The 72,089-nt window shown below is 38.4% G+C and overlaps 1 pseudogene; it reads right to left on the bottom strand.

The window, feature by feature from the left end:
* Positions 1–8,458: 8,458 nt before the first annotated feature.
* Positions 8,459–59,626, bottom strand: LOC123936552 (annotated as a pseudogene).
* Between the last annotated feature and the right edge of the window lie 12,463 nt (positions 59,627–72,089).

The following is a 72,089-nucleotide window of genomic DNA, read 5'->3' on the forward strand; positions in this document are numbered from 1 at the left end:
CCACCAGAGGTGACCGATTGGAAAGTAATACCCCAATACGAGAGTGCCCTGTGTCTGGGGACCAACATTAACTTGGAGTCTGGCTGAAAGCACTCAAAAAAAAAAAAAAAAAAAAAAAAAAGAACAAATGATCGCGGGGGAAATAGTGGGAATTGGGGCAGTTAGGGACAGGGACCTAAGTCCCCAGACCCAGGACAGCCTCCCCTGGCGCTGAGCCAGAGAGAGTGCAGTGGAGAAATCAGGTCTCGGTCCCTGAGCCACCAGTAAGCCTGAGCAGCCAGCGCGCCCAAGAACAAGTGTGGTCAGGCTCCCGTGAGGGCCTGGGAGCCTGGCCAGAGGGCAATCCTGAAACGGGCATGTACCACACCCTCACCTGGGAGAGGTGATCATAGGTGCTATCCTGGAACTCTGGCATCCAGAAAAACCAGACATTCCTGGCCCAGGACAGTGGGAAAATCTCAGTGTATGATCTCTGCTTGGAACCTCTCTGGCTGTCTGGAGCTGACCAGACAGCTGTCGCTGCCCTGGTATTGGGTACAATGAGGAGCTCCTGCATCCCCAGGGACCAGTGACTCAGAACCAACTCTGCCAGCAGCTCTGCAGAGCATTCTGAGGCTTCTCTCTGACAGGGAGGTTGGAGTGCAATTTGCTCTCCTCTAAACCTCCAAAAACCATCAAAAGCTGTCATGGCAAGAGAAAACAGATGAAAGAACATAAAAAACCCCAGAGAACAAAAGCCTGAAAAACCGGTTTCCTCAGAGCCCACCCCCTTGAGGGGAGCGGGAGGACCTAACTCAGGGACCATCATTGTCTGAAAACCCACGTGGCAGGCCTCTCCCCCAGAAAACCAACCAGGAAGGAAGAAAAAAAAAAAAGAGAAGACTACAAGAGAACAACCACCACTACTTCATAAATACAACTTTTATTTTTAACTCTTTACCAACATTCCGGTTCTATTTTTTAATACATACAGATAATTTTTTAACCTATTTACCATCACACTGAGATGTCCAGTACTTCAAATTAGTTAATAACCTTCTAACCTGAAATTTTTGATACATAACCCATGTTTTTCTTTTGCCTGTCTATTTTTTCTAATTTTAAATTAGTTTAGTCTAGTTTATTCCTTTTTTAATTTTTATTTTCTAATATACATATAGAGTTAAACTTCAAGGTAATCCCCTTTCCCCAATCAACGCTACCCCTATAGGCAAACCAGTTTTTAATCCCCCTGTAACTTAGGAAAATTGAGTCCCTTAACAAAAACATCAAAATACATCCAGGAAAAAATCAAAATAAACTTCCTCGCCCACACTGAGAATTTATAACCACTCTCCCAATTTTTCATTCTGTCAGTGTTTCTGTGAATTTGTGTTTGTCCTGATAGTATATAAATCTTACACTTGGGGTTCTTTCTGATGAGGTTCTTCCCTTTTTTTTGCTTATATATATATATTTTTTCTCTTGTCATATATTTTTATCGGTCTTTTTGTTTGTCTGTTTTTGTTTGTATACTTCATAAATCTTAACTTGGGGCCCATTTGGGCTGAGCCTTCTCTTTTATCTTCCCTATTTTTCCTGTCTCTCTCTATCTCTCTCTCTCTTTTTTCATTTTTTCTTTTCCTTATTTTTTCTGTCTTCTCTATTTCTTTTTCTTTTCTTTTTCTCTCATTTGGGTGGGGAACCCTGATTACGCAGAAGCATTCCAGGGTACATCTTGACTGCACCACAATCAATAAATCCAGCTTCATCCGTTCAGTCATCTCTTACCAAAATGACTAGGAGGAGGAGTACCCAACAGAAGAAAAATACAGAGGATGGACCTTCTGCAACAGAGCTATTGGCTATCAACATAGACAATATATCAGAAATGGAATTCAGACTAACACTAATCCAGGCAATAGCTAGGTTGGAGAAAGCCATGGATGACCAAACGGAATTGATTAGGGCAGAACTGAAAGCCACCAGGGATGATGTTCACAATGTTAGGGCAGAACTGAAAGCGACCAGGGATGATGTTCAAAATGCTCTTAATGAGTTCCAATCTAATCTAAATTCTCTAGGAGCTAGGGTAACTGAGACAGAATATAGAATTAGTGATCTGGAGGACAAACAGAGAGAAAGGATCAGGAGGAAGCCTGGAACAAACAGCTCAGAAGGTACAAAAACAGAATCAGGGAAATAAATGATGCCATGAAACGTTCCAATGTCAGAATTATTCAAATTCCTGAAGGGGAGGAGAAAGAAAGAAATCTAGAAGATATAGTGGAACATGTTGTCTATGAAAATTTCCCTATCTCATGAATGGAAACACCGTTCATATACTAGAGGCACAGCGGTTTCCCCCCAAGATTTTAGATTCTTGAAAGACGTCGTGACACCTTATAGTTAAAATGAGGAATTATGTTTCAAGACAGACCCTCTTAAAAGCAGCTAGGACAAAGAACCTCCTTACATTCAGAAGAAAGCCCATTCGAATAATGGACCTGGCAAGCCAGGAAGGGCTAGCAAAAAATATTCAGAGTACTACATGAGAAGAACATGCAGCCAAGAATACTTTATCCAGCAAGACTGACATTCAAAATGGATGGAGAGATAAAGAGTTTCCAAGACTAGCAAGGCTTAAAAGACTATGCAACCACCAAGCGGACACTGCAGGAAATATTAAGGGGGGTCCTATAAAAGAGAAAAATCCTAAGAATATCAATGAACAGAAGTATAGAAACAATCTACAGACAGAAAGCCTTCAAAGGTAACACGATGTCAATAAAAACGGATCTATCAATAATCACTCTCAATGTGAATGGCATAAGTGCACCCATAAAATGACACAGGGTTGCAGATTGGATAAAACGACAGGACCCATCCATATGTTGTCTACAAGAGACCCATTTTGAACCTAAGGATACACCCAGACTGAAAGTGAAGGGACGGAGAAGCATCTTTCATGCCAATGGGATTCAAAAGAAGGCCGGGGTAGCGATTCTCATATCAGATAAATTAGATTTTAAACTAAAGACTGTAGTCAGAGATACAGAAGGACACGACATAATTCTTAAAGGGAGTATCCACCAAGATGATCTAACAATTGTAAATATCTATGCCCCCAATATGGGAGCAGCCAATTACATAAGAAAACTATTAATCAATATAAAGAGTCATATTGATATGAATACAATAATAGTAGGAGATCTTACCCCTGATAATTGAAGGAGAAAATTAATAAAGAAATAAGAGCATTGATTGAAACATTGGACCAGTGGACCTCATAGACATATACAGAACATTCCACCCTAAAACAACAAAATACTCATTCTTCTCAAGTGCACATTGAACCTTCTCCAGAATAGACCACATACTGTGTCACAAATCAGGGCTCAACCAATATCAAAAGACTGACATTATTCCCTGCATATTCTCAGCTCACAATTCTTTGAAACTGGAGCTCATCACAAGGAAAAGTTCAGAATGAACTCAAACACCTGGAAGCTAAAGACCACCTTGCTTAAGAATGCTTGGATCAACCAGGAGTTCAAAGATGAACTTAAACAATTCATGGAAACCAATGAGAATGAAGACACTTCGGTCCAAAACCTATGGGATACAGCAAAGGCGGTTCTAAGGGGGAAATACATAGCCATCCAAGCCTCCCTCAAAAAAATGGAAAAATCCAGAATACACCAGCTGTCTCTACACCTTAAAGAACTGGAGAATCAACAACAAATCAAACCAACTCCACAAGCAAGAAGGGAAATAATCAAGATTAGAGCAGAGATCAATGAGGTAGAAATGAGAGATACATTAGAACGTATCAATGAAACTAGAAGCTGGTTTTTTGAAAGAATCAATAAGATCGATAAACCATTGGCCACACTAATCCAAAAGAAAAGAGAGAAAGCCCAAATTAATAAAATTATATGAATTATTTGTGAACCAATATATCGTCTCTTCTGGAGAAGGATCCATGTGCAATTTAGAAGAATGAGTTTTCTGTTCTTTTAGGGTGGAATGTTCTGTATATGTCTATGAGGTCCATCTGGTCCAATGTTTCATTCAATGTTCTTATTTCTTTATTAATTTTCTGCTTCGATGATCTGTCTATTTCTGAGAGAGGCGTATTAAGATCTCCTACTATTATTGTATTCATATCAATATGACGCTTTATCTTGATTAATAATTTTCTAAAGTTATTGGGTGCTCCCATATTCGGGGCATAGATATTCACAATTGTTAGATCGTCTTGATGGATAGTTCCTTTAAGAATTATGTAGTGTCCTTCTGTATCTCTGACTACAGTCTTTAGTTTAAAATCTAATTTATCTGATATGAGAATCGCTACTCTGGCCTTCTTTTGAGGTCCATTTGCATGAAAGATGCTTCTCCATCCCTTCACTTTCAGTCTGGGTGTATCCTTAGGTTCAAAATGGGTCTCTTTAAGACAGCATATGGATGGCTCCTGTCATTTTACCCAATCTGCAACCCTGTGTCATTTTATGGGTGCACTTATGCCATTTACATTGAGAGTGATTATTGATAGATACGTTTTTATTTACATCGTGTTACCTTTGAAGTCTTTCTGTCTGTAGATTGTCTCTCTATTTCTGTTCAATGATATTCTTAGGATTTTTTCTCTTTTATAGGACTCCCCTTAATATTTCCTGCAGTGTCGGCTTGGTGGTTGCATGGTCTTTTAAGCATTGCCAGTCTTGGAAAGTCTTTATCTCTCCATCCATTCTGAATGTCAGTCTTGCTGGATAAAGTATTCTTGGTTGCAATTTCTTCTCATTTAGTACTCTGAATATATTTTGCCAGTCCTTCCTGGCTTGCCAGGTCTCTGTGGACAGGTCTGAAATTATTTTAATGCTCTTTCCTCTGTAGGTAAGGAGTTTCTTTGTCCTAGCTGCTTTTAATTGGATCTGTCTAGAATTGTAATTCTTCATTTTAACTATCAGGTGTCACGAGGACTTTCAAGAATCTAAAATCTTGGGGGGAAACCGTTCTGCTTCTAGTACATGAATGCTGTTTCCATTTGTGATATTGGGAAAATTTTCATAGACAACTTCTTCCACTATATCTTCTAGACTTCTTTCCATTTTCTCCCCTTCAGGTATTCCAATAATTCTGACGTTGGGACGTTTCATGGCATCCTTTAATTCCCTGATTCTGTTTTCGTGGCTTCTGAGCTGTTTGCTCCATGCTTCCTCCTGATCCTTTCTTTCTCTCTGTTTGTCCTCCAGATCACTAATTCCACCTTCTGTCTCAGTTACCCTAGCTTTTATAGAATTTAGATTAGATTGGAACTCATTGAGAGCATTGAACATCATCCCTGGTGGCTTTCAGTTCTGCCCTAATCAATAACTTTTGGTCATCTGTGACTTTCTCCAACCTAGCTATTGCCTGGATAATTGTTAACCTGAATTCCTTTTCAGAGCCATTAGCTCTGTTGCAGAAGGCCCATTCTCTGAATTTTTCTTCTGTTGGGTATTCCTCCTCCTAGTCATTTTGGTAAGAGATGACTGAACAGATTCAGCTGGATGTGTCGATTGTGGTGCAGTCAAGGTGCACCCTGGAATGCTTCTGTGCAATCTGGATTCCCCACCCAAATGAGAGAAAAAAGAAAAAAAAAGGAAATAGAGAAAAAAAAAGAAAAGAGAGAGAGAGAGAGAGAAGAGAAAAGGGAAGATAAAAGAGAAGGCTCAGCCCAAATGGGCTCCAAGTTAAGATTTATGAAGCATACAATCAAAAACACACCAACAAAAAGACTGATAAAAATATATGACAAGAGAAATATATATATATATTTCATTAATCAAAAAAGAACCGCAAGTCAAAAAGAACCGCAAGTATATGTGTAAGACTTATAAACTATCAGGACAAACACAAATACACAGAAACACTGGCAGTAGGAAAAGTTTGGAAAGTGGTTATAAATTCTCAGTGTGGGCGAGGAAGCTTATTTTGATTCTTCCTGCATGTATCTTGATGTCTTTGTTAAGGAACTCAACTTTCCTAGGTACAGGGGGATTAAAAATTGGTTTGCCTATAGGGGTAGCATTGATTGGGGAAAGGGGATTACCTTGAAGTTTAACGCTATATGTATTAGAAAATAAAAATGTAAAAAGAATAAACTAGCGTAAACTAAATTAAATTTTTTTACAAAATTAAAAAAATAGAAAAGCAAAAGTAAAACACGGTTGTATGTATCAAAAAGTTCAGGTTAGAAGGTTATTAAGGAATTTGATGTACTGGACATCTCACTGTCATGGTAAGTAGGTTAAAAAATTATCTATATGTATAAAAAAAAGAACCAGAAGAGTGGTAAAGAGTTAAAACTAAAAGTTGTATTTATGAAGTAGTGGTGGTTGTTCTCTTGTCATCTTCTTCTTTTTTTTTTCCTTCCTTCCTGGATGTTTTTCTTGGGGAGGGGCTTGCCACTTGGGTTTTCAGTCAATGATGTTCCCTGAGTTAAGTCCTCCCGACCCCCTCAAGGGGGCAGGCTCTTAGGAAACCATTTTTTTTTCAGGCTTCTGTTCTCTGGAGGTTTTTATGTTTGTTCATCTGTTTTCTCTCGCCTTCACAGGTTTTGATGGTTTTTGGAGGTTTAGAGGAGAGCAAACTTCACCCAGACCTCACTCTCAGAGAGAAGCCTCAGAATCCTCTGCAGAGCTGCTGGCAGAGTCGATTCTGAGTCACGGTCCCAGGGGATGCATGATCTCCTCCTTGTACCCAAAACCATGGCAGTGGTGGCTGTCTGGTCAGCTCCAGATCGCCAGAGAGGTTCCAAGCAGCGATTGCACACTGAGATTTTCTCGCTGGCCTGGGCTGGGAATACCTGGTTTTTCCTGGTGCCAGAGCTCCCGGCTAGCGCCTGTGAGCACCTCTCCCAGGGGTGTGTGTGAGACGCATGTGTATCAGTGATGCCGTCTGATGAGGCCCCCAGCCCCTCACAGGAGCACCCCATGCAATCTCGGTGGCGCTGGCGGCTCAGGCGCACTGGCAGCTCAGGGACAAAGACCTGGTTTCTCCGCCGCACACTCTCTGGCTCAGAGCCAGGGGAGGCTGTCCTGGGTCCTGGGACTAAGCCCCTGTCCCTAACCGCCCCAATTCCCACAATTTCCCCTCGATGGTTTGCTCTTTTTTTTTTTTTTTTTTTTGAGTGCTTTCAACCAGACTCCAAGCTAGCTGGTCCCCAGATGCAGGGCACTCCCATATTGGGGTATTACTTTCCAATCGGTTGCCTCCGGTGGCTCCCTCCCCCTTTTGTTTATCTTCTAATATCAGTCCGATGTTCCCACTCTGCTTTACCTGCCCACTGGCATCTTCTGCTCCTGTAGAGATCCAGACGTGTATAATTCTGACCTCAGGCTGATTTCATGGGTGATCAGAGTTCTTTGGTAGGTGATCAGCTCACTTTAGGGTACAGGTTGAAGTGGCACCTCCTCCTACTTCCCTTCCATCTTGACTCTCCTATTTGTTATTTTTTATTGTAGGATAAGATTTTTTTTGAATAAATTAAGGACTGAATATTTGATGATCTTCCTCTTCTTGTTTGTGTATTAAGCTAAATACTTTACAAGACCAGTGCTCTAACCACTGAGCTATGGAGCCTAAGCTACATACTTCAAATATCAGCTCTACTACCACTTTATGCTGGAAAGCTTCCCTAAGACCTCCTTGTTAAGGTTAATATTTTCCCAATAATACCTTCTACCACAATGTACTAATGATTATTTTAGAAGTAATGGCCACAAGATATCTTCAGGTTTAGAACCTAAGAACAATATTGCCCTAGTTAAACACAGGCCATAAACAATGAATCTTGGAATACTGCATCAAGAACTAATGATGAATTTTATGGTTACTAACATAACACAATAATTGGTTTTTAAAAAAAAACCAGACCAATAACTGAGTTGTGGCAGTATTGATCAGCCATGTTAACTTGTGCATGATTTCCAAATTTTGTCACACTGCCACCATGCTGCAAGGACAAATTTTAAAATAGTCAAAATTCTGATCCTTTATGTTTTATTCTTAAGTAAGTTCAAATTTATGGAAGGTTAGTATGAATAATAATAGTACAATTAACACTCATATAACATTTTGCCTAGATTCTCCTATAAGTTTATACCCCACTTGGTTTATCACCTCTCTCGCCATCTCTCTTTCATCAGTTGTACACCTTATGATCTTTGTTTCTAAATATTTTATCACTTACTTCTTAAGAATATGAATATTGAGAAAAATACAACACGGATACAATGCAATTGTACAATTACTTTGAATGCAGAAGTGTAAAAAGGAATAACTTTCCAGTACAGGGACATAATGCTTTCAAAAGCGACAAAGAGATGATGACAAATTATGTTATAAGAATCTGAAGAAAAATATTGCCATAAGGTCCTAAAGTTTTAATTTGTAGAGTGAAGGGGGAAAAACACATTAGTACAAATATCCCCTACTTCATAGCTTCCTGTAGGACAGATCCCACATTCAACAATATTTTTAGGGCCCTTGTTACATCCTTATTCCCAAGACTATAAATTAAAGGATTTAGAACAGGAGTGAGTGTAGTGTAAAAGACAGATACAATCATGTCCTTCTCAGGGGTGTGATAAGAGGTAGGTAGCATGTAGGTATAGATAGCAGCACCCTAGAAGAGGATGACCACCATCATGTGGGAACAACAAGTTGCAAAGGCCTTCTTCTGTCCCTCTGCTGAGTTCATCCTGTGAATGGTAAGGAGGATGAAAAAATAGGTGCTTGAAATGACTGTCACAGGGATTAAGATCATGAGGACACAACACAGGTACATGAGGGTCTCATAGAGGGAAGTGTCTGAGCAGGAAAGCTTCATTACAGCAGGAACCTCGCAGAAGAAATGGTGGTCTCCCTGGATCTGCAGAAGGGGAAGTTCATGGTGATGGGTGTGAGTATAAATCCATCCACAGATCCTAGAAACCAGGAAGAAGACACCAAGAGGAGACACACCCTATGGTTCATGAGGATAGGATAATGGAGTGGATGGCAGATGGCCACATAGCGGTCATAGGCCATGGCAGCTAGAAGGAAAAATTCTGAACCTCCTAGTGTCAGATAGAGAAATATCTGCAACCCACATTCAGGGGCTGAGATCTTATTCACTCCTGTGACCTGGTCCATGAGCATCTTGAGCACAGTGACAGAAATGTACATCACATCCATGAGAGACAACTGGGTGATAAAAAAGTACATGGGGTTGTGAAGGTGAACATCACAGTGTATCAGAAGGATCAGGATGGTGTTTCCAGACAAGGCCATCAGGAAAACTAAAAAAATCACCAAACAAAGGAGATCTGGGTACTTGGATTGAATGAAGAGTCCCACTAGGTCAAAATCTGATCGTCCAGTGTGGTTGGCCACCCATGTTGTATTCTCCGTTGGATCACCTAGGAGAACTTGGAGTTGACAGATCACTCATGGGATATGACCACCCAAAATAACTGTGTGTGTGTGTGTGTGTGTGTGTGTGTGTGTGTGTGTGTGTGTATGCACATATGCACGTGTGCACTTGTGCATGTTTACACACAGCAACCTGGGTGCCAATAAGGGAAAGTTCCAAGGACCTGTAAATTTTTGGATTATAAATTACCTATAATTGACCAAATTTATTAGAAATCTAAGAATTCACAACTATGGTTCAAAGATATCAATACTTAGTCATTCCACCTCTGGGTATACATTTTCCCCCAAGGAAAGCAAAAGAGTATATGCACCCTTACTTTATTTTTTTTTCAAATCTCCAGATGATATTCATTTTTTTAAGTTGTATTTAAATTCAAATTATTTAACATATGGTGTAATATTAATTTCAAGTGTAGAATACAGTGATTCAACATTTTCGTATAACACCTGGTACTCATCACATATGCACTCTTAGTCCCTATAACCTGTTTAACCCATCCCATCAGCCACCTGCATTCTCATAACCACCAGTTTGTTCCCTATAGTTAAGAGTCTGTTTCTTGGTTTGTCTCTCTCTCTCTCTTCTTTTTTCCCCCTTTACTCATTTGCTTCGTTCCTTAAATTCCACATATGAGTGAAATCACATGATATTTCTCTTTCTCTGATTTATTTCACTTAACATAATACTCTCTAGCTCCATCCATGTCATTGCAAATGGCAAGATTTCATTTTTATGGCCTGAATAATATTTCGTTGTGTATTTTTATTATATATTTTTATATACACCCATATGTTTATTGCAATGTTTTTTACAATAGACAAGATATGGAAACAACCTCAGTGGATAAGGAAGGAATGGTGTGTAAATATTATTATATATTATATATATATATTGTATGCATTATACCATTATATATTATATTATATATATATATATATATATTATATTATACCATTATCATAGTGGATTGAGATTCTTCCCCCTTTTACAACACAGTTGGACCCACAAGTGTATTATAAGTGAAATAAGTCAAACTGAGAAAGACAAATATTACATAATTTCACTCATATGTGGAATCTAAAAATATAAATCAATAAAGAAAAAACAGTATGAGTCCTAGAAATATAGAGAAGAAACTGATGGTTACCAGAGGGGAGAAGTGTGGGGTAATGGACACGATTGTCAACAGGGAATGGAACATACAATCTTCCAGTTATGGAATGAATAAGTCACGGGAATAAAAAACACAGCATTAAGGAATATAGTCAATGATATCATAATAGTCTGTATGGTGACAGCTGTAACCTACACTTGTAAACATAGCATAACATATAATTTGTTAAATCACAATGTTGTATACCTGAAATTACTATAACATTGTCTGTGAAGTTAATATTGGTAACTTACAGTAAAGTTGCCACAGTTCAAGATCATGAGATTTCCTGATGATGGTTAGTTGTTTATCAATTCGTATGGAAATTTTTGGAATAACTGCCATAGAAAAACACAAAAAGTGAATTATGGAAAAAATAAAATCTCCTACTTATAGAATTTTTTATTATGGAAATCAAATTGAATCAACTTTTCAGGTTTAAAGATCCAATTGGATCTTAAAAATTCTTAGGTATATATTCTGTATGAGAAGTATTTAGAAAGTAACTGAAACATAACTTAGGGAATATTCATACCAAAAATGTGAGCCCCCACTTTCTGTACAAGCCAGGGTGTGATGCTCTGTGGTTGTGCATAGTGTTCCATGTATCCACAGGAGCAAATCAGGGTCCTCACCAATGACCAACCTCTTAGATATCTTAGGGACATCAATTTAGGAGCCCACAATTTGGGACAGGATTGTGACTATGGGTCCAGAATATACTGTACCCACAGTACCTTTGTTAACTTTACATAAAAACAGGATAATAATGTTAGATCTCAAGTATGTTCAGGATTAAATTATGAAACATACTGAAAGTGCTTACAGCATTACAAGGTACAGATGAATAAGCACATATATTGTTAATTTAAAGAGTTAATATCTATATCTATGGTGATTATCATGCAAAATCTGGGTAAGAGATGGCTGTTATGATTTGAGTTCTATGACATAGATGAATTATTTCAGTTAGCCAGTTTTAGTATCTATATAAAATTTAGATTTCTCAATTTCTGTAGTCCCAGACTAATATATATTTATATTTATATATGATATATTTATTATTTTTATTCTGGTTAAGCAGATCTTTATGGAAAATCTTAGTACTATCTAGTATGCACTTCTCCAGCTTTATCTACTTAAATGTCCTGCTATTTGTTCTAAAATTCAGGAAGAAGAATTCACATTTACAAGATCTTTTTCATTTACAAGATAAGCTTTAGTTGCTTTTACAAGCATAATCCACTTTTTTGTGTAGAGTAACCAGTTTTTCATCAAAACTGAGATGTATAGAGCAAAACTGAATAATGTTGTGTTTGTCTCTGACTATAATACAACTCCCTATATAATACCAAATCTGGCTACTCAAAACCTCAAAACCTATATCTGTGTTAAGTGCTGAAGACAAAAGAAAAAAGGTAAGTTGGTTACACTGAAGGAGCTCACAGTCCCTCTATTTAGGCTAAAGTATTGTGTGTGTGTGTGTGTGTGTGTATTTACAGTAGAATTTTAAAATGGCTCAAAGTAAATAAGAAAAAAAATGGAAATAAAATATATCTGTCTATTCTGCAAAAAATCAGTAATAACCTCTTTTACATTTTCTCTTCAAGAGATCAAACCTTCACAACTTCCCAACTACGGACGTGTTAAGTGTTAAATTTTTAAATTCCTTACCAACAAAAATAAAGAATAAACAGGAGAGGAGTCAAGATGGCGGAGAAGTAGCAGGCTGAGACTACAGCAGGTAGCAGGAGATCAGCTCGATAGCTTATCTAAACATTGCAAACACCTACAAATCCAATGGGAGAGCAAAGAGAAGAACACAGCAACTCTAGAAACAGAAAATAAACCACTTTCGGAAAGGTAAGACTGGCGGAGAAGTGAATCTAAAACGACGGGAAGATAGACCGCGGGGGGAGGGGCTGACTCCTGGCAAGCGGCGGAGCAACAGAGCACAAAATCAGGACTTTTAAAAGTCTGTTCCACTGAGGGACATTGCTCCAGAGGCTAAATCGGGGTGAAGCCCACGCGGGGTCAGCGTGGCCCCAGGTCCTGCAGGGTCACAGAAGGATCGGGGGTGTCAGAGTGTCGGAGAGCTCGCAGGTATTAGAACGGAGAAGCCGGCTGCAGAGACAGAGCTGAGGACTGAACATTCAGCTCGGGGTTACCTTGAACTGGTCACGGGCTGGGTGAGCTCGGAGCGCGGCTAGAGGCTGGGGATACGGGAGTGATTGGGTGCTGTCCTCTGGGGGCGCACTGAGGAGTGGGGCCCCGGGCTCTCGGCTCCTCCAGGCCGGAGACTAGGAGGCCGCCATTTTCATTCCCGTCCACCGGAACTCTACGGAAAGCGTTCAGGGAACAGAAGCTCCCAAAAGCGAACCCGAGCCGATTACTTAGTCCAGCCGCCGGTAAGGGCGGTGCAATCCCGCCTCGGGCAAAGACACTTGAGAGTCACTACAACAAGCCCCTCCCCCAGAAGATCAACAAAATATCCAGCCAGGACGAAGTTCATCTATCAAGGAAAGTAGATTCAATTCCTAAGACAGCAGAGCAATTCCAGAGGAGGAGAAAGCAAAGCACGGAACTCATGGCTTTCTCCCCATGATTCTTTAGTCTTGTGGCTACTTCAATTTTTTTTTCTTTTTTCAAATTTTTTTTCTTTTTTCTTTTTTCTTCTTCTGCTAAATTTTTTAAAACTTTTACCCTTTTGTTTTTTGACTAGTTTATCTAAATATATATATATATATATATATATTCATTTTTATATTTTTTCTGTATTTGTTTTATTTTTTAAATTTTTTTCTTTTTTTTTTTCAGAACCTGTTTTTATCCCCTTTCTCCCCCCGACAATTAGGGGTCTCTACTGATTTGGTTACAGCGCATTTTTCTGGGGTCTTTGCCACCCTTTTAGTAGTGTATTTGCTCCTTCATATCCTCTTATCTGGCCAAAATGACAAGGCGGAAAAAATCACCACAAACAAAAGAACAAGAGACAGTACCAAAGGCTAGGGACCTAATCAACACACACATTGGTAATATGTCAGATCAAGAGTTCAGAATGATGATTCTGAACATTCTAGCCAGGCTCGAAAAAGGCATGGAAGATATTAGAGAAACCCTCTCTGGAGATATTAAAGCCCTTTCTGGAGAAATTAAAGAACTAAAATCTAACCAAGTTGAAATCAAAAAAGCTATTAATGAGTTGCAATAAAAAATGGAGGCTCTCACTGCCAGGATAAATGAGGCAGAAGAAAGAATTAGTGATATAGAAGACCAAACGACAGAGAATAAAGAAGCCAAACAAAAGAGGGACAAACAGCTACTGGATCAGGTGGGGAGATTTCGAGAGATAAGTGACACCATAAGACGAAACAACATTAGAATAATTGGGATTCCAGAAGAAGAAGAAACAGAGAGGGGAGCAGAAGGTCCATTGGAGAGAATCATTGGAGAGAATTTCCCTAATATGGCAAAGAGAACAAGCATCAAAATCCAGGAGATGCAGAGAACCCCCCTCAAAGTCAACAAGAATAGGTCCACACCCAGTCACCTAATAGTAAAATTTACAAGTCTTAGTGACAAAGAGAAAATCCTGAAAGCAGCCCAAGAAAAGAAGTCTGTAACATACAATGGTAAAAATATTAGATTGGCAGCAGACTTATCCACAGGGACCTGGCAGGCCAGGAAGAGCTGGCATGATATAATCAGAGCACTCAACGAGAAAAACATGAAGCCAAGAATACTCTATCCAGCTAGGCTATCATTGAAAATAGAAGGAGAGATAAAAAGCTTCCAGGACAAACAAAAACTGAAAGAATTTGGAAACACCAAACCAGCTCTACAGGAAATATTGAAAGGGGTCCTCTAAGCAAAGAGAGAGCCTAAAAGTAGTAGATCAGAAAGATACAGAGACAATAAACAGTAACAGTCACCTTACAGACTAATAATGGCACTAAATTCATATCTCTCAATAGTTACCCTGAATGTTAATGAGCTAAATGGACCAATCAAAAGACACAGGGTATCAGAATGGATAAAAAAACAAAACCCATCAGAATGTTGCCTACAAGAAACTCACTATAGAAGTGAAGACACCTCCATATTTAAAGTGAGGGGGTGGAAAACAATTTACTATGCTAATGGGCATCAGAAGAAAGCTGGGGTGGCAATCCTTATATCAGATCAATTAGATTTTAAGCCAAAGACTATAATAAGAGATGAGGAAGGACACTATATCCTACTCAAAGGGTCTGTCCAACAAGAAGATCTAACAATTTTAAATATCTATGCCCCTAACGTGGGAGCAGCCAACTCTATAAACCAATTAATAACAAAATCAAAGAAACACATCAATAATAATACAATAATAGTAGGGGAATTTAACACACCCCTCACTGAAATGGACAGATCATCCAAGCAAAAGATCAACAAGGAAATAAAGGCCTTAAATGACACACTGGACCAGATGGACATCACAGATATATTCAGAACATTTCATCCCAAAGCAACAGAATACACATTCTTCTCTAGTGCACATGGAACCTTCTCCAGAATAGATCACATCCTGGGTCATATATCAGGTCTCAACCGGTATCAAAAGATTAGGATCATTCCCTGCATATTTTCAGACCACAATGCTCTGAAGCTAGAACTCAATCACAAGAGGAAAGCTGGAAAGAACCCAAATACATGGAGACTAAACAGCGTCCTTCTAAAGAATGAATGGGTCAATCAGGAAATTAAAGAAGAATTGAAAAAATTCATGGAAACAAATGATAATGAAAACACAATGGTTCAAAATCTGTGGGACACTGCAAAGGCAGTCCTGAGAGGAAAATATATAGTGGTACAAGCCTTTCTCAAGAAACAAGAAAGGTCTCAAGTACACGACCTAACCCTACACGTAAAGGAGCTGGAGAAAGAACAAGAAAGAAACTCTAAACCCAGGAGGAGAAGAGAAATCATAAAGATCAGAGCAGAAATCAATGAAATAGAACCCCCCCCCAAAAAAACAATAGAAATAATCAATGAATCTAGGAGCTGGTTCTTTGAAAGTATCAATAAGATTGATAAACCCCTGGCTAGACTCATCAAAAAGAAAAGAGAAAGGACCCAAATAAATAAAATCATGAATGAAAGAGGAGAGATCACAACTAACACCAAAGAAATACAGACAATTAGAAGAATATACTCTGAGCAACTCTATGCCAGCAAATTTGACAATCTGGAAGAAATGGATGCATTCCTAGAGACACATAAACTACCACAACTGAACCAGGAAGAAATAGAAAACCTGAACATGCCCATAACCAGTAAGGAGATTGAAACAGTCATCAAAAATCTCCAAACAAACAAAAGTCCAGGGCCAGACGGCTTCCCAGGGGAATTCTACCAAACATTTCAAGAAGAACTAATTCCTATTCTCCTGAAACTGTTCCAAAAAATAGAAATGGAAGGAAAACTTCCAAACTCATTTTATGAGGCCAGCATCACCTTGATCCCAAAACCAGAGAAGGATCCCACCAAAAAAGAGAACTACAGACCAATATCCTTGATGAACACAGACGCAAAAATTCTCGCCAAAATACTAGCCAATAGGATTCAACAGTATATTAAAAGGATTATTCACCACGATCAAGTGGGATTTATTCCAGGGCTGCAGGGTTGGTTCAACATCCACAAATCAATCAATGTGATACAACACATTAATAAAAGAAAGAACAAGAACCATATGATACTCTCAATAGATGCTGAAAAAGCATTTGACAAAGTACAGCATCCCTTCCTGATCAAAACTCTTCAAAGTGTGGGGATAGAGGGCACATACCTCAATATTATCAAAGCCATCTATGAAAAACTCACCGCAAATATCATTCTCAATGGAGAAAAACTGAAAGCTTTTCCGCTAAGGTCAGGAACACGGCAGGGATGTCCATTATCACCACTGCTATTCAACATAGTACTAGAAGTCCTACCTCAGCAATCAGACAACAAAAAGAAATTCAAGGCATCCAAATTGGTAATGAAGAAGTCAAACTATCACTCTTCGCAGATTATATGATACTATATGTGGAGAATCCAAAAGACTCCACTCCAAAACTGCTAGAACTTGTACAGGAATTCAGTAAAGTGTCAGGATATAAAATCAATGCACAGAAATCAGTTGCATTTCTGTACACCAACAACAAGACTGAAGAAAGAGAAATTAAGGAGTCAATCCCATTTACAATTGTACCCAAAACTATAAGATACTTAGGAATAAACCTAACCAAAGAGGCTAAGAATCTATATGCAGAAAACTATAAAGTACTCATGAAAGAAATTGAGGAAGACACAAAGAAATGGAAAAATGTTCCATGTTCCTGAATTGGAAGAATAAATGTTGTGAAAATGACTATGCTACCTAAAGCAATCTACACATTAATGCAATCCCTATCAAAATACCATCCATTTTTTTTTCAAAGAAATGGAACAAATAATCCTCAAATTTATATGGAACCAGAAAAGACCTCGAATAGCCAAAGGAATATTGAACAAGAAAACCAAAGTTGGTGGCCTCACAATTCCAGACTTCAAGCTCTATTACAAAGCTGTCATCATCAAGACAGCATGGTACTGGCACAAAAACAGACACATCGATCAGTGGAACAGATTAGAGAGCCCAGAAATCGACCCTCAACTCTATGGTCAACTCATCTTCGACAAAGCAGGAAAGAATGTCGAATGGAAAAAAGACAGCCTCTTCAATAAATGGTGCTGGGAAAATTGGACAGCCAAATGCAGAAAAATCAAATTGGACCACTGCCTTACACCACACACGAAAATAGACTCCAAATGGATGAAGGACCTCAATGTGAGAAAGGAATCCATCAAAATCCTTGAGGAGAATGCCGGCAGCAACCTCTTCGACCTCAGCCGTAGCAACATCTTCCTAGGAACAACGGCAAAGGCAAGGGAAGCAAGGGCAAAAATGAACTATTGGGATTTCATCAAGATCAAAAGCTTTTGCACAGCAAAGGAAACAGTTAACAAAACCAAAAGACAACTGACAGAATGGGAGAAGATATTTGCAAATGACATATCAGATAAAGGGCTAGTATCCAAAATCTATAAGGAACTTAGCAAACTCAACACCCAAAGAACAAACAATCCAATCAAGAAATGGGCAGAGGACATGAACACACATTTCTGCAAAGAAGACATCCAGATGGCCAACAGACACATGAAAAAGTGCTCTACGTCTCTCAGCATCAGGGAAATACAAATCAAAACCACAATGAGATATCACCTCACACCAGTCAGAATGGCTAAAAATAACAAGTCAGAAATGACAGATGCTGGCGAGGATGCGGAGAAAGGGGAACCCTCCTCCACTGTTGGTGGGAATGCAAGCTGGTGCAACCACTCTGGAAAACAGCATGGAGGTTCCTCAAAATGTTGAAAATAGAACTACCCTATGACCCAGCAATTGCACTACTGGGTATTTACCCTAAAGATACAAACATAGTGATCCGAAGGGGCACGTGTACCCGAATGTTTATAGCAGCAATGTCTATAATAGCCAAACTATGAAAAGAACCTAGATGTCCATCAACAGATGAGTGGATAAAGAAGATGTTGTATATATACACTATGGAATACTATGTAGCCATCAAAAGAAATGAAATCTTGCCATTTGCGACAACGTGGTTGGAACTAGAGCGTATCATGCTTAGTGAAATAAGTCAATCGTAGAAAGACAACTATCATATGATCTCCCTGATATGAGGACATGGAGAAGCAACATGGGGGGGTAGGGGGATAGGAGAAGAATAAATGAAACAAGATGGGATTGGGAGGGAGACAAACCATAAATGACTCTTCATCTCACAAAACAAACTGGGTGTTGCTGGGGGGAGGTGGGATTGGGAGAGGGGGAGGGGACTATGGACATTGGGGAGGGTATGTGCTATCATGAGTGCTGTGAAGTGTGTAAACCTAGCGATTCACCGACCTGTACCCCTGGGGATAAAAATACATTATATGTTTATTAAAAAAAAAATTTGGAAGGGGAGGCGAACCATAAGAGACTATGGATTCTGAAAATCAACCTGAGGGTTTTGAAGGGTCAGGGGTGGGAGGTTGGGGAACAGTTGGTGGGTAATGGGGAGGGCACGTTTTGCATGGAGCACTGGGTGTTGTGCAAAAACAATGAATACTGTTACGCTGAAAAAATAAATAAAATGGAAAAAATAAAAATAAAAAAAAATAAAGAATAAACAAATACTGGCTCTTCTCTCTAGGAATAGTTTAGGAGTGGTTATGATACAGGGTATTCAGTAATAAATTCTGACTTTCAAAACATTATATACTCCTCTAATGATTATAAAGTCTAATTACAATATTCAGCTTATTAGCAGTCCCAAAATCTGGGCTCCAAAGCAGTAGAAAACACTGAAAATATATCTGATGTATAATATAAATACTCAAAAAAACCCTGCTACATGTTGCATTAAAAATACAAACTTATTCTAATTTTCCACTCCCACTAGGCAGATGAAAGCTGACCTCCATGCAGTATTTTAAAACAGACCAGTAAAAATGAGACCTACCTGATTTCTGAGTCAATTATTTTAATTATTTATTTATTTATTTGACAGAGAGAGATCACAAGTAGACAGAGAGGCAGGCAGAGAGAGAGAGAAAGAGAGAGAGAGAGAGGGAAGCAGGCTCGCTGCTGAACAGAGAGCTCGATGCGGGACTCGATCCCAGGACCCTGAGACCATGACCTGAGCCAATTGCAGCGGCTCAACCCACTAAGCCACCCAGGCGCCCTCTGAGTCAATTTTTGAAATCAAATGAAGCAAATCTCTATTGTACTTTGGTTAGTGGGAGTCACTGTGATCAAGCCACACTGAAAAGTCTTCCTGGCACACCAGACAATGGAATAGTGTCTGTACCACACAAGACAACAGGCCACTCCATTCATTCTTATTTTCTCTGTTCAATTGTTTGTGTTTAATGTAAATAAAATAGTGCATATTTAAATTGTGGAATTATTAATAGTGGTGGTTGGGGCACCTGGATGGCTCAGTGAAAGTCATGTGACCCTTGATTTTGTGATTGTGAGTTTGAACCCCATGTTGAGTATAGTGTTTACTAAAATATATAAATATATACATTTTAGCTTAAATTTAAAATAAATTTAAATACATATTTTTAATTTTTATCCTATCACCTTATTTTTTGCTTTTTTATTTTTATTTTTTAAAGTTTTATTTATTTTTCAAAGAGAGAGAGAGAGAGCACAAGCAGGGGTGGGGGCAGAGGGAAAGGGAGAAGCAGACCCCCATGGAGCAAGGAGCCAATGTGGGACTCAATCGCAGGACCCTGAGATCATGACCTGAGCTGAAGGCAGACACTTAACCAAGGGGCCACCCAGACATCCTGTTTGTTTGTTTTTCAATTGTGGTGATAGAATATCAAATCTTGGGGCACCTGGGTGGCCCAGTGGGTTAAAGCCTCTGGCTTTGGCTCAGGTCATGATCCTGGGGTACTGGGATCAAGCCCCACATCCGGCTTTCTCTTCAGCGGGGAGCCTCCTTCCCCCTCTCTCTGTTGGCCTGCCTCTCTGCCTACTTATGATCTCTCTCTGTCAAATAAATAAATAAAATCTTTAAAAAAAGAATATCAGGGGCGCCTGGGTGGCTCAGTGGTTAAAGCCGCTGCCTTCGGCTCAGGTCATGATCTCAGGGTCCTGGGATCGAGTCCCGCATCGGGCTCTCTGCTCAGCAGCAAGCCTGCTTCCCTCTCTCTCTGCCTGCCTCTCTGCCTACTTGTGATCTCTCTCTGTCAAATAAGTAAATAAAAAATCTTTAAAAAAAAAAGAATATCAAATCTTTACTTGAAGTTGACAAAAACCCAGAAATTGTTCTATATCATTCTGTATTTTACCTTCCCCATGAGTCAATGAAGTATTTAATCATATTTATACCTTTTAGAAATAAAACAATTCAAATTCCCAATATAGACATTTTAACGTAAGATTAATATAAAAGAAAATTCTTTCAAAAATTATCAGGGTAACTGGGTAGCATCACACAATTTACCTGAGGGAGAATTTGTGTCTCAATCCCAATCAGGTGATAGAACCCAGAGCCTATAATGCTGCCATAGCTTTATAGAACCCTTTCTTCCCTTCACATTCTACAATTTGGGCACACCCACCGCTGTCAGTTTCATATAAGAAATATATATATATTTGAGACATCTGTTTCATTTCTCTACCAGAAATAATGCCCACTCAAAGTAAAATCAGTTTCGTTACTTCTGTGACATTTCAGCCTCGATAAAACAAACATATCATTCAAAATATGGCAGGTATGCATATTCTTTTGTCTATACAAAAATGGAAGCCAAAAAGCTATTTCCTGATACATGGCAGAAAGTTATTGCTACCTGATTCAATCAAAAAAGAGCAATTAAGAGTACACTTATCTTGATTATCACAGAGAAATGTCTAGAATTATTGAATCATGATATCATACGACTTAGCCTATTGTAACACTGTATGTTAATTATGCTTGAATTTTTAAAAAACACATTTGCTTTTCTTCATAGAAATAGATGATAGGGAATAACTGAGAAACATGGTCAAGGACTAACAGCATATATCAGAAGGAGAACAAGTCAAAAACCTTAATTACGCTTTTGCTCCTGCAGTTCTTTCTATATGATTGACCTCAGCATCTGAAGATGGTGCAGCCCTTACCCATCTGGTTAATAGTGTGTGGCCATGGTTAAATAACTTTGTACACAAAGATAAACAGGAGAGTGACATCATCCTGGTTTGTCCATGCCCATTATGGGAGTTGATGAGGTTTGTTATTGATAAATTCCTTTTTTCCAAAGTGGCTGCATAACTTAAATTCCCACTAACAGTGTAAGTAGGCTCCCCTTTCTCCACAACTTTTCCAACATTTGTTGTCTCTTGCCTTATCAATTTTTGCCATTCAAACTGGTGTAAGGTGTATTTCAATGTGGTTTTGATTTGAATTCCCTGATGACTATTGATGATGAACAATTTTTTGTGTGTCTATTATCCATTTGCATGTCTTCTTTGGAGAACTTTCTGCTCATGTTTTCTGCTCATTTTTTGAGTTATTTGTTTTTTGGGTGTTCAGTTTGAGAAGTTCTTTAAAGATCTTGGATATCAGCACTTTGTCTGTAGTTCATTTGCATTCTGTGGGTTGCCTCTTTGTTTTGTTGACCATTTACATCCCAAAAGTTCATTTTAATTTTTGTTTCCCTTACCTTTGGAGACATGTCTTGAAAGAAGTTGCTATGGACGATATCAAAGAGGTTACTGCCTATGTTCTCCTCCAGGATTTTGATGGATTCCTGTCTCACATTGAAATTTTTCATCCATTTTGAGTTTACCTTTGTATATGGTGTAAGAGAATGGTCAAGTTTCGTTCTTTTTTATATAGCTGTCCAATTTTCCCAGCATCACGTATTGAAGAGACTGTATTTTTTCCATTGGATATTTTTTCTTGCCTTGTTGAAGATTATTTGACCATAGAATTTAAGGTCCATATCTGGGCTCTCTATTCTGTTCCACTGATCTGTTTGTTTTTGTGCCAGTACCATGCTGTCTTGGTGATCACAGCTCTGTAATATAGCTTGAAATCAGGCAATGTGATGCTCCCAGCTGTTTTTCTTTTTCAACAGTTTCTTGGCAATTCAGGTTATTTTATGGTTCCATACAAATTTTAGGAAAGTTTCTTCCATCAGTTTGAAGACTTAATTATGGCTGATCTCAAACAGATTACTGCTTGTATCCCCTTCTAGGAGTTTTATACTTTCATGGCACATTTAGGTTTTCTATCCATTTTGAATTTGATTTTGTATGTGGTGTAAGATAATGGTCCAGTTTCGTTCTTTTGTATGTTATTGTCCAGTTTTTCCTATACTGTTTGTTGAAAATTCTGCCTTTTACCCATTGGATATTCTTTACTTCTTTGTTGAAAATTAGTTTACCATAGAGATGAGGGTCCATTTCTGGGTTTTCTATTCTGCTCTATCGATCTATGTTTCTCTTTTTGTGCCAGTTCCAGACTGTGGTGATGACTTTGAAATATAGTTTGATATCAGAATTTTGATGTCTCCAGGTCTATCTTTTTTTTTCCTCCTTAAGGTAGAAGTGCTTTTTTATTTAAATTCAATTAACCAAGATATAGTACATTGCTATTTTAAAATAATGTTCAATAATTCATTAGTTGACTATATCACCCAGTGCTCATCATATCACATGTCCTATTTAATGCTCATCTTCTTTTCAAGATTATTTTGGCTATTCAGGGATTTTTATCTCCATACAAAATTTAAGATTTTTTCTTATAGTCCTGTGAAAAAGTGGTGTTGTTATATTGACAGCTATTGCACTAAATGTGTAGGTTGCAATAAATATGTAGATTGCATTAAATGTGTAGATTTCACTAAATGTGTACTATAGACATTTTAAATTTTTTAATAAACACATAATTTATTATTAGCCCCAGGGGTACAGGACTGTGAATCGCCAGGCTTACACTCTTCACAGCACTCACCATATCACATACCTTCCCCATTGACAATAACCCCACCATCCTCTCCCTACTCTCCTCCCCCAGGCACCCTCAGTTTGTTTTGTGACATTAAGTGTCCCTTATGTTTTGTCTCCCTCCCGGTCCCATGTTACTTCATTCTTTTCCTACCCTCCCCAAGCCCCCACATTGCATCTCCACTTCTTCATATCAGGGAGTTCATATGATAGTTGTCTTTCTCTGATTGACTTATTTTGCTAAGCATAAAACCCTCTAGTTCCATCCACATTGTCGCAAATTGCAAGATTTCATTTCTTTTGATGGCTGCATAATATTCCATTGTGTATGTATACCACTTCATCTTTATCTATTCACCTGTGGATGGACATCTAGGTTCTTCCCATAGTTTGGCTATTGTGGACATTGCTCTATAAACATTTGGGTGCATGTGACCCTTTGGATCACTACATTTGTATCTTTGGGGTAAATACCCAGTCGTGCAATTGCTGGGTCCTAATGTAGCTCTATTTTCAACATTTTGAGGAACATCCATGCTGTTTTCCAGAGTGGTTGCACCAGCTTGCATTCCCACCAACAGTGGAGGAGTGTTCCCCTTTCTCCACATCCTCACCAGCATCTGTCATTTCCTGACTTGTTAATTTTAGCCATTATGACTGGTGTGAGGTAGTATCTCAGTGTGGTTTTAATCTGTATTTCCCTGATGCTGAGTGATGTGGAGCATTTTTTCATGTGTCTGTTGGCCATCTGGATGTCTTCTTTGCAGAAATGTCTGTTCATGTCCTCTGCCCATTTCTTGATTGGATTATTTGTTCGTTGGGTGTTGAGCTTGATAAGCTCTTTATAGATTTTGGATACTAGCCCTTTATCTGACATGTCATTTGCAAGTATCTTCTCCAATTCTGTCAGTTGTATTTTGGTTTTGTTAACTGTTTCCTTTGCTGTGCAAAAGATTTTGATCTTGATGAAGTCCCAGCATTCATTTTTGCTCTTGCTTCCCTTGTCTTTGGCGATGTTCCTAGGAAGAAGTTACTGCAGCTGAGGTCGAAGAGGTTGCTGCCTGTGTTCTCCTCAAGGATTTTGATGGATTCCTTTCTCACATTGCAGTCCTTCTTCCATTTTCAGTCTAGTTTCGTGTGGTGTAAGGAAATGGTCCAGTTTTATTTTTCTGCATGTGGCTGTCTAATTTTCCCAATACCATTTGTTGAAGGGACTGTCTTTTTTCCATTGGCTCTTCCTACTTTTTAGTCATCTTTTAATTAATAAAATCGATATGATTTCTTCTTTAAATGTTTGGTAGAATTTGGTAGAAAAAAAAATTGATAAAATTCAACTGGGGAGCCATGTGGCCCAGGACTCTTGGTGTTTGGGAGGTTTTTGATGACTGCCTCAATTTCTTCCTGGTTATTCATCTGTTAAGATTGTCTATTTATTCCTGTTTCAGTCTTTGAAATTATCAGTTTCTAGAAAGGCATCCATTAGTTCCAGATTTCTTAATATGTTGGCATACAGTTGCTGGTATTAACTTCTTTTTTTTTTAAAAAGATTTTATTTATTTATTTGACAGAGAGAAATCACAAGCAGGCAGAGAGGCAAGCAGAGAGAGAGCAAGGGAAGCGGATCCCCGCTGAGCAGAGAACCCAATGTGGGGCTCGATCCCAGGACCCTGAGATCATGACCCGAGCCGAAGGCAGAGGCTTAACCCACTGATCCACCCAGGAGCCCCGCTGGTAATAACTTCTAAGAGATATTTTAATTTATTTGGTATTAATCACTATCTCTTCCCTTTTATTCATAATTTTATTGATTTAGGTCCTTTCCCTTTTCTTTTTGTTAAGTCTGGCCAACAGATTTGTCGATCTTCTTTAATTCTTTCAAAGGACTGGCTTCTGTATTTATTGATCTGTCCTATTGTTTTTATGGTTTCTAGATCATTTATTTCTACTCTAATCTTTATTATTTGTCTTCTTCTGATTGGATTATGCTCTATTTTTTTACTTTATTTATATATTTTATTTAATTCTTTAATTATTTATTTCAGCGTAACAGTACTCATTGTTTTTGCACCACACCCAGTGCTCCATGCCCTCTCTATTACCCTTCTGGTAATACCCTCCTGGTTCCCCAACCTCCCACCACCCGCCCCTTCAAAACTCTCAGGTTGTTTTTCAGAGTCCATAGTCTCTCATGGTTCATCTCTCCTTCAAATTTCCCACAACTCCCTTCTCCTCTCCATCTCCCCATGTCCTCCATGTTCTTAGTTATGCTCCACAAATAAGTGAAACCAGATGATACTTGACTCTTTCTGCTTGACTTATTTTGCTCAGCATAATCTCTTCCAGTCCCGTCCATGTTGCTCAACAGTTGGGTATTCATCCTTTCTGATGGAGGCATAATACTCCATTCTGTATATGTACCACATCTTCCTTATCCATTCGTCCACTGAAGGGCATCTTGGTTCTTTCCACAGTTTGGCGACCATGGACATTGCTGCTATAAACATTGGGGTACACATGGCTCTTCTTTTCACTACATCTGTATCTTTGGGTAAATACCCAGCAGTGCAATTTCAGGGTCATAGGGAAGCTCTAATTTAATTTCTTGAGGAATCTTCACACTGTTCTCCAAAGTGGGAGCACCAACTTGCATTCCCACCAAAAGTGGAAGAGGGTTCCCATTTCTCCACAACCTCTCCAACACACGTTGTTACCTGCATTGCTACTTTTGGCCATTCGAATTGGTGTAAGGTGATATCTCAATGTGGTTTTAATTGGAATCTCCTGATGACTAATGATGATGAACATTTTTTTCAAGTGTCTGATAGCCATTTGTATGTCTTCATTGGAGAAGTGTCTGTTCATAACTTCTGCCCATTTTTTGATATTATTTTCTGTTTTTTTTTGTGTTGAGTTTGAGGAGTTCTTTATAGATCCTGGATATCAACCTTTGTCTGTACTGTCATTTGCAAATCTCTTCTCCCATTCCGTGGGTTGCCTTTTGGTTTCGTTGACTGTTTCCTTTGCTATGCAGAAACTTTTGATCTTCATGAAGTCCCAAAAGTTCATTTTCACTTTTGTTTCCTTGGCTTTTGGAGACATATCTTGAAAGAAGTTGCTGTGGCTGATATCGAAGAGGTTACTGCCTATGTTCTCCTCTAGGATTCTGAAGAATTCCTGTCTCACGTTGAGGTCTTCTATCCCTTTTGAGTATATCTTTGTGTACGGTGTAAGAGAATGGTCGAGTTTCATTCTTCTACATATAGCTGTCCAATTTTACCAGCACCATTTATTGAAGAGACTGGAAATATCCAATATCCATTGGATATTTTCCCCTGTTTTATCGAAGATTATTTGATCATAGAGCTGTGGGTCCATATATGGACTTTCTACTCTGTTCCACTGGTCTGTGTCTGTTTTTGTGCCAGTGCCATGATATGTTGGTGATCACAGCTTTGTAGTAAAGCTTGAAATCAAGCAATATGAGGCTCCCAGTTTTGTTTTTCTTTTTCAACATTTGCTTAGTAATTCAGGGTGTATTCTATTTCCATACATATTTTGGGATTGTTTGTTTCAGCACTTTGAAAATTGGTAGTGGAATTTTAATTGAGATGTCATGGCAAGTCAGATTGCTCTGGGCAGTATAGACATTTTAACAGTGTTTATTCTTCTGATCCATGAGCATAGAATGATGTTCCATGTTTTTACAGTCTTTGGCTTAAAATCTAATTTTTCTGATATAAGAATTGCTATCCAAGTTCTCTTTTGAGGTCTGTTGGCATGCAAACCTATTTTCCATTCTCTCACTTTCATTCTGGATGTATCTTTAGGTATAAAATGTGTCTCTGGGGTGCCTGGGTGGCTCAGTGGGTTAAGCCACTGCCTTCAGTTTTGGTCATGATTACAGGGTCCTGGGAATGAGTCCCACATTGGGCTCTCTGCTTGGTGGAGAGCCACACTTCATCCTCTTTCTCTCTGCCTGTATCTCTGCCTACTTGTGATATCTCTCTGTCAAATAAATAAATAAAATCTTAAAAAAATAAATAAAAAATAAAATGAGTCTCTTGTAGGCAGCATGTGGATGGGGCACGCCTTTTTATCCAATCTGCATCCCTGTGCTATTTCCTGGTTGCATTTTGACTGTTCACATTGAGGGTGACTACTGAAAGATATTAAAAGATTTACTGCCATCACAGTGGTTGTAAAGTCCCTTTATTTATTTATTTATTTATTTATTTTTCAGCACAACACTATTTATTGTTTTTGCAGAACAGCCACTGCTCCATGCAATACGTGGCCTCCCTAATATCCACAACCTGGTTGCTCCAACCTCCCACCCTCCTCCCCTTCAAAACTGTCAGGTTCTTTTTCAGAGTCCATAGTCTCTCATGGTTCACCTCCCCTTTCAATTTCCCTCAACTTCCTTCTCCTCTCCATCTCTCCATATCCTCCGTGTTTTTTTGTTACATTGCACAAATAAGTGAAACCATATGACATTTGACTCTCTCTGCTTGACTTATTTAACTCAGCATAATCTCTTCCACTCCAGTCCATGTTGCTACAAAAGTTGGGTATTCATCCTTTCTGATGGAGGCATAATACTCCATCGTGTATATGGACCACATTTTCCTTATCCATTCGTCCGACAAAGGGCATCTTGGATCTTTCACAGTTTGGTGACCGTGGGAATTGGTGCAATAAACATTGGGGTACAGATGGCTATTCTTTTCATTACATCTGTGTTTTGCGGTAAATACCCAGCAGTGCAATTGCAGGGTCATAGGGAAGCTCTATTAATTTCTTCAGGAATCTCCACACTGTTCTCCAAAGTGGCTGCACCAACTTGCATTCCCACCAAATTTGTAAGAGGGTTCCCCTTTCTCCACAACCTCTCCAACACACGTTCTTTCCTGTCTTGCTAATTTTGGCCATTCTAACTGGTGTAAGGTGATATCTCAATGTGGTTTTAATTTGAATCTCACTGATGGCTAGTGATGATGAACATTATTTTCATGTGTTTGATAGCCATATGTATGTCTTCATTGGAGAAGTGTCTGTTCATATTTTCTGCCAATTTTTTGATATGATTATCTGATTTGTGTGTGTTGAGTTTGAGAAGTTCTTTATAGATCCTGGTTATCAACCTTTTGTCTGTATTGTCATTTTTTTTTTTTTCATTTATTTATTTATTTATTTATTTATTTATTTTTAATTTTTTTTTCCCCCTTTTATTAATTTTTTCCGCGTAACAGTATTCATTCTTTTTGCACAACACCCAGTGCTCCATGCAAAACGTGCCCTCCCCATCACCCACCACCTGTTCCCCCAACCTCCCACCCCTGACCCTTCAAAACCCTCAGGTTGTTTTTCAGAGTCCATAGTCTCTTATGGTTCGCCTCCCCTCCCCAATGTAACAGAATAGAGAGCCCAGAAATCGACCCTCAACTCTATGGTCAACTAATCTTCGACAAAGCAGGAAAGAATGTCCAATGGAAAAAAGACAGCCTCTTCAATAAATGGTGCTGGGAAAATTGGACAGCCACATGCAGAAAAATGAAATTGGACCACTTCCTTACACCACACACGAAAATAGACTCCAAATGGATGAAGGACCTCAATGTGAGAAAGGAATCCATCAAAATCCTTGAGGAGAACGCAGGCAGCAACCTCTTCGACCTCAGCCGCAGCAACATCTTCCTAGGAACAATGGCAAAGGCAAGGGAAGCAAGGGCAAAAATGAACTATTGGGATTTCATCAAGATCAAAAGCTTTTGCACAGCAAAGGAAACAGTTAACAAAACCAAAAGACAGCTGACAGAATGGGAGAAGATATTTGCAAACGACATATCAGATAAAGGGCTAGTATCCAAAATCTATAAGGAACTTAGCAAACTCAACATCCAAAGAACAAACAATCCAATCAAGAAATGGGCAGAGGACATGAACAGACATTTCTGCAAAGAAGACATCCAGATGGCCAACAGACACATGAAAAAGTGCTCCACGTCACTCGGCATCAGGGAAATACAAATCAAAACCACAATGAGATATCACCTCACACCAGTCAGAATGGCTAAAATTAACAAGTCAGGAAATGACAGATGCTGGAGAGGATGTGGAGAAAGGGGAACCCTCCTCCACTGTTGGTGGGAATGCAAGCTGGTCCAACCACTCTGGAAAACAGCATGGAGGTTCCTCAAAATGTTGAAAATAGAACTACCCTATGACCCAGCAATTGCACTACTGGGTATTTACCCTAAAGATACAAACATAGTGATCCGAAGGGGCACGTGTACCCGAATGTTTATAGCAGCAATGTCTACAATAGCCAGACTATGGAAAGAACCTAGATGTCCATCAACAGATGAATGGATCAAGAAGATGTGGTATATATACACAATGGAATACTATGCAGCCATCAAAAGAAATGAAATCTTGCCATTTGCGACGACGTGGATGGAACTAGAGCGTATCATGCTTAGTGAAATAAGTCAATCGGAGAAAGACAACTATCATATGATCTCCCTGATATGAGGACATGGAGAAGCAACATGGGGGGGGAGGGGGATAGGAGAAGAATAAATGAAACAAGATGGGATTGGGAGGGAGACAAACCATAAATGACTCTTAATCTCACAAAACAAACTGGGGGTTGCTGGGGGGAGGTGGGATTGGGAGAGGGGGAGCGGGCTGTATTGTCATTTGCAAATATCTTCTCCCATTCCGTGGGTTGCCTCTTTGTTTCTTGACAGTTTCCTTTGCTGTGCCAAAGCTTTTGATCTTGGTGAAGTCAAAAAGTTCATTTTTGTTTTTGTTTCCTTTGCCTTTAGAGACATATCTTGAAAGAAGTTGCTGTGGTTGAAATCGAAGAGGAAACTACCTATGTTCTCCTCTAGGATTCTGATGGATCCCTGTCTCACATTGAGGCCTTTTATCCATTTTGAGTTGCTGTTTGTGTATGGTGTAAGAGAATGTTCGAGTTTCATTCTTCTACATATAGCTGTGCAATTTTTACAGCACCATTTATTAAAGAGAGTTTTTTTCCACTTGTATATTTTTTCCTGTTTTGGCGAAGATTATATAACCATAGAGTTGAGGGTCCATATCTGCACCCTCTACTCTATTCCTCAGGTCTACGTGTGTGTTTTTATGTCAGTACCATGCCGTCTTGGTAATCACAGATTTGTAGTAAAGCTTGAAATGAGGTGACGTGATGCAAACAATTTTGTTTTTTTTTTTCAACATTTCCTTAGGAATTCGTGGTCTCCTCTGATTCCATATAAACTTTAAGATTATTTGCTCCAGCTCCTTGAAAAAATACCGGTGGAATTTTGATCGGAATGTCATTAAAATTATAGATTGCTCTAGGCAGTATAAACATTTGAACAATGTTTATTCTTCCGATCCAAGAGCATGGAATTGTCTTCCATCTTTCCGTGTCTTCTTCAAATTCTTTCATGAATGCTCTCCAGTTCCTCAAGAACAGATCCTTTACCTCTTTGGTTAGATTTATTCCCAGGTATCTTATTGTTCTTGGTGCTATAGTAAATGGAATCGATTCTCTAGTTTCCCTTTCTGTCTTTTCATTGTTAGTATATAAGAAAGCCACTGATTTCTGTCCATTGACTTTGTATCCTGCCACGTTACTGAATTGTTGTATGCATTCTAGTAGTTTGGGGGTGGAGTCGTTGGGGTTTTCCATAGAAAGAATCATGTCATCTGTGAAGACAGAGAGTTTGACTTCTTCATTGTCAATTTGGATACCTTTTATTTCTCTTTGTTGTCTGATAGCTTTGCTAGGAATTCTAATAGTATGTTGAATAAGTGTGGTGAGAATGGTATCCTTGTCGTGTTCCTGATGCCAACGGTAAGTCTGCAAGCTTTTTCCCATTGAGGATGATATTTGCTGTGGGTCTTTCATAGATAGATTTTATGAAGTTCAGGAATGTTCCATCTATCCCTATACTTTGAAGCATTTTATTCAGGAATAGATGCTGGATTTTGTCAAATGCTTTTTCTGCATCAATTGAGAGGACCATGTGATTCTTCTTGCTTTACTATTGATTTGTTCTAGCACATTGATTGATTTGTGAATGTTGAACCATCCTTGTAACCCAGGGATGAATCCCACTTGGTCATGGTGGATAATCTTTTAAATGGATCCTGTTTGCTAGGATCTTGTTGAGAATGTTCGCACCAATATTCATCAGTGATATTGGCCTGAAATTCCCCTTTTGTTACGCTTTTTGCCTGGTTTGGGGATCAGGGTAATGCTGGCTTCATAAAAAGGATCTGGAAGTTTATCTTCTGCTTCAATTTTTTGAAACACCTTCAGCAGTTAGGTGTTATTTCTTCTTTGAAAGTTTGGTAGAATTCCCCAGGGAGACTGTCAGGTCCTGGGCTCTTGTTTTTTAGGAGGTTTTTGTTCACTGCTTCAATCTCATTGCTGGATATAGGTCTATTCAGGTTGTCAATTTCTTCCTGGTTCAATTTTGGGAGTTTGTAGTTTTCCAGGAATGCATCCATTTCATCTAGGTTGCTTAGCTTATTGGCATATAACTGTTGGTAATAATTTCTGATGATTGTTTCTGTTTCCTTGGTGTTAGTTGTGATCTCTCCCTTTTCATTCATAATTTTATTAATTTGGGCTTTCTCTCTTTTCTTTTGGATTAGTGTGGCCAATGGTTTATCGATCTTATTGATTCTTTCAAAAAACCAGCTTCTAGTTTCATTCATACATTCTACTGTATCTCTCATTTCTACCTCATTGATCTCTGCTCTAATCTTGATTATTTCCCTTCTTGCATGTGGAGTTGGTTTGATTTGTTGTTGATTCTCCAGTTCTTTAAGGTGTAGAGACAGCTAGTGTATTCTGGATTTTTCCATTTTTTTGAGGGCGCTTGGATGGCTATGTATTTTTCCCTTAGAACCATCTTTGCTGTATCCCATAGGTTTTAGACCGAAGTGTCTTCACTCTCAATTGTTTCCATGAATTGTTTAAGTTCTTCTTTGATCTCCTGGTTGATTCAAGCATTCTTTTTATTTAATTTTTTATTTCTTATTTTTTTTAAATTTATGAACATATAATGTATTTTTATTCACAGGGGTACAGGTCTGTGAATCGCCAGGTTTACACACTTCACAGCACTCACCATAGCACATACACTCCCCAATGTCCATAAGCCCTCTCCCCCTCTCCCAACACCACCTCACCAAGCAACCCCCAGTTTGTTTTGTGAGAATAAGAGTCACTTATAGTTTGTTTCCCTCCCAATCTCATCTTGTTTCATTTATTCTTCTCCTATCCCCCTAACCCCCCATGTTGCATCTCCACGTCCTCATATCAGGGAGATCATATGATAATGTCTTTCTCCAATTGACTTATTTCACTAAGCATGATTCCCTCTAGTTCCATCCACATCGTCACAAATGGCAAGATTTCATTTTTTGATGGCTGCATAGTATTCCATTGTGTATATATAACACCTCTTCTTTATGATTTCATCTGTTGATGGACATCTAGGTTCTTTCCATAGTTTGGCTATTGTAGACATTGCTGCTATAAACATTCGGATGCACATATCCCTTCGGATCACTATGTTTGTATCCTAAGGTTAAATACCCAGTAGTGCAATTGCTGGGTCATAGGGTAGTTCTATTTTCAACATTTTGAGGAACCTCCATGCTGTTTTCCAGAGTGGTTGCACCAGCTGGCATTCCCACCAACAGTGGAGGAGGGTTCCCCTTTCTCCACATTCTTGCCAGCATCTGTCATTTCCTGACTTGTTCATTTTAGCCATTCTGACTGGTGTGAGGTGATATCTCATTGTGGTTTCGATTTGTATTGCCCTGGTGCCGAGAGAAGTGGAGCACTTTTTCATGGGTCTGTTGGCCATCTGGATGTCTTCTTTGCAGAAATGTGTGTTCATGTCCTCTGCCCATTTCTTGATTGGATTGTTTGTTCTTTGGGTGTTGAGTTTGCTAAGTTCCTTATAGATTTTGGATACTAGCCCTTTATCTGATATGTCGTTTGCAAATATCTTCTCCCATTCTGTCAGTTGTCTTTTGGTTTGGTTAACTGTTTCCTTTGCTGTGCAAAAGCTTTTGATCTTGATGAAATCCCAGTAGTTCCTTTTTGCCTTTGCTTCCCTTGCCTTTGCTGATATTCCTAGGAAGATGTTGCTGCGGCTGAGGTCAAAGAGTTTGCTGCTTGCATTCTCCTCAAGGATTTTGATGGATTCCTTCCTCACATTGATGTCCTTCATCCATTTGGAGTCTATTTTCGTGTGTGATGTAAGGAAGTGGTCCAATTTGATTTTTCTGCATTTGGCTGTCCAATTTTCCCAGCACCATTTATTGAAGAGGCTGTCTTTTTTCCATTGGACATTCTTTCCTGCTTTGTCGAAGATTAGTTGACCATAGAGCTGAGGGTCTATTTCTGGGCTCTCTATTCTGTTCCATTGATCTATGTGTCCGTTTTTTTGCCAGTACCATGTTGTCTTGATGATGACAGCTTTGTAATAGAGCTTGAAGTCCGGAATTATGATGCCACCAACTTTGGCTTTCTTTTTCAATATTCCTTTGGCTTTTCGAGGTCTTTTCTGGTTCCATATAAATGTTAAGAGTATTTGTTCCATTTCTTTGAAAAAAAATGGACGGTATTTTAATAGGGAATGCATTAAATGTGTAGATTGCTTTAGGTAGCATAGACATTTTCACAATATTTATTCTTCCAATCCAGAGCATGGAACATTTTTCCATTTCTTTGTGTCTTCCACAATTTCTTTCATGAGTACTTTATAGTACTTTATAGTTTTCTGCATATAGATTCCTTGCCTTTTTGGTTAGGTTGACCATATCCACATATAGATGACCATATCCACTGAAAGACAGAATTCAGGAGGTGAATGTTATATATTGGTTTCTTGTAGGATATCTGGGAGGACATGGCCCCAAGGAATTTTGACATACAAGACTAAATAAATATCAGAAAAGGCTAAGGAAGACATATAGACTTCAAGCTATAATAATAAAAACCTGAGGGAGAATGACAGAGGACAGTGGATATTCAGACCCACTGGAGGTCAAGGACATCCCAGGAAAATAAGTGGCATGAGGAGCTCATGAGTTATCAGAAGATAATCAGGAGGAGAAATGAAGAACCAGTGGGAGAGTGCAGAGAAAGAGTATGAAGGATAAACCCTGTGGCAGGAAGATAAAAGATGAATGGCAGTGCAGCCTCAGGGTTCCCAGAGACCTACCAGTAAAGCTTCAATGGAGCAGTGGACACAGAAGGCCACAAATAGGCTAAGCCAAGAACAGAAAGTAAGGAAGTTAGGACAGCTAGTGGAGAAACTCTTTCAAGAAGTTTAGTTAAGGAATGAAGAGATTAAGGGATAGTAGCAAGGTGGGCTCAAGGTTTGGTTTTGTTTTGGGACAAGAGAGTTTTGTTGTTGTTGTTGTTTGTTTTTTAAAATTTTATTTATTTATTTGACAGAGAGATCACAAGTAGGCAGAGAGGCAGGCAAAGGGGGAGGGGGAAGCAGGCTTCCTGCTGAGCAGAGAGCTTGATCTGGGGCTTGATCCCAGGACCCTGAGATCATTACCTGAGGTGAAGGCAGAGGCTTTACCCACTGAAAAACCCAGGTGCCCCAGGACTACAGAGTTTAACATGCTTAAAGGAAGGGATAAGAACTAGGTTTGTATTTGCTAACACTGATCAGCATTAGTTGTCTGAACACAAGGTCAAGAACTGGGATTCCTGTAAATTTCAGTGGGTGAAGAAAACAGTGATTGATGAGGAGTGTCTTCTCCAAGTGGGAGGAGGGAGTAGTGGTGTGGATATCCTAGATTTGCCATTCCTTTCTAGTATTACTCTAAAGGTCTAGAGTTATTTATACATGAGATGCACATTGGACATTCTCATAGGCAGTACAGTTTTCTGGTTAGCAAAGGAAAGGAGAATTGAAGAACAAGGTCTTCTTGCTAAGGAGTTACTTAATGACCAACTGAACTGCATAAAGATCAGCTTCCCTCGGATTCATTAAATTGGTTACTAGAATATTAAATAAACAAGCAAATACAAGGGCATTATTTTCCTAATTAACAGTGTATTTGAAGGTGTGACCTTAAAATTTAAAAAAAAGGTAAAAAGAGATGATCACCACTCATTAAGGACATTCATTTTTTTTTCTGGGGTTTTTGCTTCCTTCACTTATTGGTTCTTATCTGGATTTCACTGCAAGAATCTTGGAGGGATTGTTAATGCTGTTGTGACCTCACTGTTCTTTAGAGTTGTGGGTTCACTGGGCTGGGACAGAAACAGATCTACTGCATGTCCCAGCTCATCTATACAGAGGATCTATGAGGTTAGTCCTGGGAAAAAAGACAGTTTGCTCTAATCCTTAACCTCAGATACAAAAAGAAAAGATAGATAGAAAATCGGTATGTATTAGTGACTTAAGAGCAGAATCCCTATGAAGAAATCAGCCTTGGATTAAAGCAAAATCCATTTCCATGTACTTTAGGTCTACTATACAAACAGGATCAAGACAGCTTATCTTTAATACAGGCCATTGAGAAAATGGATGCATACTAGTAATGAATTATCATAAAATATATTTTAATAGTTAAGAAAAGAACTCTGTTGATGTGGCAGCATTTTTTAATTTTCATAGTTGTTTGATAATCATATATAACATAAACAGAATCATAAAACCTGTTTTATCAAAAACTTTTTAAGCATAAAGGTCAATAAGTATATATTTTAAAAGTCTGTAGGTTATTTCATTATCTCCTTACATTAATTTCTTAAGGATTTGTGTTTTTTTCTCCTTCATTTAAAAACAAACAAATAAACAATAACAACAACAACAACAAAAAACGCTTTCTCCAGTGGGAGAGGACTGGTTTTGATGAAATGGTATAACAGGGGGAAATGTCCACATTCGTCAGGTGCTCTCCAATTCTCTCTGTGCATTCTCTGCCATCATGTACCAGTTTATAAAACCCATTTGATAATGTTAAACTATAAGTGACCTATACATATATAAACTATTACACCTAGTAAATTTTTTGAAGGCTGACCTGATAGGATTGATTTAATTCAAGGTGTTTAAAAAGGTGTTAATAACACCTTTAGTGAGATGTTTATCAATTCCTGAATTGAGGAAATATTGTCTAAAACAAATGACACATCATTTAAAAAATAAAAGCAAAAACCAGGAAACTTGAAACTTTGTTCTTGCACCAAAAGTCATTTGGACATGATTTAAGTGCAGGACATCACTGACAAATCATCACTATTTCATTTTTTAAAAAATTGTCCCCTATCATCCAATTTTTAATTTTTAAATCTGAAACATTTTGTTTCCTAACAATTCTTAATGATAGTATAGTCTTTCTATTATATCCCTAAACATTAAATTCAGATGGCTTTTCTGTATCAATACTTCCCTCATCCCACCTGGTACTCTATCAATACAGGTTGCCTCTTTACTCTGGAAGCTACATTTCTTAATTTCCCTCTGTATTGCCTAGCTGAAATCCCTCCCCCACTTGGCTTTACATACTGTAACTCTTCCGTTGCAAAAATGTAATAGGAACATGTAAGTGTCTTCTTTGAACAAGACAGGGCTTGGGGAAATAGTATCTGCATTTGAGGAGAGGTAATGAGAAAATCGATGTAAAGTTTAACCTATCCTGCAATAATGAGAAATTCTCTAAAATCTGAAATTCTTTAAAATATATTACTGATAATGCTGCCATTCTTAAAGTAACAATGTGTTATTAATATCAATGAGCTAACATATCAAAGATACATACTTATATATAAATGAACAAAAGTATATTTTTCAAAAAAAAAAAGCCACAGAGCAGGAAGATTTAGTATTTGAAAGGTGGTAAGGGTTTACTAAAACAAGTGATAAGGGGAAAAAGCTATGAAAAAATATATATAAAGGATAATTGACAGTATTCCAGCAAACTGGGAAAAATGTAAGTTTGAAGGAGCAGTTAGGAAAAGATGAGGCAGCGATGTAAGAAAGGAAAAAAAATCAGAATATGAATTGGAATATGGCTGTATATGAGTATGTATATGTATACAAACTCATACATATATGTATACATACTATACATAGACTGTATATGTATATGAGTATATACTCATGTATGCACATTATATAATACACACGTTTTATAACATGCATACGTATATACATGCATATGTGTAACTACATGTTGTATATATGCACACATTTTTAAACATATATATACACATACATATGTTAAAATACATATTTATTTGTTAATAAATATATATGGACAGCAGAGCCCATAGAGCTGACACAGGTGTGAAAACTGTGACTGTTTTCCTTACAAACTCCCCTGACCTAGGATCCTCCCCCTCTGCTCCCAGGAATTCATGCAAGGCTTTCACACTCTGAAACCTGTGGGAGGGCAAGGGAAAGAAAGGATGGGCAAATTAGCTATAATTGGATCTTATTAACTTAGTCATTTAAATTGCTAATCTGTTTCCAAGTAAGCTCATTTGTAGATATCTCATCATCAGCTGACTGAACTTGGCTTCTCTAACCCTAGCTTGTAATTGGAAAAGAATAGTATAAATTGTCATGTATCTTCCTTTTATTTAATCTCAAAAATACATGGTCAAAAATGTCTACACGCACTAAAATTGGAACTCCAGTCCTTACACCCTCCCAGGTAAAGATATGTATTTAATTAACTTCTATAGAAATCTCATGAAAACCCAGATATAATTAAAGGCAGGTAAGATGGGGAGAAAGGAAGTCTTCCCAGATAAATTTTTCCAGCAGAGGAGTACAAAAGTGCCTATTTAGTAAACCTATAAATCAAAAAGTTAAAAATCGCTTTATCTTTTTAAAAGAAACATTTATGTGGTTAAATATTCCATAAAACATGTAGGTTGACAAGTATAAAAATTTCCTTTCCTTCTAGACCACTTTTAGAAGATACAAATCTCTGATGACTTGAGAGGATAATATAAATAGTCTATGTATGTGGTATTGAAATATTGAGATGTAGTATGCCAAATATAGGTGATACAAATTGAAATGACATAGGTAATAATTCTGATACAAATTGAAATGACATAGGTAATAATTCTGACTAGACTTAAAAAAAAGACAGTCTGGTGCCTGGGTGGCTCAGTAGTTAAGCAGCTACCTTCAGCTCAGGTCATGATCAAATACTATGAAGAGGAATAGAGAGTTCCAACTTTGAAGGCAAAGTGATGATATTTCAGGCTGAAGTGAACAATATAAAAGAGAATGAATGAATAAGCAATAAGATAGATGCCTATCTTCCACAGCACCTAGAATATTCAAGTTTACTAATAAAAACAGCCACTAAAAAACTGAACATTGTTTTTCATCAAAATGAGTTTCTATCTAGAAGTAGTATCTTCAATATTTTTTGAAACTGTTTAGTTATAATGGAAAAAGCAAAGTTATCTCCAACAAGGGGAAGGTAGAAGCTAACTGATTTTTCACAGTGATCATGCCAAGAATTTAAGAATTCTAGATAATATTTATACATTAATTTCTCTAAATGCAGAGTACAAAACAACCAAATTTCCAGACCAGAGATGTACAGTTCCCTCCAAATAGACACTCTTATATTTAAAGTGCTCTAAAACATTTATCCTTTCTATAATATGATCTAAGATATTTACTAAGTTTTTGGTAAGATACAAAAATGATGATATTAGGTACAAGTAACCAAGAAGAGTTAATACTGTAGAAAACAAACTCCATTTTGGAAAAAAAAAATAATTGGTCTTGAACCTGACAACTTAAACTTCAAGATCAAAGACCCTTAAAACAAATTTCACAAATTTTTATGATTCAGATCCCAAATAATATTTTAATTTACTTCAATATGCTTTCTTTCCACCCCCACAGTGGAATTATGCTCTGAAAATTATGCTCTGAAAAATCAAGCCAATGTCACTTTATTATATTTTATTTGCACAGTAAGATAGAAATGTTAAAGTTGGAGGGGAAACCACATCATTAATTGGTTCCATTTTATGGTGAGAAACTGTACCAGAGTGGGTCAGTGTGATGTTTGGACAGGCATGTTGACAGCCTGGGGGTGTCTAACTCGAACACAGCATCAGGCACTTGCAGCAGAGCAAACCTGAGTTCAAGTACTGGCTCCAACACACACCTTCGGCAGGAAAATGCAATTAAAATCTCTGGTCTTTGGTTATTTCTCTTAATTTGTAAAATAGAAGTAAAAAGAACCAACCTCACACAGCTACTGTAGGGACCATAATAAAAAAGAAATTAAAAGATGAAAACCTGCACCTGCAACAAAACAGAAAACCCCTAAGATATCCCCAAAGTTGAAAGATGGTTGTTGTTCTTGTTAGGGTGCCTAAGTTATGTTCACAGTCAAGGCTTGTGGTCCAGGAAAATGCCTCAGAAACAGTGACATTGTTTGAGGAAAGAAAGTTAAGCAAAGACAATTTCAAAGCCACGTTTAAATGGTTAATTTCAGCTTCTTCAAAACTTATTAAAATTGTGGACTGTGGCATGAATTCATACAACAGTTCAATTTATGTTGAGTAAAAACTGATCATTGCTTTCGGGGAAAGCCTGCACTAAACTTTCAAGTTAATCAAGGTATATCAAGCATTACATAAAAGTGCATTTTTTTAAATTCCAGCAATTCAGATTTTTGTTTATGATTAACTAGATCTGGACAGTATGATTTGTTGAGGCTTGAACAAACTTCCTTAAGAGTTTTTAATTCTGCAAATTTTACAACAAAACCTGCCCCAATTCCTTAGCCTTTCACTAGTAATTAGAAAGGAATATTTGGTTTCCTTTGCACACATAATCTTTGCCAGGAGAGATCTTACATTGGCAGTTTTTATTCTATTTACAATTAACTGTTAAGTAATATTCCCCAAACTGTGAACTTAAAATATAAGTTTTAAAATTTTAAATGCAAAAATTGGAAAAGAGCCAAATAGTTTTCATGCTTTCTAAAATTTGCAAAGTATTCTATACATCTCTGAATCCGCAGTTCAAAATTGGAAAATATCTAGAAAGAAAAAATGTATATGTAAACTAGAAAGATACAAAATGTGGTTGAGAAAAACTTCAGCAGTGTAGACTGATTGCATAGAAAGGGTTGGTGGTAGAGAGAGAAAGAGAGAGAGGGAGAGGAAGAAAGAAAGGGGAAGTCTGCAAGGTGTATTCCAAGACAGAAATCCAGTAATCACATCCATCTCTAGCACTGGTCACTGTAGAAGGTACAGCATCCCCCAGAGCACTTAGGGGAGAACTAAAACCACATCTGGAATGGTTCTTCAAGAGAAGAGCTCATAAATACTGATTGTTATGGGAGATACCTAAAATAAAACTTCTTTGGACTGATGTATGTTATCAAAGGAGATGTTATCGTTACTAAAGAACCAGTCACAGCTAATGATTTTATGGCTAAAATCAGAGGCCTGAGTAGTTATGCTAAACTTACAGAACAGCTTTGTAGTACTTCATTGTGGTTTTTATTCTCAGCTGAACCATTCAAAATATGGTTCTTTTAATGATCTATGAAATGATCCAATAAGACACTCTCAAGCATGAGACACACTGTGTGACCTCATGGTGATGGGATTTAAAAAGGCAGGGTTCAACTTGAAAATTTAAAGGAATAAGAAATTAAAACTTAAACTCTATAAAAATCATCAAATATTGATAAATATAATTTGGGGAGGGAAGGAAAAATTCACCATTTCTCTATAAGAGCAAAGAAAATTTTTTTAAAGATTTTATTTATTTATTTGACAGAGAGAGAGAGATCACAAGTAGACAGGCAGGCGGGGGGGTGGGGAGGCGGTTCCCTGCAGAGTAGGTATCCTGAAGCAGGGCTTGATCCCAGGACCCTGAGACCATTACCTGAGCCAAAGGCAGAAGCCTAACACACAGAGCCACCCAGATGCCTCCCCACCCCAAAATTAAAGATTTTGGCCAAAACTGTTTTATGGTGCTATCCCTAAAACATTCACGGACAAAGGGAAGATAATAAAATACAGTTGGCTTTACTAATCAGAATTTACCCTCAAGAAAGTATCCCTACCCTGAAGCTGTAGTAACCGAAATATAATATGTACTCCAGAGGCAAGAAAATAAAAGCAATTGTTTTAGGCAGGAAGGCTGGCAGCATATGCCCTTCATGTTCTACTAGTCATGAGCCAAATTAAAATTTCCTTGATGAAAGTCTGATAATATCCATTTAATTAAAGGTGCCTGGGTGGCTCAGTGGTTAAGCCTCTGCCTTTGGCTCAGGTTATGATCTCAGGGTCCTGGGAATGAGCCCACATCATGCGCTCTGCTCAGCAGGGAGCCTGCTCCTCCCCCTTCTGCTTCCCACTCTGCCTACTTGTGATCTCTCTCTCTGTGTCAAAAAATAAATAAATGGACAGTATTGTACTCTTCTTCCAATCAGTCATATGTTATAACCTATTCTTTCAATCAGAAGTATGTTGTGATCTTTCTAGGTCAACAAGCATACTTCAGTATTCCCCAGCAAGTCTTCTCGCATTGGACACTAATATTGTTTTCAGTATTCTGTGATTATTAAATATATATATATATATGTATATATATATATATATATATATATATATGTAAATTTGCCTTTTAATATTTAGAAGTTTATTTCTTCTTCCTTAGATAAAAATAATCTGATTAAAATTATATTTATGAATGTACTTTAGAAAATTTGTATATATAAAGATATAATGGTTCCTCTGGAAGTGTAAGTCTAGAGCTTTAAAAGGGAAATACAGATTAGGGAATAAATAGTTTTACTGTGATCATTAAACAAAAAAAGGTTTGGCAGTCTCACACATGTAGAGTATATAAAACAGGAAGAAAAGATGACTTCAGTTAGGCCTCCAGAAAATAACCTCAAGGCTGATGTGTGACTGGAGAAAGACTCCATCCAACACTGAGGACGAGGTCCAGAGAGAAAAAGGAAAACCAAAGTAGAAGGAGGTACTAAACAATGGGCCGTGGAAAGCCAAATGATTATAAATCAAAGTCCAAGTTGTTTTTAGATTCAGCATATAGGTAGTCATTAAAGACTTTTGTGAGAGCAGTTGTCACAAATCCTTGTTAATAGAATCTGGTCAAAAAGTGCTTAAACCAATGAATTTGAGTAAAGGGGAGAAAAATTAGAGATAGTGATTAGGATTACTCCTTAAAAATTTATCAGTAGGTGATAACGATTACATAAGCGATGATATCTATTGAAGATTAAAAACCTCACAAAGGGGGTTGGAGACAAGATGGCGGGGAAGTAGGAGGAGGCGCCCTTTCAACCTGTACCCTAAAGTGAGCTGATTACCTACCAAAGAACTCCAAACACCCATGAAATCAGCCTGAGATCAGAATTATACACGTCTGGATCTCTACGGGGGCAGAATATGTCAGTGGGCAGGTAAAGTGAAGTGGGAATGTGGGACTGATATCAGAAGATAAATAAAAGGGGGAGGGAGCCACCAGAGGCGACCAATTGGAAAGTAATACCCCAATACAACAGTGCCCTGCAACTGGTGACCAGCATTAACTTGGAATCCGGTTGAAAGCACTCAAAAAGAGCAAAATATCACGGGGGAAATTGTGGGAATTGGGGTGGTTAGGGACAGTGGCTTAAGTCTCCACACTCAGGACAGCCTCCCCTGGTGCTGAACCAGAAAGAGTGCGGCGGAGAAACCAGGTCTTGGTCCCTGAGCTGCCAGCACACCCAAGAACGCGTGGACTCCAGCTCCTTTGAGGGGCTGGGAGCCTCGCCAGATGGCAGAATGCTGCTGCACACTTTCAGAGACTGAGACACGTGAACCCCACACCCTCCCCTGGGAGAGGTGACCACCACCCAATGCTCTTGGACTGGGAAAGCCCAGGCACTCCCAGCCCGGGCCAGAGGGAAAATCTCAGTGTGTGATCGCTGCTTGGAACCTCTCTGGTGGTCTAGAGGTGCCCAGACAGCCACTGCCACCATGGTTTTTGGTACAAGAAGAGATCCTGTGTCACTAGGGACCGTGACTTGGAACTACACTGTCAGCAGCTCTGCAGCACCACAGGGGAGCATTCTGAGGCTTCTCTCTGAGAGGGAGGTTGGGGTGCAGTTTGCTTTCCCTAAACCTCCAAAAACCATCAAAAGATGTCAAGGCAAGAGGAAAAAAAAAAGAATGAATAAACATAAAAACCTCCAGAGTACAAAAGCCTGGAGGCGCCTGGGTGGCTGCCTTCGGCTCATGTCATGATCTCAGGGTCCTGGGATCGAGCTCCGAATCGGGCTCTCTGCTCTGCAGGGAGCCTGCTTCCTTCTCTCTCTCTGCCTGCCTCTCTGCCTACTTGTGATCTCTCTCTCTCTGTCAAATAAATAAAATAAAATCTTAAAAAAAAAAAGCCTGAAAAACCAGTTTTCTCAGAGCCCATCCCCTTGAGGGGGGCTGGAGGACTTAACTGAGGGAACATCATTGACTGAAAACCCACGTGGCATGTCCCTCCCCCCAGAAAACCAACCGGGGGGGGGCGGGGAAAGACACAAGAGAACCACCACCACTACTTCATAGATACAACTTTTATTTTTAACTCGTTCCCACTATTCTAGTTCATGTTTTTATATAGATAATTTTTAGCCTATTTACCATCACAGTGAGATGTTCAGTACATCAAATTTCATAATAACCTTCTAACCTGGACTTTTGATACATACAACCGTGTTTTTGTTTTGCTTTTCTATTTTTTAATTTTTTTTTTAAATTTTAGTTTTAGTCTAGTTTATTCTTTATTTTATTTCTACTATCTAATATTCATATAGAGTTAAACTTTAAGATAATCCCCTTTCCACAATCCATGCTACCCCTATAGGTAAACCAATTTTTAATCCCCCTTTATCTTGGGAAAGTTGAGTCATTTAACAAAGATATCAAGGTACATCCAGGAAGAATCAAAATAACATTAATCGCCCACACTGAGAATATATAACCACTCTCCCGTCTTTTTCTTCCGCCAGTATTATGTGTATTTGTGTTTGTCCTGGTAGTATATAAATCTTATTCTTGGTGTTCTATTTGACGAGGTTCTTCCCTTTTTTCCATATATATATATTTTTTTTCTCTCTTGTCATATAATTTTATCAGTCTTTTTGTTTGTCTGTTGTTGTTTGTATACTTCATAAATCTTACCTTGGGACCCATTTGGGCTGAGTTTTCATTTATCTTCCCTTTTTTTCCTCTCTCTCTCTCTCTTTCCTTTTTTTTTTCTTTTTTTTTTTTTCCTCTTGTTTGGGTGGGAAATCCTGATTGCTCAGAAGCATTCCAGGGTGCACCTTGACTGCACCACAGTCAATACATCCAGCTACATCCATTCAGTCATCTCTCACCAAAGTGACTAGGAGGAAGAATGCGCAACCGAAGAAAAATACAGAGGATGGGCCTTCTGCAAAGAGTAATGTCTATCGACCCAGACAATATGTCGGAAAAGGAATTCAGGCTAACAATTATCCAGGCAATATCTAGGTTGGAGAAAGCCATGGATAACCAAACATAATTGATTAGGGCAGAATTGAAAGCCACCAGGGATGATGTTCATAATGTTAAGGCAGAACAGAAATCCACCAGGAACGATGTTCACAAAGCTCTCAATGAGTTTCAATCAAATCTAAATTCTCTAAAAGTGAGGGTAACTGAGATAGAAAGTAGAATTAGTGATCTGGAGGACAAACAGAGAAAAAGGATCAGGAGGAAGCCTGGAACAAATGACATAGAAGACATGAAAACAGAATCAGGGAAATGAAGAATGCCATGAAATGTCCCAATGTCAGAATTATTAGAATCTCTGAAGGGGAGGAGAAATAAAGAAGTCTAGAAGATATAGTGGAACAAGGTCTCTATGAAAATTTTCCCAATCTCACGAATGGGACCAGCATTCATGTACTAGAGACAGAACAGTTTCCCCCAAGATTATAGATTCTAAAAAAAAAATCAAGGCACCTGATAGTAAAATTGAGAAATCATAATTGTAGATACAATCTCTTGAAAGCATCTAGGACAAAGAGGTCCCTTACCTATAGAGGAAAGCCAATCAGAATAATGTCAGTCCTGTTCACAGAGACCTGGCAAGCCAGAAAGGGCTGCCAAGATATATTCAGGGTATGAAATGAGAATAACATGCAACCAAGAATACTTTATTCAGTAAGACTGACATTCAAAATGGATGGAGAGATAAAGAGTTTCCAAGACCGGCAAGGCTTAAAAGGCTATGTAACCACCAAGCCGACACTGCAAGGAATATTAAGGGGGGTCCTATAAAAGAGAAAAAATCCTAAAAATACCATTGAACAGAAATATTGAGACAATCTACAGGAAGAAAGACTTCAAAGGTAACACGATGTCAATCAAAACGTATCTATCAATAATCACTCTCAATGTGAATGGCATAAATGCGCCCATAAAATGACAGACGGTTGCAGTCTGGATAACAGGATATGACCCATCCATATGTTGTCTACCAGAGACCCATTTTGAATCTAAAGATACACCCAGACTGAAAGTGAAGGGATGGAGATGTATCTTTCATGCCAATGGGCCTCAAAAGAAAGCTGGGGTAGCGATTCTCATATCAGATAAATTAGATTTTAAACTAAAGACTGTAGTCAGTGATACAGAATGACACTACATAATTCTTAAAGGGTCTCTGCACCAAGATGATCTAATAATTGTAAATATCTATGTCGCCAATATAGGAGCATAAGAAAACTAGATATCAAGATAAAGAGTCTTATTGATATGAATACATTAATAGCAGGAGATCTTAACAAGCCTCTCTCAGTAATAAATCATTGAAGCAGAAAAACAATAAAGAAAGAAGAGCATTGAATGACCCATTAGACCAGATGGACCCCATAGATATATACAAAACATTCCACCCTAAAACAATAGAATACTCATTCTTCTCTAGTACACATGGAACCTTCTCGAGAATAGATCACATACTGGTTCACAAATCAGGACTAAACAGATACCACAAGACTGACATGATTCCCTGCATATTCTCAGATCACAGTGCTTTGAAACTGGAGCTCAATCACAAGGAAAAGTTAAGAAGGAACTCAAACACCTGGAAGCTAAAGACCACCTTGCTTAAGAATGCTTGGATCAGCCAGGAGATCAAAGAAGAACTTAAACAATTCATGGAAACCAATGAGAATGAAGACACTTCGGTCCAAAACCTATGGGATACAGAAAAGGCAGTCCTAAGGGGGAAATACATAGCCATCCAAGCCTCCCTCAAAAAAAAAAAAAAAGGAAAAATCCAGAATACACCAGATGTCTCTACACATTAAAGTACTGGAGAACCAACAACAAATCAAACAACTCCACACATAAGAAGGGAAATAATCAAGATTAGAGCAGAGATCAATGAGGTAGAAATGAGAGATACATTAGAACGTCTCAATGAAACTAGAAGCTGGTTTTTTGAAAGAATCAATAAGATCGATAAACCATTGGCCACAGTAATCCAAAAGAAAAGAGAGAAAGCCCAAATTAATAAAATTATGAATGGAAAAGATCACAACTAACACAAAGGAATTAGAAACAATCATCACAAGTTATTATCAACAGTTATATGCCAATAAGCTAAGCAACCTAGATGAAATGGATGCATTCCTGGAAAACTAAACTCCCAAAATTGAACAAGGAAGAAACTGACAACCTGAACAGACCAATATCTAGTAACGAGATTGAAGCAGTGATCAAAAACCTCCCAAAAAACAAGAGCCCAGGACCTGATGGATTCCCTGCGGAATTCTATCAAACTTTCAAAGAAGATATAACATCTATTCTCCTGAAGCTGTTTCAAAAAATTGAAGCAGAAAGAAAACTTCCAAACACTTTTTATGAAGCCAGCATTACCCTGATCCCCAAACCAGGCAAAGACCCTACCAAAAAGGAGAATTTCAGACCAATATCACTGATGAATATGGATGCAAAGATTCTCAACAAGATCCTAGCAAACGAGAGCCAACAGTAAATTAAAAAAGATTATCCACCACAACCAGGTGGGATTCATCCGTGTGTTACAAGGATGGTTCAACATTCGCAAATCAATCAATGTGATAGAACAAATCACTAAGAGAACAGAAAAGAACCACATAGTCCTCTCAATTGATGCAGAAAAAGCATTTGAAAAAATCCAGCATCTATTCCTGATTAAAACACTTCAATGTATAGGGATAGAGGGAATATTCCTGCACTTCATATAATCTATCTATGAAAGACCCACAGAAAATATCATCCTTAATGGAAAAAAGCTTGCAGCCTTCCTATTGAGCTCAGGAACACGACAAGGATGCCCACTCTCACCACTCTTGTTCAACATAGTATTAGAAGTCCTAGCAATGGCAATCAGACAAGAAAGTGAAATAAAAGGTATCCAAATTGGCAAGGAAGTAGTCAAACTCTCTCTCTTCACAGATAACATGATTCTTTATATGGAAAACCCCCAAGACTCCACCCCCAAACTACTAGAAGAGATACAGCAATTCAGTAACATGGAGGGTACAAACACAATGGACAAAAATCAGTGGCTTTCTTATACACTAACAGCGAAAATACAGAAAGGGAAATTAGAGAATTGATTCCATTTACTATAGCACCAAGAACCATAAGATACCTGGGAATAAACCTAACCAAAGAGGTAAAGGACCTGTACTCGAGGAACTACAGAACAGTCATGAAAGAAATTGAAGAAGACACAAAAAGATGGAAGACTGTCCCATGCTCTTGGATTGGAAGAATAAACATTGTTAAAATGTCTATACTGCCTACAGCAGTCTATACTTTTAATGCCATTCCGATCAAAATTCCACCGGTATTTTTCAAAAAGCTGGAGCAAATAATCCTAAAATTTGTATGGAATCAGAAGAGATCCCGAATGCTAAGGAAATGTTGAAATACAAAGATAAAACTTGTGGCCTCAAGTTACCTGATTTCAAATTTTACTACAAAGCTGTGATCACCGAGAGAGTGGTATGGCATATAAATAGACACATAGATCAATGGAGTACAGTAGAGACCCCAGATGGAACCTCATCTTTATGGTCAAATAATCTTCGACAAAACAGGAAAAAAATATATGGTGGCTAAAAGACAGTCTCTTCAATAAATGGTGCTGGGAAAATTGTAAAACTATATGTAGAAGAATGAAACTTGACCATTCTCTTACACCATACACAAACATAAACTCAAAATAGTTAAAAGACCTTAACGTAAGACAGGAATCCATCAGAATCCTAGAGGAGAACATAGGCAGTAACCTCTTCGATATCAGCCACAGCAACTTCTTTCAAGATATGTCTCCAAAAACAAAGGATACAAAAGCGAAAATGAACTTTCAGGACTTCCTCAAGATCAAAAGCTTCTGAACAGTAAAGGAAACAGTCAACAAAACATAGAGGTAGCCCACAGAATGGCAGAAGATATTTGCAAATGACAGTGCAAACAAAAGGGCCATGATCTATAAAGAACTCCTCAAACGCACCACACACAAAACAGATAATCATATCAAAGAAATGGGCAGAGGATATGAACAGACACTTCTCCAATGAAGACATACAAATGGCTATCAAACACATGAAAAAATGCTCATCATCACTAGCCATCAGAAAATTTCAAATTTAAACCACATTGAGATACCACCTCACACTGGTTAGAATGGCCAAAATTAGTAAGACAGGAAACAACGTGTGTTGGAGAGGTTGTGGATAAAGAGGTACCCTCTTCCACTGTTGGTGGGAATGCAAGTTGGTGCAGCCACTTTGGAGAACAGTGTGGAGATTCCTCAAGAAATTAAGAATAGAGCTTCCCTATGACCCTGCAGTTGCCCTACTGGGTATTTACCACAAAGATTAAGAAGTAGTGACTAGAAGGGCCCTTTGTACCCCAATGTTTATAGCAGCAATGGCTATGGTTGCCAAACTGTGGAAAGAACCAAGATGCCCTTCAATGGATAAATGGATAAAGAAGATGTGGTCCATATACACGATGGAGTATTATGCCTCCATCAGAAAGGATGAATACACAACTTTTGTAGCAACATGGACTGGACTGGTAGAAATTTTGCTGAGTGAAATAAGTCAAGCAGAGAGAGTCAAATGTCATATGGTTTCACTTATTTGCGGAGAATAACAAATAACATGGAGGACATGGCGAGATGGAGAGGAGAAGGGAGTTGAGGGAAATTGGAAGGGGAGATGAACTATGAGAGAATATGGACCCTGAAAAACAACCTGAGGGTTTTGAAGGGGGGGTGGGTGGGAAGTTGTGGAACCAGGTGTTGGGTAATAGGGAGAGCACATATTGCATGGAACACTGGGTGTGGTGCAAAAACGAATATTGTTACACTGAAAAGAAATTTTAAAAAAGTGAAAAAAAATGTTAGTTTTAATTCTAGTGAAATTCTCTATCATCTGTTGGAAAACAAAGCTGCATTTTTTTTTTTCTTGGACACAAACATAAACGGAATTTTTAAGAAAATAAAATTTAAAAATATGTAGCACTGTATGGTATGCTTTGGATTCTCAGAATTTGAATGTTATAAGTGCAATAAAAATGCTAATTCAAGAAAAAAAATGGGCAGAAGATATGAACAGACACTTCTCTAATGAAGACATACAAATGGCTATCAGACACATCAAAAGATGTTCATCATCACTAGCCATCAGGGAGATTCAAAATATAACCACATTGGGATACCACCTTACACCAGTTAGAATGGCCGAAATTAGCAAGACAGGAAACAACGTGTGTTGGAGAGGATGTGGAGAAAGCGGAACCCTGTTACATTGTTGGTGGGAATGCAAGTTGGTGCAGCTGCTTTGGAGAACAGTGTGGAGATTCCTCAAGAAATTACAAATAGAGCTTCCCTATGACCCTTCAATTGTACTACTAGGTATTTACCCCGAAGATACAGATGTAGTGAAAAGAAGGGCCATCTGTACCCCAATGTTTATAGCAGCAATGGCCACGGTCACCAAACTGTGGAAAGAACCAATTTGCACTTCAACGGATGAATGGATAAGGAAGATGTGGTCCATATACACTATGGAGTATTATGCCTCCATCAGAAAGGATAAATACCCAACTTTTTTAGCAACATGGTTGGGACTGGAAGAGATTATGCTGTGTGAAATAAGTCAAGCAGAGAGAGTCAAGTATTATATGGTTTCACTTATTTCTGGAGCAGAACAAAGAACATGGAGGACATGGGGAGATGGAGAGGAGAAGGGAGTTGAGAGAAATTTGAAGGGGAGATGAACCATGAGCGACTATGGTCTCTGAAAAACAACCTGAGGGTTTTGAAGGGGCAGGGGTTGGGAGGTTGGGGGAAAAAGGTGGTGGGTATTAGGGAGGCACGTGTTGCCTGGAGTAATGGGTGTGGTGCAAAAACAATGAATAGTATTACAGTGAAAATAAATTAAAAAAAAAAAAAACTTACAAAAGGGGCCCCTGTGTGACTCAGTGAGTTAAAGCCTCTGCCTTCATCTCAGGTCATGATCCTAGGGTCCTGGGATCCAGCTCCGCATTGGGTTTTCTGCTCATCAGGGAGCCTGCTTCCCTTTCTCACTCTCTGTGTGCCTCTCTGCCTACTTTGATCTCTGTCTGTCAAATAAATAAATGAAATCTTTTTTAAAATGTGGAAAAGAAAATAGAAGAAAAAAAAAGAGTCCCAGCCAATTTCTTATTTTTTAAACAATTCCTAAGGGCAAAAAGACCCGTTATAAGATAAGAGCACTGCAGCAATAACTATACTAGCCAATTTGACTGAAATTTTATTATGTTCTATTCACTACTCCAAATACACACACACACACACACACACACACACACAGACACAGTTTAACTTTCAAAAAGCCCTTATGATAGTTGTACAAGCGATTATTTTCCCTATGTTATAGGATTAGACTGAATTAAGACAAGGAAATGTTAAGCAACTCTCCCTTTTAACCAAGGTCAGTAAGTGATAGTGATAGAGATAGTGTTTGAGTCAAGGGTACACTCTTAGCTAGGACACTATATTTTAAATAGAACTCTAAAGGAATCTAGTATGATGCATCCAACTTTCTCAGTGATTTTCTCCTGGGTTCATGTCTAAATCTGTAATGAAAATATACAAAATACTTATATTATACTACATTATAGTATGGATAGGGGAAAAAAACGTGAAAATTCATCTAGGCCATAGCTATGAACTACTGAAGTAAGGTTATGCAGTTACAATTACATGATTTCCTTTCCTCTGACCCCCGTGGTGAGGGCAGAGTATGACCCCTGTCAGATACCAAATGCCCAGGGGTCACACTTGGATCTGCGCTCTGGGGAGAGTTAGGTCATCTTACAAATCCTTTCGATCCCTTTAATTTCTCAGACAATCACCTCTCAATTAGAAGTAGGAGTGGTTCATTCTGTTCAGAAGGAAATGTCTGGCTTTCAAAGAAAGTGTACTTCCTTGACATTTCAAGAGGAATGGGTTCTGTAGCTGGGGCCGTGTAAGAGAAAAAATTCTTAACTTGGGATATTCATTTAAAATCAAGACCATGGTATCTTTTTGATGCCAGTCTTGCTCCTTTGATGCATTCTGACTTTGGAATTAAAAGGGAAGTAGTATTAAGAGACTGATGCCCTACTTGGTTGAGAACAGAACAGTTTAAGAGATTTTACATATTTAGACCATTGTAAGATATTACTTGTGATAGATTAACTGACTTCGTATATTCTTGTTAAGTCAACTTAATTTCTTTTTTCATTAAGTGACCTCCATTATGATGCTTACAATTCTGTTATTTAAAAAAATCGTTTACTTCAACATGAATACATTAGACCAGCTATTCTTAAAATCACTTGGTTTCAAAATGAGTGTACAGTGTAAAGTTACTGAGGATCCAAAAGTTATGTAAGTTATAAGGTATTTATATTTACCACAACAAAGACTAGAAAATTTTAAACATTTTATTTTTTAAAAGATTTTATTTATTTATATGACAGGAAGAGTGACAGCAAGCAAGGGAACACAAGCAGGGGAAAAGGGAGAAGCAGGCTTCTCACTTAGCAGCAAGGCCCATATGGGGCTTGATTCCAGGACCCTGGGATCATGACCTGAGCTGAACGCAGATGCATAATGACTGAGGCACCCAGATGCCCCAAATTCAAACACTTTAAAATAAAAATAAACCGTTGAATCCTATTGGCTAGTATTTTGGCGAGAACTTTTGCGTCTGTGTTCATCAAGGATATTGGTCTGTGTTCTCTTTTTTGGTGGGATCCTTCTCTGGTTTTGGGATCAAGGTGATGCTGGCCTCATAGAATGAGTTTGGAAGTTTTCCTTCTATTTCTATTTTTTGGAACAGTTTCAGGAGAATAGGAATGAGTTCTTCTTGAAATGTTTGGTAGAATTCCCCTGGGAAGCCGTCTGGCCCTGGGCTTTTGTTTGTTTGGAGATTTTTGATGACTGTTTCAATCTCCTTACTGGTTATGGGCCTGTTCAGGTTTTCTCTTTCTTCCTGGTTCAGTTGTGGTAGTTTATATGTCTCTAGGAATGCATCCATTTCTTCTAGATTGTCAAATTTGTTGGCGGAGAGTTGCTCATAGTATGTTCTTATAATTGTCTGTATTTCTTTGGTGTTAGTTGTGATCTCTCCTCTTTCATTCATGATTTTATTGATTTGGGTCCTTTCTCTTTTCTTTTTGATGAGTCTGGCCAGGAGTTTATCAATCTTATTGATTCTTTCAAAGAACCAGCTCCTAGTTTCATTGATTTTTTCTATTGTTTTTTTTTTTTCTTTTTGGTTTCTATTTCATTGATTTGTGCTCTGATCTTTATGATTTCTCTTCTCCTGCTGGGTTTAGGGTTTCTTTCTTGTTCTTTCTCCAGCTCCTTTACGTGTAGGGTTAGGTTGTGTACTTGAGGCCTTTCTTGTTTCTTGAGAAAGGCTTGTACCGCTATATATTTTCCTATCAGGACTGCCTTTGCTGTGTCCCATAGATTTTGAACTGTTGTGATTTCATTATCATTTGTTTCCATGAATTTTTTCAGTTCTTCTTTAATTTCCTGGTTGACCCATTCATTCTTTAGAAGGATGCTGTTTAGTCTCCATTTATTTGGGTTCTTTCCAGCTTTCCTCTTGTGATTGAAAGGATTATTCACCACGATCAAGTGGGATTTATTCCAGGGCTGCAGGGTTGGTTCAACATCCGCAAATCAATCAATGTGATACAACACATTAATAAAAGAAAGAACAAGAACCATATGATACTCTCTATAGATGCTGAAAAAGCATTTGGCAAAGTGCAGCATCCCTTCCTGATCAAAACTCTTCAAAGTGTAGGGATAGAGGGCACATACCTCAATATTATCAAAGCCATCTATGAAAAACCCACCGCAAATATCATTCTCAATGGAGAAAAACTGAAAGCTTTTCCTCTAAGGTCAGGAACACGGCAGGGATGTCCATTATCACCACTGCTATTAAACATAGTACTAGAAGTCCAAGCCTCAGCAATCAGACAACAAAAAGAAATTAAAGGCATCCAAATTGGTAAAGAAGAAGTCAAACTATCACTCTTTGCAGATGATATGATACTATATGTGGAGAACCCAAAAGACTCCACTCCAAAACTGCTAGAACTTGTACAGGAATTCAGTAAAGTGTCAGGATATAAAATCAATGCACAGAAATCAGTTGCATTTCTGTACACCAACAACAAGACAGAAGAAAGAGAAATTAAGGAGTCAATCCCATTTACAATCGCACCCAAAACTATAAGATACCTAGGAATAAACCTAACCAAAGAGGCTACGAATCTATACACAGAAAATTATAAAGTACTCATGAAAGAAATTGAGGAAGACACAAAGAAATGGAAAAATGTTCCATGCTCCTGGATTGGAAGAATAAATATTGTGAAAATGTCCATGCTACCTAAAGCAATCTACACATTTAATGCAATCCCTATCAAAATACTATCCATTTTTTCAAAGAAATGGAACAAATAATCCTAAAATTTATATGGAACCAGAAAAGACCTCGAATAGCCAAAGGAATATTGAAAAAGAAAGCCAAAGTTGGTGGCATCACAATTCCGGACTTCAAGCTCTATTACAAAGCTGTCATCATCAAGACAGCATGGTACTGGCACAAAAACAGACACATAGATCAATGGAACAGAATAGAGAGCCCAGAAATAGACCCTCAACTCTATGGTCAACTAATCTTCGACAAAGCAGGAAAGAATGTCCAATGGAAAAAAGACAGCCTCTTCAATAAATGGTGCTGGGAAAATTGGACAGCCACATGCAGAAAAATCAAATTGGACCACTTCTTTACACCACACACGAAAAATAGACTCCAAATGGATGAAGGACCTCAGTGTGAGAAAGGAATCCATCAATCCTTGAGGAGAATGCAGGCAGCAACCTCTTCTACCTCAGCCGTAGCAACATCTTCCTAGGAACAACGGCAAAGGCAAGGGAAGCAAGGGCAAAAATGAACTATTGGGATTTCATCAAGATCAAAAGCTTTTGCACAGCAAAGGAAACAGTTACCAAAACCAAAAGACAACTGACAGAATGGGAGAAGATATTTGCAAACGACATATCAGATAAAGGGCTAGTATCCAAAATTTATAAGGAACTTAGCAAACTCAACACCCAAAGAACAAACAATCCAATCAAGAAATGGGCAGAGGACATGAACAGACATTTCTGCAAAGAAGACATCCAGATGGCCAACAGACCCATGAAAAAGTGCTCCACGTCACTCGGCATCAGGGAAATACAAATCAAAACCACAATGAGATATCACCTCACACCAGTCAGAATGGCTAAAATTAACAAGTTAGGAAATGACAGATGCTGGTGAGGATGCGGAGAAAGGGGAACCCTCCTCCACTGTTGGTGGGAATGCAAGCTGGTGCAACTACTCTGGAAAACAGCATGGAGGTTCCTCAAAATGTTCAAAATAGAACTACCCTATGACCCAGCAATTGCACTACTGGGTATTTACCCTAAAGATACAGACATAGTGATCCAAAGGGGCCCGTGTACCCGAATGTTTATAGCAGCAATGTCTACAATAGCCAAACTATGGAAAGAACCTAGATGTCCATCAACAGATGAATGGATAAAGAAGATGTGGTATATATACACAATGGAATACTATGCAGCCATCAAAAGAAATGAAATCTTGCCATTTGTGACGACGTGGATGGAACTAGAGCGTATCATACTTTGTGAAATAAGTCAATCGGAGAAAGACAACTATCATATGATCTCCCTGATATGAGGACGTGGAGATGCAACATGAGGGGTTAGGGGGATAGGAGAAGAATAAATGAAACAAGATGGGATTGGGAGGGAGACAAACCATAAATGACTCTTAATCTCACAAAACAAACTGGGGTTTGCTGGGGGGAGGTGGGATTGGGAGAGGGGGAGGGGGCTATGGACATTGGGGAGGGGAGGCGACCCATAAGAGACTATGGACTCTGAAAAACAACCTGAGGGTTTTGAAGGGTCAGGGGTGGGAGGTTGGGGGAACAGGTGGTGGGTAATAGGGAGGGCACGTTTTGCATGGAGCACTGAGTGTTGTGCAAAAACAATGAATACTGTTATGCTGAAAAAAATAAATAAAATGGGAAAAAAATAAAAATAAATATAAACCCATTATATATTAAGTCTTTATGAAAAATATCTGTTTACCAAAATTTCAAAAATGACAAAAGTATATATATATATAAGTATATATAATATATATATTATATAAAAGTATATATATATAATATATATATAAGTATATATTATATATATTATATAAAAGTATATATATATATGATTTATATACATATATGATATAAATCATATATATTATATAAATCATATATATATACATATATATACACACACATATATATGTATGTATATATGTATATATACATATATGTATATATACATACATATATATAAATCACATATATATACTTTTATTATATAAAAGTATATATATATACTTTTATATTATATATATATTAGAATTACAGGCCTTAAAGAGAGAAAGTCTCAGTCTCCTATTTGGTTCTCTGCTCCATATGCTATTTTGATTAAAGATTATGTAGAAAAACTAGTTTCTCACAAATATGTAGTTGGAAAAGAGAGGGGTATTTTAGTAGCTTTTCAGTATTCTTTCATACTAAACCAAAAGTTGAAAAGTATTGTTTATTTGTTTTAAGTTACAGTATGGATCTAAAACTATATCAATACAATTTTGTTACATTAAAATTGGTTGGATTTTTTTGCCCATGACTAATTTCATAATATCCTAGATTAGTAATTTGAAAGTAATTTGAATCAGGCTGATTTCCCAAATGTTGATTCTTTTTGTTAAACAGTATATAGAGGTCATATTCATTATTAATGTTACCATCCATCTCATCAGAACAGTCTTGAAGTCCTGGGAAGTTGTCAAACTTAATATGGAAAATACAAGTCTTCCAGAATTCAAAACTCAACACTCAAATTTTGTCATTAACACACACAGTCAACTGCCTTTTTTAATTTCTATTTTCTTAAGTCATCTCTTCTCCCCATGTGGGGGTTCAAACTCACAATTCCAAGATCAGGAGTCATTTGTTCCACCAACTGGGCCAGCCAGGTGTCCCTGTCTACTGTATCATAAAGTGACAAACTTACCTTGTCTGTTTCAGAGAACGTATGGAAATACCCAAGTATAAACTCATCAGTTCTTTTCCAAGCAAAATTGGTGTTAACACAGAAGAAAGCAACCAGCTCAAGTCACAACTCAAGCAACTGCCCTAGTGCTTTCCCCCAGATGATGTACAATCATACTTGAGTATATGGCAAAGCTGCTTGATGCATGGTTCCCACTTTTTCACAGAAGAGCAAAAGGTTAATAATTCAGGGGTTGGTAATTAAAAAAACTCATAACTTTTACTGCTTCAGTGAGGATTTTAAGGGAAATTTACCCTTGATTTTTTAAGTGCACTCTGAGTGCACTGCAGTAAAAACACCTGGACAAGAACAGGTTGATGCTAATGCCTTGACTCATGCAGAAGTGGGTAATAATATGTTTGCATCAGTGCAAATATCAATAAAATGAGTAAGGCAAGTAATGTCTCCCATTATTAGGAAATAGTTCAATCTTTCTGACTCTCTGAAAGGTCCACAAATCATACTTGCAGAACAGCCAGCAGACAGTCACACCAAGTATATGCATTTACATTTAAAGTACTACTGATATTATGAATCTGAGCTTAAATTCTTGAGTATGGAGAAGGGATATAAAAGATACGCCATCCATTCCCCCTTTTAAATTATAAAAACTTATTTCTTAGGACACTAACTGTTAGCAATGCAAACCAAATGGAAGATTTATGGGCAAATGCTCTACCTGTAGGTGTGTGAGATACACATAAACACTCCAGACAACAAAATGGACACACTTTCCAGAAACCACTGGGAAAACTTTTTCAAGGCTACTCAGTACCGTGTATTGCTCAAATTCATTCACAGTGTTCCTATTTGCCTTATTAAGAAAGCAATTAACTTTAGAATTAGAAAAGTCTGCATATGAGGTGACCACACCTAATTGTAAGATAACTTCTCTTTTCAGAGTTACAAACAAAAGATAAGTGTAGAAATATAAACAATGAAGCACATATTTGGCCGAGAACAATCTGCAGTTCTCAATGTTGACAGGGAAAGGACATTGCCAGGTGTAGAAGCCAAGGACAGCCCACCTTCTCAAGCTGCCGCCCAGCACTATTTGTGCACATTTGTAAAGGGAATGCCACATTCTTGGTAGGGTAAGCAACAAAGCAGACTTCTCAAGACTCAGACTAAAAACCTAGCTCTGATGACTGCTTACCACATATGTATACAAAACAAAAATCTCCCTATCAATTTGAAATCGGAGCTGGATGAGTAAGTAGATTGGACAGTCTTCAGAGAGACACACAGAGAGAAGAGAAACAGTGTTTGAGGAGGTTATTCAGAGGAAGTGGCCACCAGATGACCCATGACCTGGATCCCAACATTGGAGGCTCCATCCCTTGTCCCCTGGTCCTTGGACTGTGTGTTCCCATCTGCCTTCTCCACTCCTAGAGGCTGTCTGACAGACACAAGCCTTGAGATAATGCTGTGGTGTGAGAGGACCTAGACAATTATATACATGACTAAATCCAGTTAAGGTCTCTGCATAAATTTTTAAGATTCTGGCAGGCTGGCCTGAAGACTGACTCATTTTATAGCCACGCAAGACAAGCCTCATATGTAAATTCCTTGCTTATTAAACCTGCCAACTACTGATCTGAAGCACGGGCTTCTTCCACCTCTCCCTGCCCTCCGAATATGGATGCAGCTTTCCAATCTGACCCAGGAGCTGCAGAGGAGCTTTGAAACCAGACACATAGGCACACAGGCAGATGGAGGTGAGAGACAGGGAAAAGAGAGACAAGAGGCCGAAGAGAGTCAATATGCGCATTAGACACCTCAAATTAAACCAGATAATGGAAAAAACTAAGGTTTGTATTTCAATTTTGTGACAATCATTATGGTTTTGATATATCAAGTAGAGCCTAGTAATTGGTTTTCTATTTAACTTTAATGTAAAAATTCCTTTCCTATGCAGAAACATGGAAAACCATCTTTAAGCACATGCCCCAATTTCATGACATGTTTGTCACCTTTTCTCCAAGAATAGCTATGGCAAAAGGCAACATGCCAATGTACCCATTTACTAGTAGTTACTTCTATTGGTTGTGCCCTCAAAGGGTCCATCTAAGGATCAACTGTGCTATTGTTCATGTGTACTGCCTTAAGAGGCCTAACTGATCTGGCCACTCAAGTATCAGTTTTAATGTGCTGTCTGTTGCCAAACCAGCCATTTATAAGGATTACTTTTCAGAATGACAAACAGAAGATTTAAAGCTTGACCCAGTTTCCAGTTATTGAACATCTCCTTTAGTAGTGTTAGGGTCCATGATCAAAGACTGATGCAAAGCAGAAGTCCAGCAAAGCTTTATTTCACGCCAAGCATTGAAAATCAAACCAACCAGTCGGGGCCCTCTCTTTCAAAGAGGCTACAATGACCAGGACACTGAGCCCAACGTTGCCGCTCTGGACTACCCAAAAATGACCCTACCTGACGCCGATGCTGCTTCTCGATGGCGAGGCCCATTCCCGATGACAAGGTCGCTCTTCGACGACGAGGCCACTCCCCAAAGATGACGCCACTCCCCGAGGTCTACCCTACCTGATGACGACCCTTCCCGGAGGCGCTGCTTTCCAGCAAAGCCGCTCCCCAGCAACCCCGACATTCCTGATGATGATGCTTCTCCTGAAGACCACGATGCTTAAGACGCGCACGACACGCACGATGCTCACGACACTCTGGATGACTACTCTTCCCAGCCTCACAGACTAACCTTTATAGAGGTGGTCGAGCCCGGCCCACACACAGGCGGCCAATGAGATTGCAATACACAGGGAAAACTGCACAGTCATGCTAGGTCGGCAATACGGCTTGCCAACTGAATTTCAATTTACCATAGTAAATACATGCACGCCCCACTGATTGGATGTCTTCATCCGGCCTGGCCCACCACTATATCTGGGGTTTGAAAGTAAGTTTCTCTGGGAGGGGCAGGGTCAATTCCAGTTTGCAACAAAATGGCTCAATCTGGCTAGCCAGACCCTTAAAGTAGAGTATCAGCACAAACTTTCAAAAGCACGTATCCAAGCAAACACACTTTGCCTCAGTTCCTGCTACTTCTGAATTATTGACTTCAGGTTGGTCTTCTTGAAGGCCTCATAGTGGGATTTGTGCTGATTCTCTGGAACTGCTTCACAAAGTCCATTTCTTCTCCTACGCAAAAGGCTCTGGGGCAGACTGATGACAATGTCTTTCACTTTCATGCACTTATGGAATTAATAGTTCTCAAATAGTTTACAAAAAGATGTACAAAATGTGAGTAGTCATGACCTACAATTACCTTGTTACTTTTGATAAGTGTCTACATGTTTGTTTGTGCTTTTTTTTGGAGGGGAGAGATTTATACAACAGTCCTACTACTTAGGTGTTAAGAAAAAAGGAATGGATTATTGTAAACAGACCCTTGCAGGCAGACAATGAGAACAAAAGAGGAATAAAAATGAACACACACAATAAAGATGAAAGATCACATTTCTCTGTGGACGTCACTGAAAGCTTCTGACCAAAGTAGAGCCTTTAGAGAGCTCAAGTTTAAAAAACAAAACAAAACAAAACAAAACAAAACAAAAAAAACAAACAAACGAACAAAAACAAAACCCAGTACTCCTCATCCTGGCTGTACCCTCTGCCCTGGGTTGACTCATGGGTCATTGCTGGGTCAACATGGCCAGCAGGAGAGGGTGGACAGGGGCTTTCAACAGAATATGGCCTACATGACACTGTCTGTTTGCTCTTTGTTGAGTGATCAGGTGCACAGCTCGCTTTCAATCTTTTATCTCCCTGTTCATGTCTTTGCCTGTAATCCCTAAAGTCAATGCCCTAGAGATACGAGAACATGAAATTTGCAGGGTAAAGCGTTTGTGATTCAGTGGGATAGAAACCCTCCACTGCTCGCCTTCCCTATGTTCTCTGTGTTCAAGGCAATTAGATCCAAAAAGCACTGATGCGGTGATCCAACTTGGTTTTTTATATTGGAAAAATAAAAATCAGTCAAATAGCAGGCTATAGAATCAAACTGCCTGTCTTAAATACTAAGTGATGTTGAGAAAACTACTGTCAAGATTCTAATCCTTAATATCTCCATCTGTAAAATGGGAACAATAACACCTCAAGGGCAGAGGATTAAATGGCATAATATATATAAAGCACTTACCATTCAATAATTATTAGTAAAGAAATGGAGAGGGAAGGAGAAAAGCCTTATAGTGAGTGAGAGAGAAGAGAGGAACAGGTGCTTTTAAATATAATTAATTCAATATCCCACTTATTCTATGATAAATTCAGATGATTTTGTGTAAAAATAATCTACAGATTCAATATAAACACACTTGAGTTTAACTTAATAAAACCCTATAAAATAACTATGATAAAATATAAGAATTCACTATGTATTTATATAATATGTATTCTAACCAGCAGCTGTGCCAGTAACAAAATAAGGGAATAAAATGTCCTCAGGCTTTAAATGTGTGGCTTTCACAACCTTTTTAACAGTAGCCCACCAAAAATATACTTAATGAGAGATAAGATAATGACACAAAACTAAAGTTTCACAAAACAATCCTCACACTCATTACATGTCTTATTTTAAAAAATCTTACTTTATTCTCTCTTGATATTTTCTATAGTTTCATTTTAAAAAGGTAGTAATGACCCAGTGAATTAATATCATGATCACCCACTGCAACTTGAAAAATAAATAGATTTAAGCTATGATGTCTTTATTTAATTAACTTTATTACACATTTTCAGGATAGTCACCATTTTATGTGGCCTGAACAGGAACAAGACCTAGGGTCGTAAAACTGAGGGCCTCAAATATGACCGTACTCTATACGAGAGAGTGTCAGGGGTCAAAAATCATATTGCACTGGTGAAATAAGAGGTATTCCATATAAACGGTTGGTTAGAATGATCTGCCCTGCCATCAGTCTGGCAAACGTCCACATAATAAATATTACAGCAGGTCAAGGTCTAGATCCCCATTAGTCCTGTGTCACTCTACTTCAACAATGACTTAGTCACCTGATCTAATGTAGTATAAGCCCTAATGGTTGGCTTTTTTCTGTGTGATATGAGTGCCTGACTTTGGCTTTGATTGCAAAGACGTCCACTTCAGAGAGGACTATCCCCATTGAGCTCAATACTGGCCACAGGACTGGATAAAGTGTTCAGAAGCACCCGCATCTGCCCCAGCCTAAGACCCTGGCTGATTTTTTTTCTCTTTCATGCTCTAAAATCTAACCCTCATATTTTACATTCACCAATAAGGAGTGAACCTGCGAAAACTCTAGACTCCCACCCTCACCCCTAGTGAAAGCAGAACCCCAGGCCCTAGCACATTCCTGCTTTCTCTTCCTACCCAGGATCCTGCTGTGAGTGCCCAGGGATGCCCCACCTCATTTCCAGACTCACCCTCACCAAAGTTTCCTGACAGTTACCAGTGAGGGCATCTTGCAGTCATGGTAGGACTCCCAAGGGCAAGTTCAGTAACAGCACTGGTTACTGATAGGTGGACCGACAGGCAGACAACACGCAAGTAGAAGGCTGGTGAATCCGGGCTGGGAGATACCATGGAAGCTGCTCCAGAGAAGACCTTCCATGTACAGGCTCACCAGATGCCTCAGGGAGAACACATCTACCCCTGAGCTATGAGAAGGGACAGTATGACAGTTTTTCACTGGCTTGAAAATAAATATGTGTACATTTAGCATCCTTTTATTATTATTATTATTATTATTATTATTATTATTATTATTATTATTTTCATTTAGCAGAATGTAACCTGAGTGTTGCTTTTCTTGTACAGACTCACTGGTTGCAACCCCATGGTTGTAGAAGTGGCTCATGGGGGGGGGCTGTGGGGGGCTGTGTGTGCAATATAGTCCACTTATCTCTAACTAACACACACTATAGTAATATATTCTTGTAAATTTCTGAACAGCCAAGTTTTCATAGGTCAGTTAACCACAGTTCTTTCTCGGTGTCCTGCTGAAAAACCTAGAATGACTTCTGTTCATTTCAACTGTGCATACCCCTCCCTCTGATAAAGGACTTTTTTTTTCCTCTTTGGCGAGGGTGGAGGTCAGTCCTGCTCTCCTTTAGTCTATTTGATGGAGAAAATAAGTCCAGATCCTACCACCTTCATCTTTAAGTATACGTATATGACCATTGGAGCTCTACATCCTGTCAGGTCCAATTAGCAGCAACCTCCTCTACAGTGGCTTGGGGGGGATGGCATTTGCTAGAACAGTTAGAAAGCAATAGCTGTGGATTTATAAACAAAATGGCAAAACTCTTCTGGGTTACAAAGGAAAGGGGAATGCACTGAAGAAAGGGGAAAGAATTTGATTTCCAGTATTCTTAAGTACAGCTGTTTGAGCTTAGAAGGACATAATACCAATGTTCCCCTTAAACTTCTTAGTTATAGGAGCCAGTAAAAATCCTCTCTCCCACTTTGTATTTTAAGCTAGACTGGACTTGTGTTATCACTAGAAACCAAAGTATACTAACTAATCTTTCCCTCCCATATTCCATTCCCTAAGGCTTACCATTTAGCACCATAGCCCTGTCTCCTACACCATCTAGATTAGCACCACTCAACAAGATTATCTCCCATAGATGCTGGGACTTTGATCTCAGTCTGCTCACCACTGCTTGAAAAAGCCAGGTGAGTTTAAACTTTTCTCATGACATTGCTCTTCCCCTAGAAAATGTTCCTGGGTAAATTCTACCTTTTTTTAAGATTATTTATTTATTTATTTATTTGACAGAGAGAGATCACAAGTAGGCAGAGAGGCAGACAGAGAGAGTGAGAGGGAAGAAGCCTCCCTGCTGAGCAGAGAGCCTGATGTGGGACTCGATCCCAGGACCCTGAGATCATGACCTGAGCCGAAGGCAGCAGCTTAAACCACTGAGCCACCCAGGCGCCCCAAATTCTACTTTTTTTAAAGACCCTGCAGAAAGTACACCTCCTTTCAAAAACCTTTTCAACCATCCCTCATCTCAAGAATGTTTCAGGCTATTCTCAAATGCCATGAAGCTTTTACAGTAAACATACAGAATTATTTAAAGTAAAATCTACACAAACAGTAAAATATGTCAGGGTGTTGAACCTTGCTGGACTGTTAAGGTGGATGACGAGAAATAAAAAGATGCAGAGGAACTGGCAGGAGTTCCTCTCACTGCAGGATTCACAGGAATCCTGCAGTGAGATGACAAAATCCTGTCTCCAAGAATGACAAAAAGAAGAAATAGTTCTAAGACTCAAGGGGATTGATGAGATTGGTGGCAGAGTGCCCAGCTAGCTGAAATGACTTAATAAAGATATAGCACCAAAAGCCAGGTCTCCTGAATCTTATCCCATTATCACCCTGATATAACCATACCAGACAATCAGAACTAATTTTCTTCACATGTTAATGGATAATAAATAGGCAATTTTCTTCAAGGAAACAAATGATTGGATTTTGTAAAGTATGTAGGACAGAAGTTTTATTTTTGTTATTTAAATGACTATGCAAGGTTGGCATTTTGCCAACATTGGTACAGAAATAGATGAAAAGGGCAATGATATTTGGGACAATAAAATGAATATTAAGTTATAGTAGCAATAAATATTAGAAATGCAGCAGGTCAAATGAAAGCCCTGTGGATTTCCTCTGAATAAAGATGCAACAGAGGAGTTTTTCTGCCCATACATCAGGCTGGTCCTAGACACACACTGACCTTTATAGTGCCCCTGCTCTATCTCCTGCAACAGCACCTTGGAATAGAGATGACAGGATCTCATTTTCATAAATAATTGAAGCACCAGGACTGTTTTACCTTGATTGCTTGTTCACCATTCTCCAAAGCTTATAGCTTATACCCAAATGATGTAACCTTACCATTCGCATTAATTCATGGATTTGAAACTGACCCTCTACAAGTTCCCTGGGGTAGTTTAGTTTCATTTGTATGCATGTAAATCGCATCAAGGCTGACACAAAAATTAATGAACTATTTAGTTTAGGAGCCTATGCTTAGCTCGTAACAACAATAAAAAGGCAAATGTTTAAGTTTATTAAAATAAAATTAAATCTATGAAGTTTTAAATAATGAAGACTATGTCTTCTGGTAGTATTTAGATTTTTAAATGTAAATTAAAGCATAAAGAACATAAACTGTGGAGCATTTGTGTCATCTTTTTTGATGCTATCACCCTCAGCAAAACATAGTCTGATTCTGGTATCATGAGGGACTTCAGGAGGAAATCTAGGAGCAACTCAAACCAATCCAGCATGAGGGTTGTTCAAAGCATGTCAGGTTTAGGCCAAGGATGACCAAACTTTTTTAAGACTATTTTTTTTAAAAGATTTTACTTATTTATTAGAGAGAAAAAGAAAGCAGCGAGACCTGCAGATAGAGGGAGAGGAGGAAGCAGGCTCCACAGTGAACAGGGAACCCGACATGGGGCTTAATCCCAGGACCATGAGATCATGACCCAAACTGAAGGCAGCCGCCTAACCTACTGAGCCACCCAGGTGCCCTTCAGACTATCTTTAATTCAGAGCAATACCTGTTACCATTTTTATAGCCATGACTATAAGATGTACTGCAAATATTTTTAGGTGGTTTGTGTAGACTTTACTATACATTCCTCAAAGATAAGAACTATCTAATTTGATTTTTTTTAAATACCTTCCAGGGGCTCCTGGGTGACTCAGTCATTAAGTGTCTGCTTTTGGCTCAGGTCATGATCCCAGGGTCCTGGGATGGAGCCCCACATCTGCTTCCTTGCTTAGCGAGAAGCCTACATTTTCTCTCACACTCCCTCTGCTTGTGTTCCTGCTCTTGCTGCCTCTCTGTCAAATAAATAACATCTTTAAAAAATAAATAATAAATAAATAAATAAATTAATTAATTAATTAATAAAATACCTTCCAATAGAGGTCACTGCCAATACCCCATAAGAATTAAGTGATCAGGGGCGCCTGGGTGGCTCAGTAGGTTAAGCCTCTGCCTTTGGCTCGGTTTGTGATCTCAGGGTCCTGGGATTGAGCCCCACATCAGGCTCTCTGCTCAGCGGGGAGCCTGCTTCCCTCTCTCTCTCTGCTTTCCTCTCTATCTACTTGTTATCTCTTTGTATATATCAAATAAATAAAATCTTTTTAAAAAGAGAATTAAATATTCATTTGCTAATTCTATCCATGATAATTCTGCGGAACTTCCCCCATTGGCTCCCTCAATGCTGCTTTAATCAGCTTATTATAATCCTGTTGGATGTCCATCTTACTGGATCCATTTTGACTTCAGGGTTGAGATTTGTCTGTAATTTTGAAGTTTTGAAGTTGCTGAGGTTTCTGTTTTTTACCCCAGGATTTTCATTGTGAGCCATACAATACAGAATAGATTTTCCCAATTCTATTTGCTTTAGAGAACCAAACTGTCAAGAACCAAACTTCACCACGAAGAGCACATAGTGTCCTTTGTTTGACGTTACTGACATATGCTTATTTATCTTTATTGTTCAATAGAGTATATAAAGATGCTCAATAAGAATACTCATTATTCCCTTGGAGAATTTCTTCTAAGAAAAAAGAAAATGCAAAACTGAAAAATCCAACATTAAGTGATCTGTAGATACCAACAAATCTTTTGGTAGATTGCCTCCCCCTACCCCATATCTTTGTTATATCAAAGAATTTTCAGATGTCTCAGACAAATAAGGCAAATGTATGTATCACAGAAGTTTAAAAAAATTATATTTAGGACTTACTAGTTGATAATTTGAAATTTAATAGTGTTGATTTAACTTTTAAGCATCCAAACTGCAATATAAAGTTTGTTCTACTTTATACATTAATATTGAAAGATTACAAACTTGTTAGCTGGAAACTAAACGTAACCTTCCAAGAAAACCACTTTCATGACTGAAAAATAATTTAATTAATTATTTTTCTATTTTTTCTATATTTTCTATATTTCTATTTTCTATATATATTCTATCTATATATATATATTCTATATATATATATATATATATCTATATATATATATTCTAATATATATATCTATATATTCTATATATATTTCTATATTTCTATATTTTCTATATTTCTATTTTCTATAAACTATTATTTAAGCACAATGGCATAATATTTACTTGAAAGTTTTGGAGAACAGTAAGCTACAGTAAACACTAATGGGGCCAAGTACTGAGGACCTTACTAGGAAAATATGAGAGAAAAGCAGTTTTGTTTACTATTCACTAGACCTGAAATTTACTTTATCTTTCAGTTTAAAAAAAGTACAAATCAATGCAGCTAAGGAAAAAAAAAAGATCGAAGAAGGAAAGATGGATTAAAAATTACTGAACATGTTAAAAAAGGCTTCTATGGTTTTGTTTCCTCTCTTTATACCCTTTGGTCGCTTCAAATATCCTGAAGATACAAACTTTTAGACATTTTATACCCAGATCTCACTAATTGATGAGGATTTTAATGGAAAGTGAAAAGAAAAAAGAATTTGCCCATTAGAAACAGACAAGAACGTGCAGAATCCCTTCTGCGTGACTGGACTGTGTGGACTGGTTTCCTGAGAAATCTGAAACATCAGAAGGAAATTCTCTGTCACTGGCTCTGACGACAGAGGGGGCCACTGGACAAAGAATGCAGGCTGCCTCCAAAAGATGAGGGGACCTCTGGCTAAAAGCCAGAAAGGAGACAAAATGCTCAGCCCTCTAACTGCCAAAAACTCGACCCAGCCACAATCATGTGAGCTTGGAAAATAATCTGAGTTCAGGTGATAAAGCAACTCAGCTTAAAACTTGTTTTTTTGCCTTGTAAAACCCTGGGCAGGAAAACCAGCATCATCAGCTTGGTCTTCGTACCTACAGATCTCAGGTAATAAACAGATATTTTAAAGCACTGGTGGTTTTCAAAATGGCCCCATATACAGAGGGCGAGCAGAGACCAAAGATAGAGGCAAAACACTCCAGACTGGCAGATGGCAAGTTTAAGGAGCAAGAGAACTTCCATATGAGACCTGTCTTGGGTGGCTGCAGGACAAGTAAATTTCTATGCTAGCCCACCAGAATCTTAAAAGTACATACAGGGGCCTTACTTGGTTTAGCCACATATGGGGTACAGATGGTCAAAACAGCATGTTTCTTTTTCACGGCTATAGCCTTCGAATAGCTCCCACCATGGGAACACGAAGCAAAATGTACATTCCAAGTTCATGGGAGAGGGTGACAAGCATCCCATTGTCCAAGGTCTACTTCCAGGGTCAACTGACAGTCACATGCTCTTGATGACCTCCTCCAACATGCAGGAAATTTGTGGTAACTTGTTATACAGCAATAGAAAACCAATGTATAGGCAAGCATTCCATAGACAGAGCATTAGGGGCATTCAAATATCTTCAAAACACCAAAAAGAGCACTACTCATCCAACCTGTCCAAGATAATATGTACAATTTCTACTTACTGCTTTTTAGGTCTTGTTACTATGAACAAAACAGCACTAGTGTCCAGTAAAAGAGGAAAAAAACCTTAATTGATGGAAACCAAGAATGGAATCTATCATACATTTGACAAATAAGATATAAAAGATCCTGATTCTCTACTTTTCTATTTTTTTATTCTATATGTTGAGCCTCTGAAATCTAAGGGAACCACAATATGCACCATGCTTACAAATGATTTCTGATTTAATTACCACAATTTTGGAATGAACTAGTTAATTCTCATTTCACAGATGACAAAACTGAGAGTCCTAGGAATGTTAACACTATTTTTAACATATGTAATGTTATAGTAGAGAAAGAAAATTCTTTTTTTTTCTTATTTATTTTTTATTTTTTATAAACATATAATGTATTTTTATCCCCAGGGGTACAGGTCTGTGAATCGCCAGGTTTACACACTTCACAGCACTCACCATAGCACATACCCACCCCAATGTCCATAACCCCACCCCCTCTCCCAAACCCCTCCTCCCAACAACCCTCAGTATGTTTTGTGAGATTAAGAGTCACTTATGGTTTGTCTCCCTCCCAATCCCATTTTGTTTCATTTATTCTTCTCCTACCCGCCTAAATCCCCATGTTGCATCTCGAATTCCTCATACAGGGAGATCATATGATAGTTGTCGAGAAAGAAAATTCTTATCTCGACCCTTCAAGGCCTTCTAGCTGGACTAAGATTTCAATTTAGATGAGACAGATAACTAGAAGGGGAAAAAAGCAGCTTTATTATCAGCATATAATGGCCCAAATTGAGACCTAAAGAAGTGAAGAAGGCTGGCAGGTTTTTTTTTTATTTGTTTATTTGTTTATTTACAGCATAACAGTGTTCATTGTTTTGACATCACACCCAGGGCTCCATGCAGTACGTGCCCTCCCTATTACCCACCACCTGGTTCCTAAACCTCCCACACCCCCGCCCCTTCAAAACCCTCTGGTTGTTTTTCAGAGTCCATAGTCTCTCATGGTTCATCTCCCCTTCCAGTTTCCCTCAAGTCCCTCTCTTCTCCATCTCCCCATGTCCTCCATGTTATTTGTTATGCTCCACAAATAAGTAAGATCATATGATACTTGACTCTCTCTGCTTGATTTATTTCGGTCAGCATCATCTCTTCCAATCCCATCCATGTTGCTACAAAAGTTGGGTATTCATCCTTTCTGATGGAGGCATAATACTCCATTGTTTATATGGACCACATCTTCCTTATCCATTCATCCGTTGAAGGGCATCTTGGTTCTTTCCACAGTTTGGTGACCATAGCCATTGCTGCAATAAACATTGGGGTACAGATTTTCACTACATCTGTATCTTTGGGGTAAATACCCAGCAGTGCAATTGCAGGGTCATAGGGAAGCTCTATTCTTAATTTCTTCAGGAATCTCCACACTGTTCTCCAAAGTGGCTGCACTAACTTGCATTCCCACCAACACTGTAAGAGGGTTCCCCTTTCTCCACATCCTCCCCAACACATGTTGTTTCCTGTCTTGCTAATTTTGGCCATTCTAACTGGTGTTAGTTGGTATCTCAATGTGGTTTTAATTTGAATCTCCCTGATGGCTAGTGATGATGAACATTTTTTCATGTGTCTGATAGCCATTTGTATGTCTTCGTTGGAGAAGCATCTCTTCATATCTTCTGCCATTTTTCAATGTGATTCTCTGTTTTGTGTGGGTTGAGTTTGAGAAGTTCTTTATAGATCCCGGATATCAACCTTTTGTCTGTACTGTCATTTGCAAATATATTCTCCCATTCTGTGGGTTGCCTCTTTGTTTTGTTGACTGTTTCCTTTGCTGTGCAGAAGCTTTTGATCTTGATGAAGTCCCAAAAGTTCATTTTCGCGTTTGTTTCCTTGGCCTTTGGAGACATATCTTGGAGACAAGAAGTTGCTGTGGCTGATATCAAAGAGGTTACTGCCTATGTTCTCCTCTAGGATTCTGATAGATTCCTGTCTCACGTTGAGGTCTTTTATCCATTTCGAGTTTATCTTGGTGTACGGTGTAAGAATGGTCGAGTTTGATTCTTCTATATATGGCTGTCCAGTTTTCCCAGCACCATTTATTGAAGAGACCTTCTTTTTTCCATTGAATATTTATTCCTGTTTTGTCGAAGATTATTTCACCATAGAGTTGAGCGTCCATATCTGGGCTCTCCACTCTATTCCACTGGTCTATGTGTCTGTTTTTATGCCAGTATCACGCTCTATTGGTGATCACAGCTTTGTAGTAAAGCTTGAAATAGGGTAACGTGATGCCACCAGTTTTGTTTCTGTTTTTCAACATTTCCTTAGCAATTCGGTGTCTCTTCTGATTCCATACAAATTTTAGGATTATTTGCTCCAGCTCTTTGAAAAATATCGGTGGAAATTTGATCGGAATGACATTAAAAGTATAGATTGCTCTAGGCAGTATAGACATTTTAACAATGTTTATTCTTCCAATCTAAGAGCATGGGACAGTCTTCCATCTTTTTGTGTCTTCTTCTATTTTTTCATGAGTGTTCTGTAGTTCCTCAAGTACAGTTCCTTTACCTCTTTGGTTAGGTTTATTCCCAGGTATCATGGTTCTTGGTGCTATAGTAAATGGAATCAATTCTCTAATTTCCCTTTCTGTATTTTCATTGTTAGTGTATAAGAAAGCCACTGATTTCTGTACATTGAATTTGTATCCTCCCACGTTACTGAATTGCTGTATGAGTTCGAGTAGTTTGGGGGTGGAGTCTTTGGGGTTTTCCATATAAAGAATCATGTAATCTGCGAAGAGATAGAGTTTGACTTTTTCCTTGCCAATTTGGATACCTTTTTTTTTCTCTTTGCTGTCTGATTGCCGTTGCTAGAACTTCTAATACTATGTTGAACAAGAGTGGTGAGAGTGGGCATCCTTGTCGTGTTCCTGATCTCAACAGTAAGTCTGCAAGCTTTTTCCCATTGAGGATGATATTTGCTGTGGGTCTTTCATAGATAGATTTTATGAAGTTCAGGAATGTTCCATCTATCCCTATATTTTGAAGCGTTTTCATCAGGAACAGATGCTGGATTTTGTCAAATGCTTTTTCTGCATCAATTGAGAGGACCATGTGGTTCTTCTCTCTGCTCTTATTGATTTGTTCTATCACATTGATTTATTTGAGAATGTTGAACCAACCTTGCAACCCAGGGATGTATCCCACCTGGTGATGGTGGATAATCTTTTTAATGTGCTGCTGGATCCTGTTTGCTAGGATCTTGTTGAGAATATTTGCGTCCATATTCATCAGTGATATTGGTCTGAAATTCTCCTTTTTGGTAGGGTCTTTGCCTGGTTTGGGGATCAGGGTAATGCTGGCTTGCCTGGTTTGGGGATCAGGGTAATGCTGGCTTCATAAAAAGTGTCTGGAAATTTTCCTTCCGCTTCATTTTTTTGGAAATGCTTGAGGAAAATTGGTGTTATTTCTTCATTGAAAGTTTGGTAGAATTCCCCAGGGAATCCGTCAGGTCCTGGGCTCTTGTTTTTTGGGAGGTTTTTGATCACTGCTTCAATCTCGTTACTAGATATCGGTCTATTCAAGTTGTCAATTTCTTCC

The sequence above is a fragment of the Meles meles genome, unplaced genomic scaffold (assembly GCF_922984935.1).
Source record: "Meles meles unplaced genomic scaffold, mMelMel3.1 paternal haplotype, whole genome shotgun sequence".
Taxonomy (NCBI): domain Eukaryota; kingdom Metazoa; phylum Chordata; class Mammalia; order Carnivora; family Mustelidae; genus Meles; species Meles meles.